This window comes from Gossypium raimondii, chromosome 13 (assembly GCF_025698545.1).
Source record: "Gossypium raimondii isolate GPD5lz chromosome 13, ASM2569854v1, whole genome shotgun sequence".
Lineage (NCBI taxonomy): Eukaryota > Viridiplantae > Streptophyta > Magnoliopsida > Malvales > Malvaceae > Gossypium > Gossypium raimondii.
In genome coordinates this window covers 41,744,062-41,816,150 of record NC_068577.1, presented here as the reverse complement: position 1 = coordinate 41,816,150, position 72,089 = coordinate 41,744,062, and the positions used below count along the sequence as shown (strand labels likewise).

Genomic DNA, 72,089 nt, shown 5'->3' with positions numbered 1-72,089 from the left:
GAAGGTAGTTGAGAAAAGATAGGTCCATGTGGAATGGTAGATTCAATCACTGAACCTACAAAGAAAAGACGGTAGACTTTTCATCTTCATAGTTCTGCAGCTCTGCAACAATTTCTTTCGCTAATATCTTTGTTCATTTCAATGTTCAATTTTCTGCTTTTTTTTTCTCTACTTGAGTTCATCATGTGATCCAATTACTGATTGACTCATATGCTTTAATAACAAAACATACATACTTAATTGAGACACAAATAAAGTATATGGACCAAATTGAACATTAAAATCAAAATCTGAGAAAAAAATTATTTAAATATCAAATTAAAAAAAACTCGATTATCAAAATAAACTAAAACATTAGATACTAAATTAAATATTAAAACCATTTTCTTTAATCACTATTAAAGTCAAATCCATCCATGTAGGAAGCCCACAAAGGAATTAGATTTTGTCATGCCTTGCTAAGTTAGACAAACTCGGCTTCGAGTGAGGGGAAATTCATTGATTAAGGTCGTGATGATAATCATGAATGTTTCATCCTAATGATGATGATTATGTATGGGCCTTTTGACCATTGAATCTCTGGATTGATCATATAATGCATAGGTGTCCACTTACATCACTAAATTTCATATTTTCACGCAAGTCTTTTCCTGAGTTTCCACTTGTATGCATCAGGGATTCATGAATCTCCAAGAATTTCTAAACTATTTCAACTTTAAAATCAGATCTAATCAGCCTACATAAAAAGCCAACAGTTGGCATATTCTCTTGGATAAAAGGAGATTGAAAAACCAAGTAATTTTCAATCTAAATCATGCACCAGAGCAATGCCATTGAATAAAAGAGGCCAGTCTTTATATTGAAAGCAAATTCCTACTAAAACCACACTTCACTGTTTGTTCACCAGCTGTTAATTACAACAATATATGTTTATACATGCCTGTTAGTCATCAATTTTGATTGCTTATCATGGATTTTCAGGGAAAACCAATGCAAGGGTTTGCGGCCTTTTTGTTCAAGTAGGCTTGTATGGTATGGGAATAGCATATACAATAACATCTGCTATTAGCCTGAGGTGTGTTGTTAAGGTTCCTTTTACTCCAACTGCTTGATCGTAATTTACTATGGCTAGTTCACCAAAAGATGCTGCCGTTGCTGCTTATGTTACTCCGACTCTTCATTTTCTTGAAGTATCTATGCTCAACCCCCATATCAGATGCATGTATAGACATGAGTATGAGTATGACCCTTCAAGGACCTTCCAAATATATGAAAAAACTTGAAAAGAATTGAACATACCTGTGGCAGACCAACACTCGCACCCCAGTCCGAGTAACATAGGTTGTTGCTATTGATTTTCCTCTTTTTAGAGGTATGGTTTTGGTTGCCAATGCCTATTTTACTTGTGAATGCAGAGCAATTCAAAAATCCAACTGTTACCACAATGAAGGGCATAATGCTGAATGTTATTTTGGAGATGCTCAGTATATGCTAGCTTTTGGAGTTGTTCAATTAATACTCTCTCAGATAAATAATTTTCACAACATACAATGGCTATCGGTGGTTGCTGCATTCATGTCCTTTGCTTATTCTATCGTTGGTCTTGGACTTGGCATTGCTAAAGTAGTAGGTAAAATGATGAACCTATAGATTTTTATAGATTTCTCATTGTAGAATATCTGAAAGAACTTGACTAAGATCTTACTGATGTTTCTGTTCTAAAATTGCAGGAAATGGTTATATTAAGGGTTCCATTCGAGGAATCTCAACATCTACTACTGGTGAGAAAGTTTGGCTGGTTTCTCAAGCACTTGGAGACATAGCATTCGCCTATCCCTACTCCCTAATTCTTATTGAGATACAGGTTGACACCATTAAAGATGAGTTCATATTGTTATTTCTTCATTCTTCTTAAAATATCCTTGTCAAACATATATCTGAAAATGAGTATGGGATAATATGAAAAAACTTGGAAAAAATTCATCATGCCCGTGTTTGACATTCTCACATGAGTCTCAGTAACATAGTTGAATGACAGTTTTAAGTCTTGGTGATATGCTGAACTAATGGTGATTACAATTTTAAAACTTGAAGGATACTTTAAAGTCACCTCCTTCTGAGAAGGACACCATGAAGACAGCTTCAATAATATCAATTTCTGCCACAACCTTCTTCTATCTCTGTTGTGGAGCACTTGGATATGCAGCCTTTGGAGATAAGACACCAGGGAATCTCTTGACTGGTTTTGGATTTTACGAACCATATTGGCTCATCGACTTTGCTAATATGTGCATTGTTCTTCATCTAGTTGGAGGATATCAGGTACTAATAACATTATGTTTGATTAACATTTTCTGGTTCAGCTATATGTTATCGTTCTTAGGAACTTTTCAGTTGTTAAAATGATAATCATATGGTTTCAGGCCTTTGCTACTTAGAAGTACTCGTGTCCAACATATATCATGGCATAGATACGAGAATATAGCCCTTTAAGAATCATTCAAATTCATAGACATGTACTCGTATCCAACTCTCACACTAGAGTTTGAATAATGTTGGTGTTAACCTTTGTGTTAATGCCTTGCATTTGGCAGGTTTACAGCCAGCCACTATTTGCAAACGTTGAGAAATGGGTCTCAGTGAAATTTCCGGACAGTGGAATCATACACAAGGATTTCAAGTTGAAACTCCCACTTTTGCCAGCTTTTAAATTAAACGTTCTTAGATTATGCTTCCGCACCATTTTCGTAGCTTCGACAACAATAATTGCCATGTTATTCCCATATTTCAACCAAGTTTTGGGAGTATTAGGAGGCATCTACTTCTGGCCCCTATCAATATACTTTCCAGTGCAGATGTACTTCAAGCAGAGAAACGTTGAAGCCTGGTCACTAAAGTGGGTCATGCTCCAAAGTTTCAGCCTTGTGTGCCTTCCACTGACATTGTTCGCCCTGGTCGGGTCGATTGAAGGGCTCATAACTGCAAGATTAAAATAAAGCAACTCCATTGATTCTAGACAATCATGGGGAAGAGAAAGAAACATTAGGATTGTACTTGTATAGAAATGTATGAAGTTAGATTTACATTTAGTTGGAAATTACAATAAGCCTTTGTACTTTTTCAGGAGATTAGGAAACATGGTATTGGGATTGTAGTGTTGGAATCAAATAATCATCTCCTTGAGCGAATTCAATGGTGTGTGTGCTTGAGCATTTGGAATGTGGGTAATTTTTGAATGATTTATCAGCAAGGTTTGTGTGTAAATTCATGTATTTATGTATTCGAGTCATGTTCCTATATTTATGTATCATTAAACCTTCTCCTAGTGATTAAGCCTATTTGATCCTTGCTGAATTTCCTCCAAGTTCTAATCTTCTTATTGTTTCAAATTAGAAACTTTGGGCTTTTCTGAATCCAATGGGTTGGGAGCCCAAAGAAAATAAGGAAAATGAATACATTTTTTTAGCAACTATTCATTTCTTTTTCTACATATTATTTAAATAGCAAAAATCATTTCCTTACAGGTTCGCTATCTATTGTCCCTCTCCGATTCTTAAATTAGAAAATAATGCATTTCAGCGTATTCGAACTCACAACTTCCTACACTGACAACAATGTTGATACAAATCGAGTTAAAACTCAATCGGCACTCCCAATTTTTACATGAATTAAACTATATAAAAAGAAAAGAGTTGGAATATATACATTGTGGAGTGGCTTCATACTATTTTCCCGCAATTTATGAAAAAATCAGTCTAGTTTAAGGTATTGATAAAGTCAAACCGACAAATATTTGATGAAGATTGATATTTTTGGATGCTAATATGGAATATTAAAACATGTGGTAGCAGGGGCATAGGGATGGGGTTGGGGGGCTACGATAGCAAATTGGCATTAGTTGACCTCCATACTAGGCCTAGGAACCCTCTTCTATTTAATAACGGCAATAAATAAAAAAGAACGAAAGCACCAAAAGTGTAAAAAGGAAGGGAATTTTGCATTGGATTCGAACATATCAAGCACTCGCCTCGAGACTTTACACACACTGCACACTTCAGACAGCACAGGACACAACACATCGCAGAGGAAATGTCAAGTTTGGGTTCTCACTGTTTTTCCTCCTATAGCCTTGGGCTTCACCTATATCTACAATAAGCATTTCACAACCAAGGCTATTTTACCTAAATAGCCCCAAAAAATATTATATTTATAAAAATAATTCAGGTTTAAAAACAATAACTAAAATAACCTAAAATAAATAGTAAATTTGGGTTGTGGCCAGTCAATGGCCGGAACTCACTCATATTTTGCACCCATGATTGCCTGATAATTGTATCAGACTTTAAAAAAATAATTTTTTGGGTTTTAGCCTATCAATGGCCGGAACCCATGTATTTTTTAAAAAAAATTGTATTGTCGAAACCATTTTTTTGAAAACAAAAATTTAGTTGTCGACTTTAAAAATAAAAAACTAGAGTCACCACCAATCCTTTATTGAGGTGTGATCGGCTCACCTTAAAAATTATTTTGGTCTACGAAATTTGAGAAAACGAGTTCGGGAGTCAGTTACGCACGAGGAAGGGTTAGCACCCTCGTAACGCCCAAAATCGGTACCGAATTGATTGTTTAATGCCTTGGCGTCAAAAATTTGAAAAGATTTAAAAAAATAATTTAACTTGAATGAATTAAAAACATTCTTATTTCAAAGAAATAAAGTATCACACCTAGTGACTTAGGGCACAACACTTTTTAATCTTCAAAATTAAGTTTGTCTTTTGATTTTTGAAACCGATGCATTTAAATTTGAGAAGGATATTCGTTTATTTAGGTCGAATGAAAAAAATCAAAACCCAGTAAATTAGGGCTCAATTTCTCAAAACTCCTAAATACAGAATATGGCCTTTATTATTTTAGGAAAATCTTCATTTCAAGAAAACAATATGTCATACTCAATACGTTAGGACACAACATGTTGAATTCCCGAAAATAATTTTGATTTATGAATTTGTGCGATTTTATTGCAAAATAAATACTTGGCTATCTAAATTCATCGAAAAAATCGAAATCCAGTAAGTTAGGACACAATTTTTCTCGAGAATCATGAATACCAAATATTTTGAAAATTACGAAATAAGATGATTTTCATGCTTTAATTAAAAAATATTTTTAGAAAACAAATATAAAAATATATGCTTAAAATGCTAATGAGAATAGCACCAGCAATAATCCAATAAACAATAAAATCAAATAAAATAAAGAAAAAAAAACAAGTCAACTAATGTAAAACAAGCGGTAATAAGCGAGTCGAATTAAAATACTTTTGTAATTAAATGGGCATAAAAAGTAGACATTTTGTGAAACATTAACCATAAAATATATGAAAATTTTAATATACATATGTATGTGTATATACATAAAATATGAAAAATATATGTACGTATACATACTTTAAAATTATGAAACAAAAATATATAAGTATGTTTATAAATAGGTTTATAAAATTATAATATATAGAAGTATATAAAAGTATACATATTTAAAGATATGTACATATATATTTACAAAATAAAATAATATATATAAATATAATAGATAAATAAACCATGAAGATATATATATGTGTAAAATATGTATGTATATAAATGTATATATAAATATATATATATATATAAAGAAAATGTAAGTATATATATAAACTATAAAAACAATATGTACGTATATTTCAAATGTATTCACATAAATGCATGGTTATAATAATAATTATTATAATAATAATAATAATTTAAAACAATAATAATAATAGTGTAAAAATAACAGAAGGACTAATTCGTAATCCAAACAAAAATTTAAAGGGCAATTCGAAATAAACATAAATGCGCGAACCGCGTTGAACACGCACATAACAGATAGGGACCAAAAGGGAAATTAATTCATTCTCCCAAAACGTTGCGTTTCAATAAGGACCGAAGTGAAATAAAAATAAAACGTGCAGTAAAATTTAAGAAAATTACGAAATTTAATTAAACACACTGCAAAAACAGGGAGGACCAATTTCGCAAATATCCTCAGCAGTGAAAACACGCAGGTCTCCAAGCGGGTCGGGTCAATCACACGGGTGTAGGCCTATACGGCGCCGTTTTGGGGCCACTGAAACAAGCCTAAAACGACGTTGTTTCATGTATGTTATAAAAATCAATTTTTTTCTAAAACAACCCATTTTCTGCCATTTAAAAACAAACAAACAAACAAACCACCCTAACTTTCTCTGCTAGGGTTTCTAACCTTTTCTTTAGCCGTCACCGCATCTTTGTCTTTCAACCACGGCTCCACCGCGATTGGTGGCCGGATATTCACCGAGTTGGGTTTTTGAACCCCGTTGGAGCAGATCCGAGTGCCAAGGTAAGCTTTCTTTCTTTTCTTCCTTTTATTTTATGCATAAAAATAAAAACATAAAAAATGATGAACACAAAAAAATCACCTTTTATTCAAACTTTTCTTTTCTCTATTTTTTTTATCTCTATTTTCAATCTTTTTCTCTGTATTTTTCTGTGAAAAATCCCCCTTTTACAGATTTTAATTCGGCCTTATATTGCTGAAATCCCCAAAAAAGAAAAACTCCCAAAAACTCATATTTTCTCCCATTATTCGCTATTCGTGGTCGTGGTTTGTTGCAGGAAGAACTTGCGTGGTGCGGGGCGACGTGTTGCGACATTCGCGGAGGCGTGTGAGGGAGCCGTACGGCGCGCCCTAAGGTTTCTGCCTCCTTTACTAAAAACATGTTGTGGGCCTATTGGGCTAGGGTTCATTGATTCTGTCTTGTGTTGACAGTGCTAATGGGTTTTAGGTTTAGTATTGGGTTTGGGGTAAATGGGCTTTGGACTGTTATTGGATTTTGATATTGGTTTTATCCATTCAAATGGGTCTGAGCAATAATTGGGTATCACAGTTGCCCCTCTTTGCTCGTTATTGTGTAACGGGAACAGAGGAAAGACTAAAAATAACCAATTTTGCCCTGTCATGCTGGACCTTGGCACTCTTCTTCTTCAAGTAGCCTCATTCTAACCTTCTGCGTCTTCAGAGGTATAGGCATTGGTACTTCAATCTACTCCACTGCAACGTCAAGGAGATAAGATTTATACCTTGTAGCTTCTCAAAAGAACAAAATTTGCTATTTGTAGTCTGCCCAACTGTAAATTTAGGGAGATAAGATTTGCTATCTTCAGTCTACTCCGCTGCAACCTCAGGGAGATAAGACTGCATGCGATCCGCTCTACTGCAACTTCAGAAAGATAAGATCTGATTTTAATCCGCTCCACTGCAACTTCAGGGAGATAGGATTATTTTTTTCAATTTGCTTAACTGCAATGTCGAGGAAACAAGATTCGTCGTTGTGACTTCAATTTGTTCCACTACACCACCAGGGAGGCAAGATTCGCCATTGTGGCTTCAATCTATTTAACTGCAATGTTAGGGAAACCAGATCCGCCGTCGTAGCTTCAATCTATTCCACTGCACCGCCAGGGAAGTAAGATCAGCCGTTGTGGCTTCAATCTTTTTAATTGCAATGTCGGGGAAACTAGATCCGCCGTTGTGGCTTCAATCTGTTCCACTACAACGCCAGGGAAATAAGATCCGCCGTTGTGGCTTTAATATTTTTAATTGCAATATCGGGGAAACCAGATCTGCTGTTGTAGCTTCAATCTGTTCCACTACACCGCTAGGGAAGTAAGATCCGCCGTTGTGGCTTCAATCTATTCTACTGTAATGCCAAAGAGATAGAATTCGTTGCCCACAGCTTCAATCCACTCCACTTCAGCTAATCCAAGCCTTAACGCCAGGGAGATAAGATCCGCCGTCGTGGCTTCAATCTACTCCGCTGCAACGTCATGGAAGTAAGATTCGCCGTTGTTGCTTTAATCTATTCCATTGCAACGTTAAGGCGATAAGACGGGTATCTTCGATCTACTTCGCTGCTAATACAGGAAGGCAAGATCTGCCATTTTCAACCTACTCCATTGCTGCCCAGGGAGACAAGACTGGTTTCACCGGTTTGTTCTCTAGGGAACATGACTTGTATAATTCAATTTATGAACCTAATTATACCTAGCGATTAGGATATCATGATCAGAATGAATCAAATGCTCCTAACTAGACATATATGAATGTCATTTGAATGAATGTAGAATATTATTTTTTCGAGAATGATTCCTCTTTATCACTTAGGTTATCATTACTCAAAGTTTATTAAGGTTTTATCACTGAAGTGCTACAACGCATTTTTGCACGGCTCACATCTCTAAAAAAACGCTTGATTAGATTGCCCTCCACTGTAAACCTCAAAGTTCCATCTATTGAGACGCAAAATTTGTACCATCTTTATCCCACTGTAACCCAAGGGTAGAAAAATTTGGTCTTTTCTCAATTCTTTCCTATCGCAATTCAAGGGTATAGAATGTGAAACTCATTGGTTCTTTACACCATTCCCAATGTGTCATACCAAATGCTCATGCACAAATGAAGACTTTCTTCTCCGAGAAAACCTCTTCCTATTGCTTGGTGATCATTGCCTGCCTGTTCATTAAAGCCTTATAACCGACACGACATCTTGTCATTTTGTTTCATCAATGCCTTGACAACAAAATCTGAAGGAATAGTCTCAATTTAGACTTTCCCTTCCTAGATATTTCAACCTTTAAACTTGGTGCGTTCTAAACAATAGTCCTATTTCAGGTTACTGTATTATTTAGAAACTTCTAAAGTAATATGCAAAACCTTCCTTTGTGAAAGTTTTATTGGTCCATTAATCATTATTCCAATGCAACATGCTTGCAAAAAGATCATAATGATGGATAAAATAGAATTGATTTGAGATCATATCTTGAAATGAATAAATTATAAAGGATATTAAGAATAAAAAAGAATTGATTGGGAACACATATCTTGAAAAAGAATGAAGTATTCCAAGAACAACAAATTCAAAATAAATAGTATGAAGACTAGGTGCCCCAGATATCGCAGCTTGAACTTCTTTGTACAAACTTGATGAAGACCATTCTGAGTTTGACATGTGTTTAGGAGATCTACAATACTCTGTTGATGCCCCAAGATGTCGCATACCCTTTCCTGCTAATTCAGGTATATCAAGATCACCACATGCCCCATTCTGATCAAAATCTGAACTACTCTGATCACTTCCTGCCCTATTCTGATCAAAATTTGAGCCTCCCTTTTTGGGTTTTCAACTCAAATCCCTTTGGTCTAAGGCGCCCTTTGCGGGTTTTCGCCTTAGCCTCTCCATTTTTACTTTTTCATTTTCATTTTTCATTTTCATCTTTTCATTTTTTCACATCACTTCTTTTTTCCTTTTTTCTTTTGTTGGGACTCAAACTGCCCTTTGCGGGTTTTTACCTTGGTCCTCTCCTTCTTTAAGCGAAGTATTTCTTAACTGAATCTGAGTTTACAGGATTGGACAAGTTTTTACTATCCATCTCACTTAAGATCAATGCTTCTCTGAAAAATCCTTCTCTACAACATAAGGTTCTTCCAAATTTGGTATTTGTTTCCCTCTAAAATATTTTTTTGTAGTGGGAGGATCTTCAACATTAGGTTACCCTCGTGGAATTCTCTAGGACGAACATTTTGTTATAGGCTCACATCATTCATTTTTTGTACATTTGACCATGATGAATAGCTTTTAACCTTTTTTCTTTCTATCAGGTTCAACTGATCACATCGCGATTGGATCCATTCTGCTTCATCCAACTTGCTCAGCCGATATCTGGAGAGAAAAAAATTCGAATTCAATGAAAAAAATCGTGATAAACTAAGGAGAGAGGCATTGCCCCGGTAGAGTTTTCACCATATCATTCATGATATTAATCTTGAACATACTGCAAATTTCTGATATCGTGCTGTTGTTTCGATTGCAATGACAGTGCTTAACCCGGGCATATGCGAAGACGTAGTAACTTAACAATGTCTTGCTTTGTTTATTCGGTTATGCACATTTCTTTAAAGTCACAATCTCCACTGTCTCCTCAGGAGGTAAAATTTGTTTCTCTTCCTGTTCTGCCATCCTCAACAAGTCCGGAGATAGGCTACAATCTATGTCATCTTCAAAGTCATGAGATCCCTCTAAACACATGTCTCGCTCAAAAGGAGATTCTAAATCTGTAGCAGTGTCACTCATGACATTGATATCTAGGGACCCATAATAAATACCAAAGAATATACAAATTTATGAATAACTATTTGTACAATATGATTATGAATGAATGAATGAATGACGTGGAAGAAAATTCAAAAGAATGAAAGAATAATTATTCAAAAAAAGACCGAAAGAATATTGGTTCAAAAATTATCGCAAGGATGCATTTCATTAAAATAACGACATTTAGACATGAGCCTATTTTACAAAGAAATTCTTATTGCCTCTAGGCTAAAAGCAACAACTGTGTTTTGAACATTGCTCTAAATAAGCCCTAAATACTACAAATATTTCTTCTGCAGCTCGGTTGCTTAAAACACTCCCAGGTTTATAAAGGTGGATATCTAACAAGGTCCCTTTTAAATCGTGTCTCCATATATGGCATTGATATGAAAATTTCCACCACTTCTTCATATATTGCATTTACTCCATTATCAATCATGATTGGGTAGCAGATTTCCTACACTAGATGAGTCATCCAACTTGACAACACCCATGTTGATGAGTCTAAGGTAGTGCGATTCTCTATTGAATGCCTCATAATTCCCGCATGATAATCGCATTGTGCACTTGCGTCATACCATTTGGGGTACGGAGGTTGTGGAGGCTTCACATGAAAAGGAGAAACAACATGCGCATCGAATAAGCTTTGATACAGCTCCATATACGACATTGGAATTGGTGTGAACTGGAGCTTTTTAGTACCTTGCTTCACACCTGATTCTTGTCTTGATGAACCCTACTGATTAGCAACCATCTTTCTTGGTTGATTCACCGTAATCAATTTGTTGTACGTATTCACGCTGTTCACATCATTTTCTTTTTCTTTTGAGGCTTGCCTTTTGTTATTTCCTCCAGCATCAATCTTTCTGCTCCTTATGGCTCTTTCAATCATTTCACCATTTATGACTATGTCAGAAAAGTTTTTTGTGGCACTTCCTAATATATGTGTGATGAACGGGGCTTTCAATGTATTTATAAATAGCATTGTCATTTCCCTTTCCAAAAGCGGTGGCTGAACTTGAACGGCGACCTCCCTCCACCTCTGTGCATACTGCCTAAAACCTTCATTCGACTTCTTTTCCATGTTTTGCAAGGTGATTCTATCAGGAACCATTTCTGCTACATGACTGTATTACTTCATAAAAACCTGTGCCAAATCTCTCTAGGAACAAATCCTAGTACGACTCAATTGATTGTACCATTTAGACGCTGCCCCCATAAGGCTATCCTGGAAGTAATGTATTAATAGTTGGTCGTTATTGACATACCCAGTCATTCGCCTACAAAACAAGGTGATGTGGGCTTCCGGGCAACTGGTCCTATTATACTTCTCAAATTCTGGCATTTTAAACTTGTGAGGGAGCACCAAATCTAGGACTAAACTCAGATCCTTAGCATCAACCCCGCGATAGCTCTCGGTGCTTTCCACAGCCTTGAATTTCTCTTCAATCCATATCCACCTTTCCTCTAATTGCTTTGACAATTCTTCTTTCACTTTTTCTTTTTCAACCGTCTCATCGAAGTCGGGGATAATATAATTGACAGGTTTATTCTCAGGGCTAGAGCCTGATCCAGCTTGGTAATTCATTGACCTTGAAGCGTTGGCCTGAAACTGCTGAGGCCTAATTGTAACAGAAGATTTGAATGGGTAAAATTCAGCTTGGGCTTGCACACGTGGTGGAGTAAAGCCTGGAGGATAAAGATTTCCATCATCGCCTCCCTCTTCAACATTAGCCATAGGGCATTTTCCCTTTTATTTTCCACCGATCAACAGTTGAGTTAACTGGATCATCATATTCTCTTGAGATTCCGTCATTTTATCCATCATATTCTGCTGAATCTTCTCAAGCTGCTCTTTCATTTGCTGCTGAAGTTGATCTTGCATTTCTCTTTGGAACTATTCGAGCTTTTCCAATCTCTGGTCCATACTTTTTGATTTCGCTCGTGTACCGTAACAATGTTTAGTTTGCTTGCTGGTTTCCAGGTTAACTGAGAAATGATTTTAATCGATTAGGCTCTTTTAGTAGACTTTAATGCGTATGATGTCATGTAATGCGAATGTATGAAATGAATGCATAAAGAGACGTTGATTCTAATTCAATTCCATTTAGAAAACTTTACTAGAAGACAAATTTCTTTACATAAGGCGGATATATATATACGGCTTTGCCCTCATACTCTATGCAAAGACATCTTCTCCGTCTTCATCCAGATGCTAAGATAAACCTCACAAATTTCCAATGGATGTCACTGGTAGCTCATTCTGCTTGATTATGGTCGCAATCCATTGTCTGCCTATCATCGCAATGCTCATTAGCTTCTTTAAGGAAGTTGGAATCTTGAAAGCTCTTAGACAATCATCTTGAATCCTCAGGCCACGAAGTAAAGTCACGTACTCTTCCATCGCCCTTCTGGTATTTCTTGAAATATATTCAGGTAGCCGTATTATTTTTCATTTTATCAAGAAACACGTATTCCGTGACAAGCTTTCTAAGTTAGTAATCGAACTTTGAATCAACATCTCTTTTCTAAAATGCAAATGCAATGCAATCATAATCAAAACAAAACAAAACGAGTTAGTATCAGGTATAAACATTAAATCCAATACAATCCAGAAATAAAAACTCCTAGTCAGGTATCTACTAAGGTTTAGAGGAATTTTACCTAAGGTGAGTTCCTAAGGTTCACTATATGAAGTTTGGCTTCTAAAGCAAGGGTACCCGAACCAGCAGATTCCTCGATCCTCACCCATTATAGGCTCATATGGACCAAGTTCGGTTTAGGGGAATACATTTCCCTATGGCTACACGAAGATGAAAATCTCACGAAGACATAGGTACGGATGTATTCCGAAAGCGATCCATTATCCTGCACGGAGATGAAAACCTCACGAAGGACTAGTTTCTCTCTCCCACCTAAAAGGGTAAAAATGACCGACTTATGAAATGCAAAATGCAAATAAGCTAACAGACTTAAGCCAATCAAACAAACATATGACAATGAAAATCAATGAATGCAAAGGGGAAATCATGAATTTTAAAACAAAATTTATTTTTTCAAACAAAAGACAAAAATTAATCAATTTACGGCTCGACTCTCTAACCATTCCCCAGTGGAGTCGCCAAGCTGTCGAAACCATTTTTTGAAAACAAAAATTTAGTTGTCGACTTTAAAAATAAAAAAATTGGAGTCGCCACCGATCCTTTATTGAGGTGTGATCGGCTCACCTTAAAAATTATTTTGGTCTACGAAATTTTAGAAAATGAGTTCAGGAGTCAGATACGCACGAGGAAGGGTTAGCACCGTCGTAACGCCCAAAATCGGTACCGAATTGATTGTTTAATGCCTTGGTGTCGAAAATTTGAAAAGATTTAAAAAAAAACTTTTTAACTTGAATGAATTAAAAAACATTCTTATTTCAAAGAAATAAAGTATCACACCCAGTGACTTAGGGCACAACACTTTTTAATCTTCAAAATTAAGTTTGTCTTTTGATTTTTGAAACTGATGCATTTAAATTTGAGAAGGATATTCGTTTATTTAGGTCGAATGAAAAAAATCAAAACCCAGTAAGTTAGGGCTCAATTTCTCAAAACTCCTAAATACAGAATATGGCCTTTATTATTTTAGGAAAATCTTCATTTCAAGAAAACAATATGTCATACTCAATACGTTAGGACACAACATGTTGAATTCCCGAAAATAATTTTGATTTATGAATTTGTGCGATTTTATTGCAAAATAAATACTTGGCTATCTAAATTCATCGAAAAAATTGAAATCCAGTAAGTTAGGACACAATTTTTCTCGAGAATCATAAATACCAAATATTTTGAAAATTACGAAATAAGATGATTTTCATGCTTTAATTAAAAAATATTTTTAGAAAACAAATATAAAAATATATGCTTAAAATGCTAATGAGAATAGCACCTGCAATAATCCAATAAACAATAAAATCAAATAAAATAAAGAAAAAAAAGCAAGTCAACTAATGTAAAACAAATGGTAATAAACGAGTTGAATTAAAATACTTTTGTAATTAAATGGGCATAAAAAGTAGACATTTTGTGAAACATTAACCATAAAATATATGAAAATTTTAACATACATATTTATGTGTATATACATAAAATATGAAAAATATATGTACGTATATATACTTTAAAATTATGAAACAAAAATATATAAGTATGTTTATAAATAGGTTTATAAAAATTATAATATATAGAAGTATATAAAAGTATACATATTTAAAGATATGTACATATATATTTACAAAATAAATAATAGATATAAATATAATAGATAAATAAACCATGAAGATATATATATATGTGTAAAAATATGTATGTATATAAATGTATATATAAATATATATATATATATATATAAAGAAAATGTAAGTATATATATAAACTATAAAAACAATATGTACGTATATTTCAAATGTATTCACATAAATGCATGGTTATAATAATAATTATTATAGTAATAATAATAATTTAAAACAATAATAATAATAATAGTGTAAAAATAACAGAAGGACTAATTCGTAATCCAAACAAAAATTTAAAGGGCAATTCGAAATAAACATAAATGCGCGAACCCCGTTGAACACGCACATAACAGATAGGGACGAAAAGGGAAATTAATCCATTCTCCCAAAACGTTGCGTTTCAATAAGGACCGAAGTGAAATAAAAATAAAACGTGCAGTAAAATTTAAGAAAATTATGAAATTTAACTAAACACACTGCAAAAACAGGGGGGACCAATTTCGCAAATATCCCCAACAGCGAAAACACGCTGGTCTCCAAGCGGGTCGGGTCAATCACACGGGTGTAGGCCTATACGGCGCCGTTTTGGGGCCACTGAAACAGGCCTAAAATGACGTCGTTTCATGTATGTTATAAAAATCAAAATTTTTCTAAAACAACCCATTTTTTGCCATTTAAAAAAAAAACCACCCTAACTTTCTCTGCTAGGGTTTCTAACCCTTTCTTTAGCCGTCGCCGCATATTTGTCTTTCAACCACGGCTCCACAGCGATCGGTGGCCGGATATTCACCGAGTTGGGTTTTTGAACCCCGTTGGAGCAGATCCGAGTGCCAAGGTAAGCTTTCTTTCTTTTCTTCCTTTTATTTTATGCATAAAAATATAAACATAAAAAATGATAAACACAAAAAATCACCTTTTATTCAAACTTTTCTTTTCTCTATTTTTTTATCTCTATTTTCAATCTTTTTCTCTATATTTTTCTGTGAAAAATCCCCATTTTACAGATTTTAATTTGGCCTTATATTGCTGAAATCCCCAAAAAAGAAAAACTCCCAAAAACTCATATTTTCTCTCATTATTCGCTGTTCGTGGTCGTGGTTTGTTGCAGGAAGAACGTGCGTGGTGCGGGGCGACGTGCTGCAACATTCGCGGAGGCGTGTGAGGGAGCCGTGCGGCGCGCCCTAAGGTTTCTGCCTCCTTTGCTGAAAACATGTTGTGGGCCTATTGGGCTAGGGTTCTTTGATTCTGTCTTGTGTTGTTAGTGCTAATGGGTTTTAGGTTTAGTATTGGGTTTGGGGTAAATGGGTTTTGGACTGTTATTGGATTTTGATATTGGTTTTATTCATTCAAATGGGTCCGGGCAATAATTGGGTTTCACATGTATAATACTGATATACAAAAAAGAAGAAAAAAATTGGGTATCACATGTATAATTGACAGGCCGGCACCCAATACAAAAAAAGGGAAAAAAAAAATTTTGGGCCAGCAACACCCAGTACAGTAAAAAAAGATATCAAATTTTGGTCTGTCATTGGCCGGCACCAGAGTACGAAAAAAGTAAAAAAAAATTTTGAGGGCTGGCCTGTTAATGGCTGGCACCCAGTATAGTAAAAAATTATTTTACTTTTTTTCGTGTCGATGTCGTATCGATATCTGAAAAAGTAAAAAAATTTGGGTCTTGACTTTGTCAATGGTAGGCACCAAAGACAAGAATTTTTTTACTTTTTTTTCGTGTTAGTATCAGGTATCAGTATACGAAAAAAGTAAAAAAAAAAATTTGGGTGCTGGCTTGTCAATCGCCAACACCCAGCATAGTAATTTTTTTTTTTACTTTTTTTCTTGTTAGTATCAGGTATCAGTATACGAAAAAAGTAAAAAAAAATTTGTGTCATCACAGTTCATAGATCTGGATCCAGTGAATGAAGTTCCTCCATCATTTGAAGATATTTTTGATGACAACCTCCACCGTCAACATTTGACATGATCCGGATCATCATCCTCATACCACCCAGACTTCCACCCCGAAGCACGTACACCCACCACTAAGGATATTTTTTCATCGGCACCTCCGGTCACACAATACCAATTAATTCCCGATTATGGTGAATATAATTATTCCACCTTTCTAACTACACCGGAAGGGACACCGAACGCCGGACCGAGCAATTATCGAACACCTCAGCAAGGTGCACGGCATCATCGACGGAGGCATCCGGATCGTTACACGCCAGCGCCGGGAACGTCCCCAGGATCACGACAATTTTAATTTTTTATTTTAATTTTTACTTTCTTAAAATTTATTATGTAAATATTTCTTTTATTTTTATATTTTTTTTCTTTTTTTAATATTTATTTAATGGATCTAACATAATTATTTGTTTGAATACATGACTTCGTAATATTTAAAAAATAATAATTCAAATAAGTAATACTACACGACAAATTAAATTTACATACACAATAAAATACAATCATTCTACAATATTAATACAAAAAATATATATTATTACCCGATAATATAAAAACACAAACGTTCGAAAAAATTATTACACGAAAATATAAAATAAAAACTTAAATCCTGAACAACTATATTAAATTTATAGATATAAATTTTTTTTTACTTTTTTCGTATATTGATACCTGATACTGACACGAAAAAAAGTAAAAAATTTATTGTCTTTGTGTCTTTGCCATTGATGGACCAACAACAAAATTATTTTTACTTTTTCAGATATCGATACGATATTGACACGAAAAAAAGTAAAAAAAAATTTATCGTCTTGGGTGCGGCCATTGACAAAGCCAAGACAAATTTTTTTTACTTTTTTGTATATTGATACGACATCTTGACACAAAAAAGTAAAAAACTTTTCTTGACTTGTGCCGACCATTGACAGGCTAGCACCCAAAAAATTTTTTTTTCCTTCTTTTCGTACTGGGTGCCGGCCATTGACAGGCCAGCACCCAAAATTTTTTTTCTTCTTTTTTGTATATCAGTATTATACAATTTAAAAAAATACACGGCTTTCGACTATTGATAGGCCAAAACCCCAAAAATATTTTTTTAAAATCTGACACAATTATCAGGCAATCATGGTGCAAAATACGAGTGGGTTCCGACCATTGACAGGCCATAACCCAAATTTACTGTTCATTTCAGATTATTTTAGCTATTGTTTTTAAACCTGAGTTATTTTTATAAATATAATATTTTTTTGGGCTATTTAAGTAAAATAGCCTACAACCAATGTGTGATTTGTGGACACACTACCTATGCCATTGAAAGGCGCAATATTTATATCCAAAGACAAAAACCCTCAATAAGTAAGTTTGTTTTGGGTAGGATAGGACATAGGAGCATGAAAGGCCAAACCAAAAGGAAAAACCCCATAATAGATGTCCAAATGTCCAAGCTGTTGTGTTTTTTGTTTCAAACAGTGTGACACAGTCTTTCTCTGCCCATTCCTTTTCACCCAATTTTCTCATGAATTAGATTTTTAAAAATAAAAAATGTTTCACCATCACATGCATTTGGGAATCAATTTGACTGCTTATGAGAGAGAATCCTATACATATTTAAAAAATAATAAACAGAAAGAACTTTCTGGATATGTCATTGTTGTTGTAGGCCATGGGTGGTGTGTTGTTAGATCTTGTAATGTGACCTTCACTAAAACTACTTGTACTACACTACGTCGTTGGAATCCTTTCTTTATTATTGCATTATATGATACAGCAATAGCCAATAGTGATGTTTTTATTTTATTTCCGAAAACAAAAAATTCGAGTATTCCCATTTACTTTTGGACCAACCAATTAAGAAACCAAATTGCTAGAAAACAAATTTTGTTATTTTTGTCTAACATGTTATTGTCATTACCCTCTCTTTTTTTATATTATTGTAGATTTATATGTCTTACTAATACTTATTTATTTATACGAGCTTATTGAATTTGTATCTTTCAATCAAATTTCAATTTACTTGAGCAATTATTGAAAATTCTTGATGGAATTTAAATCCAAAACACAATATTTTTCAATGTTTTTATCAAATAAAGCTTCATTTTATATCTAAGTCAATTTTTTCTATAAATATATTTATTGCTTTATTTAGTTTCTTGAAGCTCTTATGAGAAAGGGAGAGATTATCATATCAAAGACTTATGCAATGACAATCACAAGACTGAGCTTTCCAAAGCTCTCGACCTTTTTGGGTCTGATACTTCCTTGTTAAGCCTAAAAATACTAAGAGAGGGGTAATTTGGTATTTTAATTTTCTACAATTTCATAAATAACAAGTAAGTGAAAGAAAAGCTTGGGCAATTCAATTTATAGTGGTTTGACCCCAATTGTCGACCTCCACTATCTTAGTATGCCTCAACCAATGATTTTCTAATTCTCTATACTTTAATTGTTACATTTCAAGGAAAATGTATAACCTTTACAAATCCTATCTTTTTTACAAGGCTAAGATAGAACCTTCTCCCCTAACTTTTATTACAAAGGCTCCACTAGAAACCTCTCTAATCTCCTTAAGGTTTTATACCTCAAAAATATTAAGTACACTCTTTACAACAAAGAGAAGATGAGCAAACTAACAATGAACATCTAATAGGTGTGTTTTTTTGTGCAAATTGAAGCTCTAAATACAAAGATGAGAGTAATAAAATATTTTTACAATAAGCTCTCAATAAATACGTAGAAGAGAATAAATAATTTTTTGTCTTGAACATTTTGTTTGTATGTTGCTCTTTGAGTTTTAAAGTGTTCTTCAAGAGTATGTATACCAAGAAACAAGGTTGTGGATGCTTATAGATGTTGGGGATGAATTCTAGCCGCTACAAGCATTAAATTCGGGCTTAAAAATTGTCCATGCAACGCATGTCTTGAGACTTGATTGAAAAATAACCATTATATAGTCGTTGGCAGGCTATGTCTCGAGCGATACAAGCCAATGTCTCTAGACATGTAGACTATATCTTTAGACATGTAGCACATGGAGTAAAGGTTTGATCCTAAACTTGCATGTCTCGAGACTTGACTACCAAAATACCGTAAAAACATTTCAAACACCTTAGAACACTTTGGTAAAGACTCAAAATCATTTGGATTAATTAAAACACTTTTTTTTAAAGAACACATTTAAAACATGTTTTTGGGTAATTGCAAGTTTATGAAAATGCTTTAAAGTTTTCAACCATATTTTCACGAAATGTCTTAGGAAATATTATATATATAATTTATCCTAAATGTTGTTATATCAAAAGCTTGTGGCATCAAAGCTAACATTTTTATGGCATCTTTTTTTTAAGATATAACTCGTACCTTTTAAGATACCTCACTTTCTCAAGCATCGAGCCTTTCAAAGCTCTTGACATTTTCAGGTCACATGCTTTTAAGGTATCGTATCTTTTAATATATACATTGCCTTTTCAAGCGTCGAGCTTTTCAAAGCTCTTGACCTTTTTATGACACATGCCTATTAAGGTATCATATCTTTTAAGATACACATTGCCTTTTCACGCGTTAAGCTTTTTAAAGCTTTTAGCCTTTTCAGGTCACGTACCTCTTAAGGTATCATATCTCTCAAGATACACCTCGCCTTCTGAAGTGTTGAGCTTTTGAAAGCTGTTAGCTTTTTCAAGTCATATACCTTTTAAGGTATTGTGTCTCTTAAGATACACCTCATATCTTTTAAGATACACCTCGCCTTCTCAAGGGTTGAGTTTTCGAAAGCTTTTGGTCTTTTCAGGTCACATATCGTTTAAGGTATTGCATCTCTTAAGATACACCTTGTATCATTTAAGATACACCTTGCATTCTCAAGTGTCAAGCTTTCCAAAGCTTTTGACCATTTTAGGTCACATATCTCTTAAGGTATCTTTGAACTTACACCTCACCTTCTAGTGCATCCAACTTTCCAAATATCTTAACCTTTTCAAGTTACATATCTTTTAATGTATCATATCTCTTAAGATACATCTCACCTCATCAAGTGTGAAACTTTTTAAAGCTTTTGGCTTATCAAGACACATATCTCTTAAGGTATCGTATCTCTTAAGATACACCTCGCCTTATCTAGTGCTAAGCCTTTCAAAGCTTTTGACCTTTCTAAGTCACATACTTCTTAAAATACTGATGCGGTCGTTGAAAGCACCAAAAATATCATATCCCTAATAAGTAATAAAAAATGGAAGTAGGGTCAAATCCTCAGGGACTGGATTTGCACAATGTCTTGTTCCATGAAATCCCAGGCAGAATCTTACCCAAGAAAACTTGCGTTCCTGAAAAAAATAAAAATAAAAAAATAACAGAATTAAAGGTTTGGATCTGGAAACGAAAAATAAAATAAAAGCAGAATTAAGAATATTGAATCGAAAATTTGAGAAATTAAAAATAAAGTTGAGAGGAAGGAAATTCTTATGGGAGATTCCAGCCTCCAGTTGTCTCGTTCCGCCTTGGGTTCAATCCTAGGCTTTTAGATGATCATTCCCAAACCGAATAAGCCAGTTATAGTGGAAGAGGACGCCTACGACCACCAGCTCCAAGGATTTAAACTTACGATTTGGTGGAACCTGACCCTAGCCAACAATCGCTTCTGTGGGATCGTCTTATGCTAGATCAACGCTTCTCAATGGCGAATCCCATGCCATTTTGTCTCTTGGGCTCGCCAACCTCTGACGCAATAAGCTAACGAACCGATTGTGCAACCTTCCCAAAACATACAAAATGGCCGCCTTTGCATACGTTGAAAAGCTTACTTCTTAAGGGACAAGGACGGAAGCGTCAGTCCCGTAATGCGGAGAAACGATAAATACTCGTTGAGAAGGCTAAGCACAAATTCTAAGCCTCATGAACCCTTTTGGAGATTTTCGACAACTTTTGGCTAGATGGGTTTAGTGGCTCATGGTTGTGGTGGAAAAGAAAATAAATATAATAAAAATAGAGATTTTATTAAAAGGAAATATGAGAACAAAAGCCTAGACTTTTGGGGAGAGAGTGTTTACAGAAAAAGATCCATCTCTTTTGAGTCACTTCACCCCTATTTATAGTGCTAGGGGAGATAGTCTAATCCTACTTAAATTCCTAAAAGATAAATACATTTAATTGAAGATAAATAAAGATAAATAAAATAATCCTTAATAATTATCTCAATATTAATTATCCTAATATAATTAAAATAGAATTTAATAGAATAAAATATCTTCTTTTTGCATTTCAACCCTTGTGTCCTCCATGCTTGCACTTTTGGCACCAACTTTTCCTTGTGTCGCACATTAGCCCATTTTATCTCTAAATTCACGCTTTTGGCCCTTAATTTTGTTTTTGCCTCAAATTTAGTCCCTATGAGATAAAAGATCATAAATAGCTCAAATTAGCAGGATCATACTCAGAATAAATACATAATTAATACATAAAATATGTTATTCTAGAGTGTTATCAAATACCTTGCATTCTCAAACACTTAGCTTTTCAAATCGTGTAACCTTTCCAGATCACATACTTCTTAAAGTACCTTGCCTTCTTAAGCATTGAGTTTTCAAAGCACGTGTCTTCCCAAGTCACATACTTCTTAGAGTACCTCACCTTCTTAAGCACTTAACTTTTCAAAGTTCGTAACCTTCCCAAATCACGTACTTCTTAAAGTGCCTTACCTTTTCAAACACAACTTTTCAAAGTTCATGACCTTCCTAAGTCATGTACCTTTTTTGGTACCTCGTCTTCTTAGGCACATTGCTTTTCAATTATTTTGACTTTCTTAGGTCACATACCTTTTACCTTAGTTTCTTAGTCATTTTGCTTTTCCAAAATTCTTGACTTTTTCAAGTCATATACCTTTTTAGAAACCTTGCCTTTTCAAGCGTATCGCCTTGTTACGCACTTAATCTTTTCAAGTAGAAGTCCACCTTTTTAAGTTTAATGTAATATCAAGCACTTAACATTTTTCAAGAATAATTTTGCCTTTCAAGAAGTGGTGGACTAGGGATACTATTAATTTAGTTTCTATGATTTGCCTTTTCAAGTTTTATAAGAAGAAATGTGCATTTTTTTTCTAATAAAAAAGGATATTGCCCACGAGAAAGAGGTTTCAGCCATATTTTTTCTAAGAGAATGTCACATCCTCTATAGCTCATAACCACCCTATGCATTATAAGGCAACATTCCATGGACCTCACCAAAAGGCCCATTGTACATACAAGACTCTTCTCTATCTTTTCCATCTTTTTCTCCCACAAGAGCACTCCAAGGATGTAGCTAGGGGGCTGGCAGGGGCCTCGATCCCCCTAAAATGGAAAATTTTTCATTTAGGCCTTTTAAAATTATTAAAATTTTAAATTAGAAAATGTAAATTTGCACTTTGGCCTCCCCTAAAATGATAAAATTTTGATTTAATCTTTTAAAAATTATAAAGATATAAGCTATTAAAATTGTGAAATTGTATTTTTACTATCGTAAAAATTACAATTTAATTTCGACCCTCTAAAAAATTTTTCTAGCTTCGCCCCTAGAACACCCTATTTTAGAGGGACTTCATGAACACCAAATAGAACTCATCTTCTTAGAGAAGCTACATACAAGCTTCCCCTTTTTCCATCATATTTCTAACACCATATGACTCTATGGCCTTCAAAGATGAACCATCTCTAAATTCCCAACTCAACTCTTATATCAACAATATAATACAAATATTTTTATAAAATTAAAATATAAATTATAAACATTTAAAATTCATATATAAATATAAATGTCGAGACTAACATCAAAAGTAAAAATAAAAATAAAATAAAAGATTACACCAAAAGGTACATAAGACATGTAAGAAGAGACAGGCGCAGCCCGTGTTCGTGTTGGTAAGGCCATGTTTGGATGGTGAAGCCATAATAACTCCAATTAATTTACTGCCCACTATGAGACAAATGAAAGAATTACATTCACGAGGGCTTCACTTCTACACTTATTGTGTCTGCTACTCCCACGCATGCAGTATCCCTTTCTTTTTTAAAATTTTATATATTTAACATTTTCAATTTAAAATTAATTCATTAAAACTACAACCTTTTCATAAATTATTCTAGTATTTTACTTCCAAACTACTTTTTATAAAAGTTCAAAATACTTGAAAAGTCCATTGAAAAAATATATTTTATAAAGTAAGAATGGATTGTTCGGTAAATTTGTGTTGATACAATGTGCAACAATGGAAGAGGACAAGGAGGAGAGTAAGGTGATGCTGTAGAGGTCGATTCACTTAAAAAGGCCGAGGGCCGGAGCAAAGACAAAAGGACAGGCTGATTAAGAGGATAGTTGCTCATAGTAACTTTAGGGTGCTGGAAATCGATCCTTTCTTCATCGTTGATCAAGATATTTATAGGAGATGTCATTTTATCCATTAATATGACATGACACATTATTATGAAAAAATTTATCCTCATTCAATTTATGAAAGACGTGTACAGTGGGGTCCATTTTGTTATTCATTCCATCATCATGAGATTGTTACGCTCATGTGAGCCTCTCATGACCTTGAGAACAAGTGTTCATATCTAAAAGTGGGTGTCTGGCCCTTTTTGAGAGGAGAGGATGGTTATCAAAGGGTGCTGAGAGCTAGTGGTCAAGATTGCATGAGAGGATGCTCTTTTGATCAAAGCAGGTGGTTGGGAAAGGTATCGTTTCAAGCGGAGTCAACAAGAAGATAAACGCTACTTCTAACGCTAGCACGTGTCCAAGAGGTGAAGGGATATAACAAGTTGTTCTTGAGTTAGGCCAAGTCAAGTTATAGCCTTATTCCAAAAAGGACTTCAACCCCAAAATTGTTTTTGGGTCGACTTAGCCTGTTGACCCATTTATGAGATAAAATTTAATACATACTGAAAATATATTGTTATATTAATATTTATATAATTTTAAAAATCAATTTAAAATAACTTCATTATTTAAATTAAACATGAGCGGACCCAAAATATAATTTTTTTTGTCTAAATCTAACTCTACTAAACTAGGTAATTATTTAGTACTAGCCAAAAGATAGTAAAAGTATCATGGAGGCTTCTTATATTAGGAGTCAGATTACATTTTGTTATTTTTACTAAAAAATTGAGCAAATTAGTCATTATATGTTAAATAAAATAGCAAACTAGTTCTTTTAATTAAAATTTTTAACCATTCGTACTGTTAAAAACTGACGTGGTTAACGGAATAATTAGACAATTACACATGGCACCTACTGTCTAGGTACAATGATCAGTTTGCTATTTGATATAATATACCGAGACTAATTTGCTTATCTTTGAATAGAATGGAATAAAATACAATCCAACTCTTAGTACAATAATCTACGTATACCCCCAAAAGATGATTTTTTTATTTAATATGTAATGATTAATTTACTAATTTTTGAAACAAACGAAATAAAATACAATCTAACTCTTAAATACTAAAAGATGCTTTACAAACTCTACAAGTGATGCTAAGCGTATGTGTATTTTTATTTGGATTCTTGAGGTAGAGAGAGAGAGAGAGAAAGAGTAAGGGTAGTGCAGAAAAAAGGGGTATTAGAATAGAGACGGAATGTGAGAAAAGTTGACAGAAAATCCAAAGGGAGAGAGTGGAAGGCATATATAGCACAGGCATAGGCATAGATGCTGTTGTTTGCTTTGTTGGACATAACAATGTCTTCCTCCACCAAAATAACTACAATTCAACGGGTTTTAAACTTCTTCTTGGAATGAACTGATGGAATAGGTCCAAGTAATTTGTGTGATTTTCAAAGAACAGAAGAGATGAAGGGGAAAAAGAGAATGGGGTGAAAGGGACTCTTAATAACTGCAGAATTTGATTGGTGTGCTGACAATTCTCCTCCCCTCCATTTCTCAATCATTTTTCTCCTCTTCTCTTCCCTTACTAAAATGTGCATATCACCAAAACCTTATCACATTCAATTTTAACCGTGTTATCATGCTATCCACACATATATCACATCGACACTTAAAAATTAAAAATATTAAAAAATTATATATTTTTATATTTTTTAAATACTTTTTAATTAAAAAAATTAATTAATTACTAACATATCATCCATATGTATGTCACTTCAGCAAGGTTAATAGAATCTATTTTGAGGTAATTTGATAAACAACACAAATTTAAATATCGAAGAGAGGAAAAAAATAAATAGAAGGTTAAAATGACTTCTTTTCTTTTTTTGTAAAGTTAGAAGGCCAAATAAATCATTAGATTTGTCACACTATTTGATCTTTGAATTTATAATTTATAATTATTTTATTTAAAGATGACATAAAAGTATGAAAAGATAAAATGTCATCATAACCATATTAATTATAATTTAAAAGAAGTGATAATTTGTACTTTTATAATTGAGTTAAGAGTGACCCAAACCCAGTAAAGTGATTAAGCATAAGTATTTGATTAATTATAATTAAAAAAATGACATATTTCTATAATTTCATAATTCACCCCGTTATAAGTCATCCAAAATTAAATTAAATGTACCACAAAAATATATAACCCTATAAAACTAATTTAATTTGATATAAATATAAAGGGTAATTATTATATCCTAAATTGTCCATGGCGCAGCCTGAAAGCCCGCCTGAAAATGAAAAGGTTTGGACAAAAATATAGGCCCGAAAAATAGGCTTGGATAAAAAATAAGGTCCGTTTAGAAAATGGATCAGACCTCGGGTAAGGTTTTTTTGACCTGGGCCCAAGCTGGCCCGAATTTGCAATAAAAAACCCATGGTATTTTATTGTTGTTTTTCCACTTTTTACCACTGTTTTGTTACTATTTTGTTGTTTGTGTTTGAATATTGTATAATACTTGTTTTATTGTTAATTTTGTTACTATTTTAGAGGCGTTTGCTTATTAAGTTACACTTATCTTAGTATTATTTAAGTATAAAGACTTTTTAAATTTATTTTCAATTTGTTGAGAAATATTTATTTTAATATTTTCAGTATATTTGGTGTATTATATATTTTTTAAAACTTTTTTATATAAAAAAATAAAAATTTTAAAAAATAATACAAATGGGTCGGGCTGGACTCAGGTTTCAGCATTTTTATCCGGGTCGAGTTTGGACAAAAATTGAAGCCTATATTTTAATTCGGGCTAGGCTTGAGGCTTATTAATCGAGCTTAAAATTTTGTTTGAACCCGACCCATAGACAACTCTATTCTATCCACAGTTAGAAGTGAGTTTAGGAAGATGTGAATATTTAAAAAAAAAAATTTAATTATTTTAATACACCCTTAAAAACAAATGGCATCTTTTTACTCCTGAATGCGCAGAGTTAGGTGGAAGCATGCATGGAGATTAGTGAACAATAAACTCTTTGAAATTACTAATATAAAATAATGCATGTAGTGGAAGTCAAATAATGCAAAATCTTGGAGAAAAAGTAGAGATTTAGCTTTATTTAGTTGATTTTCCAAAACAACTTTATGTGTGAATATATAGGAAGGGTCCAAAATAATTGAACTATTGCAGCTACTTTCTTATGGGTGCCAATGATTTTAGTTATGAGGGGCTAATGCAATGAAGTACAACCTAACCTATCCTCCAAAATCATCATACATTTTTGAAACATAATTTATTAATTATAACTTTTATAAATTTAGAAAATAATTTTACAAAATTTTTAGTATTATGTTTAAAAGTACATTTGAGATAAAAACATTGTTAAATAAAATGTTTTTGAGCTTTTCAAATGTGCTTTTGTGACAAAAAAATATTTTGTAAAAGTAATTTTTTAGCCAAAAACATAAAATTTTAATTTTGCTCAAAAAATGATTTTTGACCTAAAAGTACTTTTGAGAATAAATGCTAAATTAAGCTAAAGTGGTGTTAAATTTTGAATAAAAAAAATTAGTTCCAAATAACTAATGTTGCCCATATCTGAATTAACAATAAGATTTGATTCCAGCAATATTTTCGAATCAGATTGGTGGTTGAATAGGTAAGATCGTTAGTTTGTCAGTCCAATCAGTTTGACTGAATCAATTGGTTAGTCCAATTAAATTAAAAAATATAAAAAAATCCGATTGAGCTAATTTTTTGCATTGTTCAATCAATATGTAACAATTCTCCATTCAACTGATTCAATGCCCTTCTCCGAATTGATATCCGATCAATTTTCAGCCGAATTAATTCAATCAATCGATCAGATTCGATTCAAACAACTTTGAATTTTGGGATAACTTAGCTTTGATTGTCGTGTTGGCTTAAAACCAATGGATGGAAACGTGCCCTATAATTTGAAGCACTATTTTTTCTTCTCTCTTTTTCTTTTTAATATTCGATAATCATATTAAACTTAAATTAAAATTAAAGTTAAATTTGATTGGATTAAATCCGTAAACAAAAATAACTCTTTCAACCTTATTTTCTCTATCTACAATATACAAACTCGAAATCTCACATAAACAACATCAAACTTGTGTTTGTAAACCTAAGGAGTGTTGGTATTTGAAGCACAACTTTGATGATAAAAGATGAAAGGGCAGTTGCTGTATGTATGTTTGCGGTTCGTACCAAAAACACATGGAGGTGTGGTAATGGGCAATGGGTGTATAAATGGCGGAGTTGATATGTATGTAAGGAATCCAGAAATGGTGTCCGACGGTAATTTGGACGTTAGTTGTTCGGTTGCTACTCTCAATTTTGTCATGCTCTTTATTTAATTTATACCCCCAAACTTTGACTTCTCTCCATTGCAGTAAAAATCAAATCAGTAGGTTATAAAAATGAAAATTAATTTTATAATAATCGATTTTGATCGATTCAATTTTTTATTTTTGATTCAATTATCTAACCAACTGATTCGATCTGATTCTGACAACTACTTTTTTCCACCTTCTTCATCTTTCACCATTCGTGATTCGTCTTTATATTAAATTCAATCCTTGCCACGGTGGATTTGTTTGGTTTTTTAATTAGAATAATTTTTATTCATTGAGGATGATGTGCTTGAATCTTGATAAATAATTAAAATTATCATTTTATTAAAAATGAAAATTTTCAATATTTTAATAATTCAAATATATTTAATAATTATTTTAATTTTTTACTTAATATAAAATTTTCAATAAAAAATGTTAAATAATATAAGTACTTAGATAGCTACTTATCACTTATGTCTCGTTTGGTTACTAATGTAATAACATAAAAAAAAACTTATTTATTACATATGTATTGGCTGAAAGGCTATATAAGCCCCTAAACTTTGATGAAAAAATCAATTAAGCCCCTCGGCCAAAAAGGCACTCAATTAAGCCCTCAAATTCTCAATTTGCATAATGTTTCCGTCTTTGACTATTAAAGCGCTGACATGGCCTAACATATTCAAATAATTGGATATATTCACATTTTAAAAAAAATCTTATATGCACGATTAATAAAATTTAAATTTATTTATTTTCTAAAATATTTTTTTTTATTTTTATATAGACTAAAAGGTATTAATAGAATTAACATATTGATACATGTATCATATTTTTAAGGAAAATTAATTTTATTTTTAAATTTTATATAATTTAGAAAAATCGTTTTAAATGAATCGGACATATAATTGTCGGATTTACATTATACCTAGATAACCTAGATTTATTTTGGATTTAATTTTGAAATGGTTTTATTAATTTTTAATTTTTGAACATTTTAAATTTTATAAATTTTAATAATGTTTTAAAATTTATAAAAAAATTAAAAAATAGCTTTTTTAATTTTTAAAAAGTTTAAGCTTTGAAATGAATGAATCTGGACAATCACATGTCTAGGTTCATTCTAGTAAAATATTCAAAATTTCTTTTAATTTTTTTACTTTTTGCTGATACGGACATCAACAACTTCTATTGACATGGAACGCCACATTAGCGTTGTTAACGACCATGTTAGTGCTGTAACGATCAAATATGAAAAATGTTGGTCAAAGAGCTTAATTAATGCAATTTGAGAGTTTGAGGCCTTCATTGAGTGCGTTTTTTTATTGAGGGGCTTAATTGATTTTTTTGCCAAAGTTCAAGGGCTTATATACCCCTTTAGCATGTATGTATTACAATAGTTAGATATAAAATAAAAAACAATTAGTACAAATTTGAACTTGAAATTAGAAAGATAAATAAAAACTTTTGTAAAAAATAAGACCTTTTCAAAATAAATGAAAATTATTGCTTCTCATTGTCAAAAAAAAAAAAGCTTCTCTTCGCTAAAATTATCAATTGAATTAGTTTATTGCTAACTCATATACTAAAATATGAGTAAAAAATATTAAGTTGATTTTATTTTATTAAAAATAAAATAACTTATATTTTCTAATATATATATATTAAGATTACAATATCTTTTACACAAAACTATTCAAAATAATATAAAATTTATATTAATAAGATTAAAAAATTAAGAAATAAATATTAAAAAATTAATTTTATCAAACACAGTTGTATTTAGTACTTATATTTTACAATTTAACAAAAAATATATTATAAATTCAACACTTACAAAAATTAACACTAAAAATTCAACACCTAATTTTTAATATTTAAAATTTTAATTTATCACTTTACGCTCTAATTCAAAAATTGTGACATGTCTCATTTATTTATTATTATTTTTTAAATATTAATTAAATTTATGCCATAATTTTTAGGAGATAAATATCAAAATTATACATTAACTTTGATTCAACGTGCAATTTGATGTATGAATTCGATTTGGTGTAATTATACACATGGTACTTTAATTGCAATTCAATTGTATACATGAAACTTTAATATTGAGTCAATTGTGCACATGAAATAAATAATCAAATTTTTATATTAAATAAATATAATTATTTGCGTATGTGATATATTAACATAAAATATTGATATTATATCGATAATTGTGTTAGTGATTTGTGAAAATTGAATCAAATTAATATTTAATGTATAAAATTGTACAAAATTAAAGTTCATGTGTAGTTTAGACATTATTCCTACTTTCTAGAAATAATGGTTAAAGAAGACGATATACTTTTTCCAAATAAAATAAAATTCATCATGAAAAACGTATCTAATTAAACCCTTTGATTAATAGTTTCCGTTATTTACCATTACTTTGTTAATGTAACCATTAATGATATCAATCAGTCGTCGTGATGTTGACACGACAGATCTTGTTTTTTATGTACTTCTTTAATCATAATACTACAGTTTTACATCTTAAATTAAAATTGAAAGCATGAAATATTTGAGTAAGGCATTTTGTTTATGTTTTTTAATAAAAAATTAGAGCAAAAGTTTATTTTTCAAAGTTTTTCAAAATTTCTTTTATTTTACTCATATTTTCGCACTAAAATAAAAAATTTAAAGCAACAAAATATATTTTTATATTTGATGTTTTTCATGTCCATTTTACATTACATGTTCGAGGTTGTTAAATGTTTCTTCCAATAATATCAAGTTCATACCTGTGTTTCCTTTTTAAAGATTAACGTGCCTTATTATTACACCAACATTTATTAGTAAAACATCTTTTATTCTTCGCATTCTGTAGATCCATGATGCTGGCCACGAGTTTTAAAGTTGTTCCATACTCAGGATGAAGATCGAGCCCTTAACCATTAGTTAGGATAAGAAAAACCCTTGCCATCTTACTTAACTCTCGTGATTAAGCCAAAAGATAACTTTAAACAAGGTATCAATACTAATTACTAAGACGTTACTAAATAATTATTAACTAGTGGTCAGCATTTATTATAATCCCAAATAAAAATATTACTTTTATTATGATTTGGGAAAACACTTATTTATACTATTTTAATAATAAATAAGAAATAAAACAAGAAAGTGCTACGTGTACAGTTGCATAGCCCAGCTCACAAGCAAAAAGAAAAGAAAAGCAGAGATTAAGGCTTAAGCTGAAGCTATTTCTTTTTCACTTGCTGGAACCTTCATTTGCTGCTTTAGCTTTTCATCGAAGAGTTTCATTTTTTCTTTGATTTATTTGTGTAGAAAAAACATAGAAGAGATTTAAAAGAACAAAAAAAGGATAAAAATCAGATCAGATCTTCCAAAAACATTTTTTTTCCTTAATTTTTAATATCGCTACTACCATTTTTTTCCAGAAATTCCTCCACATTTTCCCACAAAGTTTCTTCTTTTACTTTTATGGTGTGTGTTTATTTTCTTGGGTTCTCTCTCCTATTCTCGAGAGATTTGGTGCGGTTGTGGTTTGATTGATGGATTCCCACCTTCGCTCCCTGGAGTCCTTTATCTGTGGGTGCGTTTTCTTTTTCTTTCTCTTGCTTCTTAATGGTGGAAATGGAGGATTGTGGAGATCCGTACAATTGATATAGTAAATAATCAAGCATTGTATTTGTGAGAGTTTTTGAATGCGTTGCGGGCGTCTTCTTCTTTTAATAGCTTTAACTTCGCTTTTACTCTCATTTCTTAACGGTTTTTCTTTCACTAACTCCATTATTCTACTTTCACTGAAATTTGACGCCTTCGTTTTGGGGTTTTTATTTGGGTTTAACTTTAAAGGGTAGAGGTTTTAAATTTTTGGGGAATTGGGTTTTATTTTATTTATTGTTTTATACCTTCAACAGTCATGAGCAAGATTAATGATAACTGAGAGAAAAAAAAAGAGCTTATTCAATATTTTGTCCAGATCTGATCTTCTCTTCATTATTTCCTGTCATGTCTCAACTCTAAATTTCATTTTAGGTTTACTTTTTGCATAAAATTTGCTGATTTTTTTTGTAGTCATTGCTTCTTTACATCAAATGATTCATTAGCTTCTGTTTTCTAATTGTTTTCAACAATGTGCAGATCATGATGGGTTTTTTACATTCTATTCAACAGTACTAATAGCTTTAAAAGATCAAAGCCTTTTCCTTTTGAGTTGCCAGAGATGTCAGGTATATTAATTAATTCTACTGTGTTTTTTAGTTTTATTATGAAATGCATTTATGTCCTGTTTAATTTATTGTATTGGAAAAAAATAAAGGGGTGGAAGAAACTGGGGCAAATGATGAAAGCAGAGATAGAAGGTCTGATTTTGATAACTCTGAGGATGAGAGAAGGAGATCCAAAATTGGGAATCTGAAAAAGAAGGCCATAAATGCGTCCAACAAGTTCACTCATTCTCTTAAGAAAAGAGGGAAAAAGAAAATCGATTACAGGGTCCCTTCTGTATCCATTGAGGATGTCAGGGATGCAAAAGAGGAGGGTGCTGTTCATGAATTGCGTCAAAAGCTTCTTCATAAGGATTTGTTACCTCCTAGGCATGATGATTATCATACTTTGTTGAGGTCAGTTGTTGCTTTCAAACACAGTGGACAAGCTCTAATTTGTTCAATGTTTCACATTATATCTGCCTTACTAATGTATGCTGAGAAGTACTACTACTCTTTAAACTTGTAGATTCTTGAAAGCTAGAGAGTTTAACATTGAAAAAACAATCCAGATGTGGGAAGAAATGCTTAAATGGAGGAAAGAGTTTGGAACAGATACCATTTTGGAGGTGAGAAATGTAGACTTTGTTGTATCTCTTTCATTGCCTTTTCTCTGGAGAAGAGTTAACAAATAAAACCTCAAATGAGTTGCATCACTTTTGATTAAGCCAAACAGTTTTCAGGCACCCTTAAATATTTTGTTTGCTTTCAAGATTAAGGGCTAGGTTTTTGTTTTGATGTATCTTTTTATCATACAAGTTTAACCTTTTGGCTATCAACAGGATTTTGAGTTTGAAGAGCTAGAAGAAGTATTGCAATACTATCCCCAGGGGTACCATGGAGTTGACAAGGAAGGGAGACCTGTTTATATTGAGCGGTTAGGAAAAGCCCATCCAAGTAGGCTTATGAAAATCACCACCATAGACCGATATTTGAAGTACCATGTCCAAGAGTTCGAGAGAGCTCTATCGGAGAAATTCCCTGCTTGTTCAATTGCCGCAAAGCGACAAATCTGTTCAACAACTACTGTATTGGATGTACAAGGACTGGTATTTGCCTTTTATCTTGTGCCCTTCAACAAATTGAGATTTGACAACATTGTTCATGCCATTACGGCAGAACGTTGTTAGTCTTGTACCTTTTAGAAAATTTTGCATTGTCATTCTACTTAACAATTGTCTTTTATACGTAGGTTTAGACTAGAACTAAATACAAAAGCTTCCTTTTACCTTAATCCTTGCTATGGCCCCATTTCACCGATGACTTGAAGCAGATTTCCTAATGGAGTGTGCAATATAGCCTCTCACATCTTCTATGGAATGTTGCAATACTTCCTTCCTCTAGGATAGTTACTTTCTTTTCTTTATAGCAGCCTAACACCCCCCCCCTTTCCAGCAGCCTAATGGTCCTAATGGTAGAATTATATTGATGGTTAAATTTTGTTTTCCAAGTGATTGATGTTTATTGTTTCCTTTAGAGCAGCCTAATGGTAGATTTATAGTCAGCAATTGAATGTTATTTTGAATGTAGGGCATGAAGAACTTTAGCAGGACTGCTGCAAATCTTTTGGCTGCCATGACTAAAATAGACAACAGTTATTACCCTGAGGTATCTGATCTTATCCATTCATGTTTTTACCTTCTGTTGCTAATTGGAATGTAATTCTTTTTTATATGGCTTTACAGACATTACACAGAATGTACATAGTCAATGCTGGTCCTGGATTCAAAAAGATGCTTTGGCCTGCTGCTCAGAAGTTCCTCGATGCAAAGACACTTGGGAAGATAAATGTAAAGGATATGGCTTTGGGCATTCTTCTTTTGATTCCCTTTCTCCTGCTCTGTGGTTATTCAATGTTCTATTTACTAATTTCAGGTTTTGGAGCCCAAATCTCTTGGTAGGCTACTGGAGAGCATTGATTCTAGGTCTGTTAATTACCTGTTCATTCTTGCCCTTGCGAGAGTTCACCTTGTGATCCCTCCTAAGTCCTTGCTTATTCTTCTCCTCTTTCAGTCAGTTGCCAGATTTCTTAGGAGGGTCATGCACTTGCTCTACAGATGGAGGGTGTCTTAGATCCAACAAAGGTCCATGGAATGATCCAGAGATAATGAAGGTAGCCATCCCCTTAATCAAAGTACCTGTAATATGATGTTTCCTTTTTTTTTTTTCCTTACATGTGGAATGGTTGTTAGATGTGATTTTTTGTTTTATACGGCTTTTACCTGGAGACTAACATGTGTTTCCATTGATAGCTTGTACATAATGCAGAGAGAACATTTGTTAGGCAAATTACCAGAGTATCAAATGACCAGCATAACTATGAATCTTATGTTCAGATACGGCCACTAAAGGTAAGTTGCAATCATTCAGGACAATAATGTTAGGTGGTTATATCTTTTGATGCTTATGTTTCAACACAAGCTCTGTCAGGGAATGACTAGTGACACATCAGCAGCAGAGTCAGAGATCGATGACCAGTGTTCTCCAACTGAACGGAGGAGCTCTGCATTTCCTTGTTTGGCACCAGTTTGCGAAGACGTGAGTTGCAAAAGTAGGGAATTCTGTTTTATTGGTAACTGATGTGAGTTTCTGACCCTCTTAATAAGATTGATTGTGAATGCAGGTGAGGGTGTCAGATCCAAATGCTTATTATAGTTGCAATGATGGTTTCCCTATGATTGAAAAAACTATAAAAAGTGACCAAGGACTCCTATATTCTCCAGATCAGTTGCCTAGTTGTAGCAATGCAGATAGCCAATCTCATCAAAGAGCATCTTTTTATTCCCAAGGTATTTTAAAATGCTATTTCATCTCAATAACCAGTTTCCTGTTAATTATCTGGTTTAACATAGAATGTAGATAGTTAACCATGTAGTTGATGGAAGCTTTTGTCCTAATTCCCTACCCTTTAGATTTGTTTTCTAAATTGACATCAAATTTCAGGAACTCCAATCACCAATTGGATAGACAACGTCAAAGAAAAGTTTGGGAGAAGGAATATTCAGTCTTTTGCAAAATTGCTAATAGCTTTATTGGTTAGATTGGCTGCTTTTATTCGTACTGTTCGATTGGAATCATGGAGAAGACCAAACAATATACATCCTTCAAATGTGATTGGATCCAGCACGAATAGCCATTCAAATGTAACAGTGCCAGAAGCTGTTAATGAAGAAGACCATGTCCGTCCTTGTATAGAGCGTCTCCAGAAACTAGAGAAAGCATTTGAGGAACTCTGCAACAAGCCTGCTGGTATTCCATTAGAAAAGGAGAAAATGTTGATGGAATCTCTGGACCGAATCAAATGTGTTGAGTATGATCTCGACAAAACTAAGCGAGTATGGCTCAACTTGGTTCATTTAGAGAAGTCAGGTACAGAGACCTGATTTTGATTTTAATGTTGACAGATATTTTGACAATGGTTTTACAGGTTTTACATGGTACAGTAATGCGGCAAATTGAGATTTCAGAGTTTCTGGATAATATACGGGCGTCTGAATATCATGTAAGTTCTGTTCTCCATAAGGCTTGATCCTATTCTAGTGTTTAGAAGATTGCATGTGTTTTAGTGCTATGTCAATCTGATAGGAGCAGCAGAAAGAAAGGGGTTTCTGGTAGCTAATAAAAGATGCCATTGATTGATAATTTCACACCAAATGAAAAGGAATTTAAGACCTAATCAAGGCAACCATCTGCTTAATCTGCATACGAAAAAGAAGTTTCACCAGGTTTTATGAAATGTAATGTGGGGTGTAGCCTCTAAAGAGGGAAATGCAGATTAATTGTATAGAAATTTATCTCAAGTCACTGTTTAGTCGAATCAAGGAGTGATGGATGCTGGCATACTTGTTGGTTGTTGTTGCAGCGACGAAGATTGTTTTGTTGAATTTTTGGAGAGATTGACCGATATTGTTGGGAGGAGGCTCTAGGAGTAGAAGGTTGACGCTGACAAAGTTGATCATCCGGGGCCAGCTTTGCTTGTGGCACCACGCAGTTGATGATGAAGCATAGGGGATGGACCTTTTTTTCCTTTTTAGCTTCTTCATCTCCTTTTAATCACCTACAGTACCATGACTGAAGTTACAGTTGAGGTGTACGGATTTTTCCAAAGCACACAGCTTTGAAACTGTGTATGTAGAGAGAATACATCTATGTGTATGTATCAGTGAAAGATTTTCTTGCAAATTACATTCCTTTTCAATTTTCATTGTATTGGAATGAATATTACCATGTCCTGCTTTAACTGTACACACTAAGCTTGTAAAACGAAATTTTGAAGTCCATCTTCCGGTGAGACGGCCACAATTAATACAAAAGTCCAAGGGAACATATAAGTGTGTATGTACAGAATGTGTGTGTAGGTTAACATAGATCTTCCATTTGTCCAATTTGATGCCACCCACCCACCAATGATGCTTTCATGGGGGGAGAATGTGGAGTTGACAAAAGAGAAGACGTGGTCTCAAATAAGCAGCACGAGCGCTGAGATGCACTGAATTTTGTTCAACTATCAGTCAAATCAATCATTCCCTATCATGCATCCATTTCATTGATGGTAATGATATATAGTCATAAAATAAATAATAAAACAAGTGTTTTCTAAGATTTTAATAGTAAAACTCATTATGTAACTGTTCAAAATGAAATGAAAGAATGGTGGGTTTTTCTTGTTCATGTTTTCCATTGAGGTTATTAATGATAGAAACTAAAATCACTTCATGGTAGGGAGGCTAAGGTGTTGGAGTTATTATATGCTTAGTAGGTTGGCAATGAATACATATCCAATCCATTTACATTCTAATTTTGACAATTCATATATTTATATTATATTTGTGATTTTTACATAATAAAAATTTGATAACTTTTAGTTTGCTTTATACCAAAAGCATCAAGATAAACTTAATTAAATTGCTTACTTTTGGATGAAAAATTTGACTAAACTGTAAAAATTTTAACGGTATTGATGTGGCCACTAGAGTAACAATCCATGAATAATTCAGAAAAATTTTAAAAAAAATCAACAAATTTCAAAAGTTCATAAAACTTGTAGAAAATTTATCCATGTTAGAAGTGAAGTACACATAAAATGCCACATGAGTTGCCATTAAAATTTTAATAGTTCATCAATTTTTCATTAAAAAACAATCAATTTGACTTATTTTTAAGGGTTGATGACGAAAATAACCCCAAAAAAGAATTAAGGACCAAAATAATAAAATGAATAAACATTAGGGGTTAAATTTATGTTTATGCCTAAACAAAATTAATATATTTATATGGTATTCACATTTTTAATTATTTTTATGTCATGTTTTATATCAATATAATTATATCTTGTTAGCTCATCTATAACTACCTACAAAAGCAACCCCCTAGCAATGAGATTGGAGAATTTCAGGGGTATTTAGGGTATTGACTGATTTTTTTGAGATGAACAATTAAGAAAGGTAAAAGAATAAAAGATAGGGAACATTTAGTCCCTCAACCGGTAATTTTTCTCTACACATTAGTTTTGGTTTTCTTTTTCAATTTTAGTGTTTATGATGATGTAATACTCTGATATTATATCATGTAATCACTTAATTTTTTTAAAAAAATATAATTTTTATGTGATGACATGGCACTTTGATATCATTCCATGTCATCAGATTGACCAAAATTGAGAGAAGTTGTCAAGTTTGAATTAATATGAGAAAAGTTAACAAGTTCCAAGACTAAGTGGGCCGAAGAAGTTTAGAAATTTCGGAAAAATTATCAAGTTTAAAGAGTAAATGGTGATTTATACCTAAAATTTACAGGGAAAAAAAGAGAAATATATATATATATATATATGTTTTTGTGTGTTAAGTGTTGACAATGGTATCATATTTTGTGTAATGATTGATAAATATTTATCGTAGTGTGTATCTATTATGTTTATGATTTTTACCTTATTTTAATTTTTATTTTTGATAATTAGAGGTAAAGGGTGAGATTGTTAGGTTTGAACCAAAATGTGGGCATTTATGTAATTTAACCATATGGGTAAAGGTTGGGCATGTGATGTGAGTTTTGGACCCAAACCATGGTTAATGTATGATTTCATCATTTTCAAACTTATGGTTACCATTTTTAGTTATTTGTTTTTATCAATACTGGTCCACACCCACTATTTGACTAAGGAAATATAAGAATAATACAAATACCTAATAATTATTTATTCGTTATTTTAATTCAATCGATATTGTTATTGCTGCAACAATTAACGGGGCATTAATTCGAGATTGGGAGATTATGGATAATAGTAAGAATTATATAAAACGTGAGTTTGAAGAAATTTTAAAGTGATTAATATAGTTTTGTTGTTCATTATATTACTAAATTTATCATTTTAAATATTTTTTATTTTTATAAAATTTGTCACATTTTAAATATGAATTTTGATTTTACTAAAATATTTAAATGAGTAAATAAATGTACTTGATCATACTTATAAATAAAATTGTGGTTTTATTAAAAATTATTAAATGAATTTAAAAAATATCACTTTTGTTTTAGATGGAAAATTTTAATTATTTATATAATAAATAGATAAAATTTTATAAATAATACATTTACATTCACATTCACATTCACATAACCTAACCTAATCTAATATATTATAATTATACTAATTATATATAAAATATGTATGAATTTAGTAAAATAAAAATAAATTTATGGGTAAAATATAAAATAAATTTGGATAATTAATATGTGTAAATATTTGAATTCTATCGATGGTCATCCTCACCCTATACTAGGGTTTTTAAAAGGGCATTGTATTTCATTTGATAAGCCTTTTGGGCCTATTTTCTGTACCCCTTTCTTCTTTTATAATTATTTAATAAAAATAAATTATTTTTTAATATTATTTAAAATTGAAAATTTTAGTCAAACCTTAAGATGTGTTTGTATGATTATTTTGGAGGAGATTTTTTAAAATTCTAAAAATAAATTTGTAGAAGTCCAATTTCACTCGGGCCCTACCAGCAAAACAAACTTCAGCCCAAACGGCCCAATTACATTACAAAATTAATTGGACCAGCCCAAATACAAACAATAGGCCCAAATACAGCCAAAACCCAATGAAAAACTAGGGTTTCAGAACCCTAGTTTCCATCCGCTCCTGCCTCTGACGTCGCGCCGCTCGTCCATCACCCTGCAAACACGCAACACAAGCAGAAGCAGAAGGAGACAAGACCAAAATTTTTATTTTCTTTTGGCTATAAAGCCGATTTGTAAGAAACGAAAGGGGGGTATCATTTTCGGTTCAAAATCGATTGAAAAACCATTGTAAAGGGGGCCCCCGATTTTGCAAAAAAAATTAGAAATACAAAAAGGTTGCTTTCTTTAGGATTGATTTTTCTTTATTTCTTTATTTTATCTTTTTATATTTTTTTAATCTGTTTTTTTTCTAAAAAATAAGAAAATAAAATACATAAAGAAAAAGAGGAAAAACTCATTGTTACGGAGTTTCAATCGCCCATCTGGCGCTTCGTCGGCCGTCGGAGGTGGTGGCGGTGTGGCAAGCGCAACGGCGGCGCTAAGAGGACCCAAGGGTCGGGTTTTTGAGAGAAAAAGGGAATGTTTTTGAATTTAAAAAAAAAACTGTTGCTGAAATGAAAAAATAAAAAAAGGGGTGTTTAAATAGCAATAGAAAACGACGCCGTTTTTTGCCCCCAGGCCCGTGCGTCGACCCGATCCGACCCGGAGGGTCCGCGCGTCTAGCTTTAGGGGGATATTTCGCAGTAGCCCCCTCCACTTTTGCGCCGTAGCCGATCTGATCCTTTTTGGTTATTTGTTATTTGGCCCGTGAATTTAGTTTGTTTTTCGATTTGGTCCTAAGACCATGCCCCCTCCTCGGTCGAAACGCAGCGTTTCAGTGTAAGAGAATATTTCCCAACAGATCCCTCGCGCTTTAAGCGCGTTTTATTTCGGTCCCTTATAAACCCATTTTATGTATTTGCGATTTTAAACCCCGAATCTTGTTTCAAAGTTTAATTTAGTCCTTTCGTCAATTTTTATTTTTCTTTTTTTTCTATAAAGTAATAATATTATTGTTATTATTAAGTTGTTCATTTATTTTTTTATTTGGAATCTTTGTTATATACATACATATACGCGGTTTCATATTATATATATATAATATTCATATTTTTATGATCTATCTATATATATATATACGTACCCTTATATATTCATTTTATATACATATATATATATATTCACTCACTTTATAATTTATAATTTAAATATTTATATACATACATAAATATTTTATCTCCTACTATTTGTATTATTATTTTGTACTATTCGGTATTTATTTATTTATTTAGTCATGTGTTTGTTATTATTTTTACGAAATGCTTTAATTTTTATTTATTCATTATTTCATATACTTGTTTTTTTAATGTATTTTATCTCTCTTTGATTATTGCTTATATTATTTGTGCTTGTATCATCATCATCATTTTGTTATACAAGTTAATATTGTATTTATTCCTACCATTTCATGCTAAATTAATTTTATTTAATATGGTTTTAAAATAAACTAAATTTTGTATTTTAAAATTTGAGAAGATCGTACCCTAACTTACTGAGTTTCGATTTTCACAATAAATATAAATACACAAATCTTTTCAAACTCAAGTTTTAAACGATCTCGGGAATTAAAAAAGATCGCGTCCTAACTTACTGGTCGTGATCTCCTTTTTAAATCCGAGATAGCCAAATATCTTTTAAATAAGCTTTTTTTATTCGCGTATCGGGAATTCGAGACATTGTGTCCTAACTTACTGGATATAATATTTTTTTCTCGAATAACGTGAAATATGCGCTTTTTCCTGAAAATTTTCAACCTTTTAATACAAGGATGATGTTTTTTAAAATTCTTCAAAGTTCTCAATTTTCGACATTAACTAATCAACTAGGTACCAATTTTGGGCGTTACGAGGGTGCTAATCCTTCCTCGTACATAACCGACTCCCGAATCCGTTTTTCTGAATTTCGTGGACCAAACTTGTTGTTTTAATAAAATCAAACCGTTTATTAAAAACAACCACTTTTTGAGGTGATCCAATCACACCTCATAAAAAATGATTGGTGGCGACTCCCGTTTCTTTTTTCAAAACCCAAGCCGACCCCGTTTTAATCCAAAAAATGGTGTCAACAAAATTTATTTTTTAATTTTTATTATTTTAATAAATCAGACCGATATTATTATTAAAAAAATAAAGACCAAACAAAATCAAAGAAATACCCACAAAGCCAGATTTCATATGGACCAACATAGCTCAATTTTCCCGCATTTATGGGCTTATCAAAAGCATAAAGATGAGGACCAAAAAAAATAAAATAAAAACAATAAAACAATAAAAACCCTAGTCTGATAAAACTGGAAACCACTCAACATTTGCATAATCATTTCGACGGTTCCAGTCCCTAGGAAGAAGTTTCCAAAAACAATCACTTATCCTACTTTCCTTTCCTTTTTCCAACTTAAAGGGCACTCACCCCGACCTATCTTAGTTCGGTTCTCTTCTTCTCCGCAATCCCACCTTCGATGTTGCTTGTTCAAGAACGACCGTGACTCTTCTCTCATCGCATTCCTTGCTAGATTGTGCGCTATTAGATTTGCATATCTAGATACATGTCGAAAGATTATCTGTTGAAAATATCGTTTTTGTTATTGAATGTTTCTTATTAATGCCTCTATCACCGATTTGTCCATCTGTTCCGATTTACTCTTTTTTATAATTGATGTTGAGTCTCCAATTATTATTGATGTGAGTCCCATTTGCTTACCCATCAACACTACTTGGAGACATGCGTGAGCCTCTGCTGCAAATGAAGAAACAACCTTCCCATGAACTGTTGGTTTAACAGCGATGACCTCCCCAGAGGCATTTCTGGCCACCACTCCCGATACCAATTTTGCCTGAGATTTATTGAAAGTCGCATCAAAGTTTAGTTTGACATCAGACCCATTAGGGGCACACCAATTTGTTGGCTCATTTCTTTTGGTAAGATTCTTAACCTTACAATCCTCCATCTCTTTTATATAACGTTTTATCCATGCAACAATTTCTGGCCCCATACTTCTTCTTCCCTTATGGAACTCCCTATTCCTGTCTGTCCAGACCGCCCACAAGGAGCAACAAAACACGCGACATTGTAGACTGGTACTATTCTTGAACACCTAGGCAACCCATTCCCAGTTGGACAAATTCATCTCCGGTAGCACCCACTCCAAATTTAAACTAATCCATACTTATCGTGTTACATAACATTCTTTGAAGATATGGTCCATATTTTCAGTCGCTTCTCCACATTTGGGACACATCGCCTCCGACATCAACCTTTTAATTCGAAGATTAGAAAAATAGGGGATAAATTTCCATGAGATTTTCCAGATTAATATCTTAATATTCCCTAGAATGTGAATATTCTACAACTTTTTGTAAAATATTTTTGCCTCTGTCTGTAAATAACTAGGAGTAAGGTTACTTTCATGTAATATCTTATATGCACTACGTACAGAGAAATCTCCAGACGACTCCCCCTTCCATACCATAAAGTCCTCATGAAAAGGTAGAATAAATAATTATAAAATAGCCCGTTTCTTCTCTTGAAAAGGTAGAATAAATGAGTTCAAGTTTCCATTCCTTCCTATGTTCATCAATTAAGGGTGGGTTTGGATGGGCGATTGGGTGCGGTGCGGTGCGGTTAGCTTACTTTTTGTCTCACGCTACAGTATCTAATCTCACCGCCACCGCTGTTTTTACACTAACCGCAAGTAAACGCACCGCCCATCCAAACTCATCCTAAATCTGAAACCCTACTGATTTCGTTATTACTGATTATTGACTCCACCTTATTACTTGCATTTCTAGGAAGCCACACATCAGCCATAACTGAAATGTTCTCTTTGGTTCCTACCCTCCAACAAATCCCGTCCTTCAATAACCCTTTTGCTGACCACTCACTCTTCTAGGTATACAAAGGTAGTCTCCCTAACTTAGCATTAAAAAAATCAGCATGTGGAAAATACTTGAGTTTTAGAACTTTCAATAATAATGAATCTAGATAATTACTAATGCGCCAACCCTGTTTAACTAATAACGCAACATTAAACTTAGCTAAACTACGGAAACCCATACCCCCATTCTCCTTAAGGTCGGAAAGTTGATCCCAACAACAACAATGGATCCCTTTCTTCCCATGCCCTTTTTGTTACCAGAATCGAGCCATAATACTATCCAATTTTATACACAACTTACGAAGCAAGAAACAAGCCATAGTATAAGTAAGTATAGCCTGCAATACTGCTTTTATAAACACTTCCTTTCCCCCTTGTAATAGGAACCTCACAATCCAATTCTCAATTCTGTGCCTCATACGATCCTTTAAAAGCTGAAAACAAGCCTTTTTTATTCTTCCCCACCATATTCGGCAAGCTTAGATACCTCTTTATATTATTATAATTTCTCACCCCAAGGATGGTAGATACCACTCGTCTAGAACCTTCCAATGTGTTACTGCTATAATAAACTGTGGATTTATCATAATTGAAACCTTGCCCCGAGCATCTCTCATATTCTCTCAAAACTGATTTCATAACTTGCGCTCCCCTTTCACTTGCTTCCCCAAATAAAATACAATTGTCAACAAATAATAAATGGGAAACCGAAGGGCCCCCTCTACTTGCCTTTGCACCCTTAATTGAACCTTCCCTCAAAGCAAGCCTGATAAGTGATGAGAGGCCCTCACTACAAATTATAAACAAAAAAGGACTTAAAGGATCCCTTTGCCTTAGTCCTCTCTCTGGTTTAAATATCCTTCTTGTTATCCCATTAACAATTACTGAATATGAAATAGACATGATACATTTCATAATGTTATCCACCCACAAAGTATGAAATCCCATCCGCAACCTCATTACCCTTAGGAAGGACCGTACGCTTTACTCATATTCAACTTAAGCGTCATGAATCCTTTCTTTCCTACTCTTTTTTGTCGAAACGTATGAAAAATCTCATAAGCAAGTTGGACATTATTTGATATTAATTTACCCGACACAAAGGTCTGAGCACCATCAGTGCAAGTTTTTAGTACATTTTTGAACCGGTTCGCTATTATCTTAACAACTACCTTATAAATAACATTGTATAAACTAATAAGTCTAAAATTCCCCAAACTTTTCGGATGGGAAACTTTAGGAATCAACACAATTAGTATTATTACTGGGGTCCATAGGCATACCTCTATACAAGACGCCCAAGTAATATTTGATTACATCATTTCCCACAATGTGCCAAAACTGCTAAAAAATAAACCCGGAAAACCATATTCCCCCTAACCCTTTGTTGGCCTTATCTACTTTAAAGTCGTCAAGATCTCCTCCTTTGTATAATTTTCTATCTGCTTTGAATTTACTTCCTCAGAAACATATCTCTCAACCTTAGAAAGAACATGCGTAGTATCTCTACTCCAATTTGACGTAAAGAGATATTGAAAGTAATTTCGAGCAATTCCCTCTATCTCCCTCTCATCAGTAGTCTCTATACGATCATCATGACTTAAACTTCGAATAGTGTTTCTGTAACAACTCGATTTGGGCCTAGTCGAAACAGTGGTTTTGGGACCACAAATCCAACAAGGAAAAATTTATTCTTATTATATTTTTATGGTCTACAATTTCATGGAATAATTTCATGAAAATTTTGTTCGAAAATTTCGACGTTTGAGCACTCAATTTAGTAAAAAAGACTAAATTGTAAAAAGTGCAAAAATTGAGTTCTACATGTTAGAAGTGTCCAATTGTTATGAAATTTTAAACTGAAGATCCTTATATGGTAATTAGACTATTGGTTAAGTTGGTGGACAAAAGTGGACATGGTTAGACATGTTTCTAAAGTTTTTCATTGAGGGTATTTTAGTCATTTAGTAATTAAAATGAATTAAAAATAAAATTAAAAGCCAATTTTTGTCCATCTTCAAGCTAGGGGTCGAAATTTGCATGGAGAAACCATGACTAGGGTTTTTGAAGCTTTCAAGCTCGATTGTAAGTCCGTTCTAGCCCCGTTTTTAATGATTTTCAGGTTTTTGAAATCATTGTAACATGATTTATTTATTTCTACCATTTATTTGAGATATGATGAAGGCCTAGGTTTTGACCCATGATAAAAATTTGTGTATTTTGATGGTTAATGGTAGATTATGCATGTTTATGGTTAGAGAAACAACTTTTACTAAGTGATTTTCGGTGAAAATGCATAAAAAGACTAGTTTGTAAAAAGATTGTAAAATGTGTGTAAGTGTGTGAATAAGTGAAAATTGTGGACTGCTATAGTTATGAAAATGGTTCGGCTAGGCCTAAAATGTAAGGAAATTGAATTAGAGGATGAATAATATATGAAATTAAAGCTTAATGAGTCTATTTTCACATAAAAGAGACAGAGCAAGCAAAAAAGTTTTATATTATGAGATATTTGAATTTTAGTGAGACAGAGCCAAAATGATTTCGAAATCCCCTATTTTGACTTTGGAAAATCATTAAAAATTGTAAAAAAATAATTATGGGCTAAAATTCATATGTTTAGAATTCTGAATGAGTTTATTTTCAAAAGAAACAAACGAGAACATTATCTGAATTCTATAGAATGAGATAATTAATTTTTAGTGAAGAGGGGCAGAACTATTGAGCAGTGAAACAGGGGAAACTTTAAAAAATAAACTGTACTTATTGGATAAGTCAAAAATTTTGAAAATTTTATGGTAAAAAGATATATGAGTCTAGTTTTGGGGAAAATTAATGGATCTTAAGTTAGAACTCTGTAGCTTGAGATATAAATAAATTAGTGACTCTGACTCAGACAGTCAGCTTGAATTTACATACAGGAAAATAATGAAAGTATGGATAATGTGGTTTAAGTGTGTTATATACATAAAGGATGTGGAATGGAGAGGAGGAGGAGAAAAATTGGAAAATATATGAATTATTTGTCAATAATTAGTCATATGTTTGATTATAATTGATAAATGATGAAAAAGAAATAACGCTTATATTTGTGTATTATTGGTCATGGTTTAAGCTCATGTGGGAAAATAAAGTTTCATAGTATGTGTGTATGGTATATTGGGTATATGATTTGGCATGAAGTAATGTCATGAATGGTTTATGAATTAACTCATGTTGGTAAGTTTGATACATGAACAAATGTTGTGCTCATCCATGCTTATAATGCTTATGCTATATAACATATTTGGTGTATATGCTTAGGCTTTGGCCAAGTTGTGGCTGGATTATGCCACGTTAAACTTATAAGTTATGCATTGAAATGGTAAGTGCCTAAATGGAAATATGCGTCTGATCAAGAAAGGGGTGATAAGATTTAAATTATGTAATCTCTAGTGAAATGGTTTATCATGTGGTTGGTTCCAAAAAGAATTATGTTTAAATGCACTAGCTTGCGACTATAGTTGAATGATATGTTTATGTATTGTGTGATATGCATAGGAAACGGGTATAGAAAGGTAATGAAATAGTAAGTTCATACTTGAAGTGTAAAATGACGAAAAAGGGGATAATGAGTTGAATTGATGTTGTTATTTAAGCTAAAGTGATATTTTCATTGCAAAATTGAGAATTTCATAGATGTGTTAATGAATGGTATAATCAATAAACATTAAGTTAAATGGTAAATACGTATTAGTATTGATCTTAATGATATTGAATTGTAAGTAAATTAAAAGGAAATTGCTAGTGATATGATTTGAATTGTAAGCATGAGAAATTGTGAAATGAATGAAAAGGAAATGAATCATTGAATTGCATGAGTATGTATCGTGTCTAGTAGGCCCTATTTATTATAAATATAATATTTTGAGGATATATAGTGAAGAATTATAATAGTATGTTAATAATTTGAAATTTTTAATTTAGATGAAATTTTATAACTCGGTTCAATACGTTTACAAGTGTATGTGTTTTGGTAATGCCTCGTACCCTATTCCGGTGTCGAATACGGGTAAGGGGTGTTATAGTTTCTTCTTCTTCTTTGCGAGGCGTGACTGTGAAAAAAAGTTATATTTTTGTCACCCAATTTCAACCAATTAGGACGAGCCCTTTGCTCCAAACACATTTCATCTTTATCAATATTAAGATTAATGTGAATTTTAGCATCAATCAAATCCACCATATTCTCAACAATTTTGTCTTGATCCAAAAGGACTTTTACTTTCTCTGCCAACTTGTTTTTGCGTCTTTCCCTTCTTTACCTCATCACGACAACCCATCTTCTTAATCTCTACTGTAACTCTTTTAATTTCTTCAAGAGATTGCCTCTAGCAGAATGCCATAGACTCCGTACCTCTTCCTCAAAGGACTCTTTCTTAACCTACCATGCAAAGTTAAATTTCCTTCTAAACATAGTATTTAATCTTATGTCTATATTAACCAGAAGAGGGTAGTGATCTGAGAAAGAATGTGGAAAATATTTTGAATCACTACTAAAGGAAACATATTACTCCACTCCAAATTAGCCACTCATTTGTCAAGCCTTTCACGAATATTAGTCTCCGAAAAATTCCCTCTTTCCATGTAAACCAAGTTCCCGAATAACCAATATCTATTAATTGGCAATCAACCAAAGCATCCCTAAAGTGTACCATCCTCTTCTCTTCCTTTGGTACATCGCCTACATTCTCAAAGGAGTATAAGATTTTATTGAATCGCCATATACCATCCATGGCAACCCATGAGAGCAACTTAAGTTTCTTAACAAATCCCACGAAACCCCTCTACTATGCGTATAAAGGGAGTCGTAAAACCCAGTAAACCTCTATTCCTTTTCCCCATCATATTCTTTTAAGATGACATCAATGTGATAATCAAAATAACTTTTTAAGTTAACTGTAGCATTTCCCTTCCATGTTAAGCATAATCCTTTTCTTGATTCAACCACAGATTCCTCAATCCCATTTAAAAAATCACACCTCCTTTTAACACCTTCCATTCGCATTTCACTTAACTTGGGCTTAGTTTGGATGAGCGATGTGTTTAGCTTCGGTGAGATTAAAAATAGCGGTGGCGGTGAGATTAGTTACTGTAGCGGTGAGATTGGATACTGTAGCAGTGAGATTAGAAACAGTGGTGGAGTGTGTGTTTGGATTCAAATGCAGCTGTAGCAGTGAGGTGAAAATAGAAAATGACTTTTAAGGACATTAGATTAAAAATGATATATAATAGATGTTTTTAAAATTATTTAACAATTACAAAATTAATAAATGATTAAAAATTATTACAATTATATTTATTTTTAATAATAAATAATTAAAAATGAATTAAAACTAGAGAAAAATTTAAAAATTATTACTATTCATTCTTCTTTCAAATCTCTTTAATGAAATATTTACAATACCCTTTTTCTCAATGTCTGTGCGTCTTAATGCATGTTATTTCAAATGTTTGTTATCAGTAACTCAATGCAAGACATTGCTAGCACCAAATAACTTCAAAACTAAAACCAACTGTTGGCTAGTAACTGAAATAGCCTATGGCCACCATGTAAAACGTGCAATGTCGAGCCTTGAGCTGGTCATCCATGCTAAAGGGAAGAGTTGAAAATCACATCTGTTGGGGTTTTGACAGCAGAGAAAGAAAACAGAAGCAAGTAACCCGGATGATGTAAAGATTAACTTCATTACTTGAATAAGCAATATGCTATATACATAAGTAGTCCGGATTACATGTGTTGGTTTTTTTAGCATAAAACTAAGGAGAAAAAGAAAAACGAATGCAAAGAAGTAATTTCCTTAATCGAATTGCCTACAGAAAGGATATTAAAAACATTTTAATCTAGCAGAAGACAAAAGTAATTTCACTCATGCAGGCGTGTACTTGGGGTCTTCCCAGAATATGTTGTGGCCTCTAGCTATTATTTGGTGAGCTCTAACAAACTCCAGCATTTGGTCAGCTAAGGTGTAGTTGGTCTTCCCTTGATCTGGTTTTGTTGCATACCATTTCAGTTTATTTTCAAACACTGCTGCATTGAATCATTCAACAAACTAGTTCTGGAAGACAAAAAGAAAAAAAAATCAATTAACTAGCATTGTCCGACAAGTATTAAGAAATGAATATGAACACATACCTGATAGGGCAAATTCCCAAGAATGGTGTGTGCTATTGTAGAACCAAATGGAAAATCCTTTGAGACTTGGTTTATAATTATTACTGCTCCTTGCAACCTATTACCTTATTGATCTGAGACATGTATTGTTACAGCATGCTTCCTTTGCTGGGGAAAAATGGACAGTAAGTAATTTTGTTAAGATATTGAACATTACCATTGTTGAAATATCATTTCACACAGTGTGTCAACAGTAATTACAGTGTTAATCATGAATTGCTGGTTAAACCTCTATTCTTGATCTATAAATGGCTGTAATGAGGAACTATCAATTGTTATATCAATGTCTTTATCATCTGAGTTCTGCATATCCAGGACATTAGAAAAAAAAGGGTTCTTAGAAGCAAAAATCAGTGACAGCATTAATAATCTAATGCTCAATCTTTTTCACATATAAAAGCCTAAATTTATATTGATTTGAAAAGAGGTTCACCTGGAATAGCAGTAAAGCTAAATTTGAAGGTGAATCAAGAACAAATCCACCTTTGAGAAATGACCAGCAACCATTCTTAGCCAAAACAGTCCCTATACAATTATATGTTCTATTTTCTGTCTTCAAGCTTGCCCTAATGAGAGCTCAATTTGCACCTTGTATTTTGATCCAAGCTGTAATTGCACCAAACAGAGTAAGCCAATCCTGTAATGTTTCAAAATACAATTTGTCTGATATTCACAGTAAAAGTTTTCCACTTGAACAATTATCATTGCAAACAATTAAAATTATCGGAAAAAAAACATAAATTGATTCCATAATTCTGATATTCACTAAACCCTCATCATTGGTCAAAAGCAAGATCGACCCAACACTTCTTTTTCCAATCGAAAGGTCATTAATGTAATCCAAAGACACCAATCTAGTCAATGTCATCACGATCTGACAAGGAAATATATTTTTTCAAGGATTCCAACAAAACCCAGAAATTCAGTAGAAGAAAAAAAAAATCTCATATAAGAATTTCCACAACGAACTATTTGTTTCTTCAAATAATTATATGCATGCACATTTAAAAATCGATAAATAAAAGCTATTAGTTTTTAATGGAATACCTGATTAGAGCATGTAGGTCTTCGGATTTCTCCTTGATTTCAACGATCTAAAAAAGGAATGAAGAACGGAAGAAGGAGAAGGAGCCTTACCTGGATGAAGGAGGAACCGGAAGAGGTCATTGACCAAACTGATTTGCAACCCAAGGGGAAGGGGAAAGGGAAGGGGAAAGAGGAGAAGAAGGGTAACCAAACATCAGAAAAGCCTGAAGAATGCAACTGAAGAATAGATGGGTAAAAGAGGAAAAGAAAAAGCAACTGAAGTTGCTAAATTTTTACTGAAGCTTTTAGCACCAGTCAGCTTAAGGCTGTTTAGTGTAGTAGAAATTCCTCACTGTACTGGAAGCCAACACACCCAAAGGCTGTCCAGAGTCTAGTCCAGTGCAGTGAGATTGATAATAGAGGGGAAAACATTCAACGCACTGTTGTGCGTTTGCATCCAAAGGGGCCCTTAGTCTCCATAAGGAAGACTATCTAGGGATTGTACAACTTCAACACATGTCAAAGCCTTCTAATAGCCCTTGAACTCCCCAATCCACAGACATTCCAACTAAATATTTTCATTACGATCGGTTGGCTTGCCCCTCGGCAGTTGCTGATAAAAAATGGTTTTTTTCCAACACCCTCATATTCCTAATAACCAATGATCCCACCTCATCCCCTTCCAAAGGTTTATCGCTCTCTTTTCTAAGCTTTTTTTCCCGTCTCTTTCTTCCTGCACACGAACATCCGAATCATGATCTATGTTTGATTGACCTAATTTTTTTGAAGGATTGCCTTCCAAACTCGAAACCTGATTCATATCTCCCTCCAAATTACACCCAAAATAGGGTCAATAAAACTTTTAAATCCACCTCTATCTGCTTCCTCCCAATTGCGCCTTTCCAAATCAGGCCCCTCATGAAAACTCTCCATTTTCACACTACCCTCATCTTCTCTCAGCTACACACTGTTCATTACAAGAGCATGTTGAGATTGAACTTTCAGTGTTAAGTCCCAACCCATCTCAGTTACTTTAAACCCCAACTCCATCTTAGCTTAACAGTAAGAGTCACTATGCCCTAACCGGCCACAGAAAAAACAAAACAAAGTTAATCATTCATATTTAAAGTTAAGATACGAATAATTCCTTGATGAAAATAACATATTCTTTCTCCTCAAAGGATGCTTCACATCCAATTGAACCATCACAAACAAATGATTTCGCAAACCTCTCCTAGATTGGCATCACCGTATTCTAAAAAATTCCCAAGAATAAATATCCCCTATTTTCCTCGCCAAAGCCTTAAAAAATATCCTGGAGGTACCTTATAAATTTGAACCCAGAAATTTGCAAAGATCAGTGGCACCTTTAACGGATCCTTACCTTTCCTCAATGATATAACATTAAAAGGTGGTTATTAAAAGTCCATGAAGACCCTTTTTGAACACTCTCCAAATCTATCCTATGAAATAATCTATACAGAACCTTTTCTCACCTAGATTCAAGATTTGAACCCCTTTTATTGAATGCCAAAGATTTTCTATTTTGCTTCTCATTGCTGGAAAGTGTAACATTTGTTGTTAAAAAACACCTTACCAAACAGAATTCTTCTTCCTCAACAACCAGATTAGACTTTATCGATGCTTGTAAAACTTTCTCTTCCTCGTCATCCAATGACAACGCAGCAAACCCCTTTCCATTCTGTTATACTGCGCTAAATAGACACCTACAATTAGAAACAAAATCGTGAACCCTAACCCCATCACCACCGCCCAGACCTTACGAAAGCCATAAAGAAACACAAAAACCCTAAAACAAAAAGCTGCTAGAAATAACAGACAGAAACATGTTAGGATAGCAAGACTTCAAAACCGTTGTTTGGATAATAATAATGAAAAATTTTAAAAGATGATTTAGATAACTCAAATTTCTTTTTCCAAATTTCATTTTGTGGAGTGCGCCTCGCATTTTCAGACCTCTTCAAGCATTTATCTTTACCTGTATCGCGACACGAGGACTTCAGAATTGTAACACCCCGAACATCGTCACGACGATGAGGTTTCTAACGTTACGATAATGGTGAATACAACGTTGCGATGATGTGACTTTTTCCCCAAGTAATTCCTTCTTTTTTGCAGCAAAGTATGATTACTTTTCTGAGTTAAACTTTAATTACTCTAGCACAATTCTAGTCATATTAGGTCACGAATTTTAGCCTAGTTAAAGGCCATAGTAACACTAGAATTAAAAGATAGAAAATACAAAATTGAGAGGAAAAATAAAGAAAGAGTTTTGTGGAAATTTTGTGAGAACTTTGTATTTTGGGTTTGGATTTGTTTTGATTCTTCATCTTGTACTCTTTCAGTTTTGCTCATTAGTGAAGTTTCTTTTGCCCATGGTTTTTATCCTCTTTGGAGGAGTTTTTCAAGTAAAATTTGTGTTTGATCTTCTCTACCTTTTTTGTTTCATTGATTATACGGGTTGATCCCCAACAAATTGGTATTAGAGCTTGGTTCGGATTCCATATTTAACCCGTTTAGAGATGGCGACAATGAGATACGATATTGAGAAGTTCGATGGGATCACAAATTTCAGTTTATGGTAAGTTCAGATGACAACAATTTTGGTTCAGAACGATCTGAAGAAGGCCGTTATAGGGCAAAAGCCCGCGAATGCGAATTAGACAGAAAGGGATGAGTTTGATGAGAGGACACTATCTACAATTCAATTATGACTTACAAATGTGTTACAAGAGGTGCTCATGGAGAAAACGACGTTAGCCTTATAGAAGAAATTAAAAGCTCTCTACATGACAAAGTCTCTCGCAAATCGTTTAGTATTGGAACAATGCTTATATGTAACACCCCTAACCCGTCTCCGTCGTTGAAATAGGGTCACGGATATTATGAAAATTAACATATTCAATAATATTTAAACACAATTCAAAAATCAATTTAAATATCATAAATCAATGTCCAATCAATAATCATAGCATTCAAACAAACCTATGAGACCATAGAAACAGTTCAGAAACAAACAGGGACTAATCTGAAACAAAATAAAAAAAATATGAAAAAATAAAAATAGGGGTCACACGACTGTGTGACAAAGGCCAGCCTGTGTGGCTTAGAGACATGGCTGTGTGGCTACCTCACACGCCCATGTGACTACTCCACACGCCTATGTGCTTAGATCGTGTAACTAATTGTGACTATGTGAAAAATTCTGCACCTAAAATTAATAAGACACACAATCGTATGAGGTGGTTGTGTGTGTCACACGGCCGTGTGGCAGCCCGTGTTCCAGGCCGTATGTACACAAAAAGACCCTTAATGCCAACCAATTCAACATCCATTTCTTGGACACCAAACCAAACCTTTTTCAATAATTTTCACATGGTTAAAACACATTGAAATATACCTAAAACATGCCAAAATCATTCATCCTATGTGTCTAACCAATATGCCATCACTTGGCACCACAATTCAAACATTGAAACATAATCCATTCAAGTGCAACTACTTAGCATTTCATACTTCTTAAACTATCAAATTTACCTCATTTATTATGACCAAAATCGTCAACCAAGATTTACCTAGTTACCTAAGCATTTGTACCAATTCAGCCATTCCATTCACTTTCAATCCCACCATATTTCAAACACTTCCAAGAAACATATACCAAACAACTAAAGACATACATATATGGACATATACAAGCCAAATCCAAAGATATATATATATATATATATATATATATGCTTAAACTAAGTTTAAATAACATCATTATAGCAAAAGAACTTAAATGCTCCTAGAACATGCCACTTATAACCTAAATTAGAAATAATCACATCTTATATCGAATTGTTGAACAGATAGTGTGGTCTCCAAAAGTAATCCAATCGACAAATCGAATCTAACAATCTACAAAAAAGAAAAACCAAAACGATGTAAGCTTGCATAAAGCTTAGTAAGTTTGTGATAAACTTAAACTTTGACTTACCAAAAAGGTTGTAATAAAACATTTTACAAGATAATTCAATGTCCTGGTCATGAGTTGGTTAATTTCCTATACACATCACAAGTCTCACAAGATTACTAAGTTCATATATAAAACATGTAACTTTATCATGTCATCAAACATATACCTAAAAACTCATTTGGTACATAAACCAACCACTACATATTCATTTACCATTTAAGATCTTTATTCAAGTATTTATTACAAATATCCATTTTCACATATTTATATTCCTAAAAGTATTTCAGATAAACACTTTATATATTCGTTTCATATATCTATATTCATAAAAACTTTTGTAGAACCATTTCATCTAAACATTTCATTTTACCATTTTACACATATTCATTCATTAAATCTTGTACTTACATTTCTTTCCTATACAACACAACCTCACAAGGCTAGTAGGTATCGCAAAGAAACATATAATTCCAACAAATAATGGAACATGAAATAATAACATAACAAGTACATATTATATCCATCATGTGTTCGATAAACATAACTTCCCATTTCAAGTATTTATATCAACATTTTCCAATTCACATGTCTTGACCATATAACATTACATATATGTACATATTCGTTTAAACCTTTATCACCCGTTAAACCAAATGAAATAACATCGGATACTCGAGAATTACTCACACAAGCTGTGATTATAACAGGTAACCGTATATATTTACAAGATCTGTGAAATGGGTCTACTCACATGAGTTGTGGGTCGGGATGTTAGGCTACACGATGATGCTCACACGAATTACGGAGAATCCGTAACAAATGTAGGACCCCGACCATGAGTAAGACATCTAAGACCAACACCCGAACTGTAATAACCCTAATGACATGTCATTTGTATCCTAAGCATTCACAAGGTTCATACGGGCCAATATCCATTCCAATTCATTTAAATTTCTCCATATCATACCATAACAAGAATGTATCCATATAGTTTCTATTTACGATCATAATCATTAACTTAGCTAACATGGTAATTCAAATCATTTCATTAATTACTATATATATCAATTAATCCAATTCATCACTTATCAATTATCAAACAAATGAACTCAATCACAACATATATGGATCACCATTAAATCACAAAGCAACAATTAATTAGTCAAACCAATTTATGAACTTACTTAAATTGATTCTGCAGCAAACACGACTCTAATGACTAATCAACAAATTTTCCTTTTTCCGCGTTTGTCTATCGATTGATTTGCTTCTTGATCTATATATAATAATTTAATTTAGTTATCCAATTCAAATACTTCAATTCATGTAATTTATCCTTTATCAAAAGTTTACACTTTTAGCCTGAACTTTCACCTTTTATTCAATTTAGTCCCTAAACCTGTAACTTCAAATTTAACATAATTAAACTCGAATCATGTTGACCGAATATTTCATAGTTCCTATACAGCCCATATTTATTACATTTTTACAAGAATTTCACGAGATTTTACTATTTTAACAACTTAGTCCCTAAATACAAAATTAACAAAATTTTCTTAATCAAATAGTTTTTGAACATTTCATAGCTTCCAAATCTAACAATTTCTTTCAAAAACATATAAGATTCATCGATGACAAGTTTTAAAATCTTTAGCAGTTTTGAAACGGAGATACAGATCAACGATCTCAAAAACATATTAAATAGCACAAAAGGTTGTAGTGGTCTCATCGACAACTCTTAATTTAAACTTGAAATTTAGAAGTAAGTAAATAATTTGTTAATAAGTATGCAAATATAGAATTATATTTCTGTATAATGATAGATTTGTAATCATATTAAAATTTAATGTTATATTTTTTGAAAAAATAATTTATATTATTATAAGTTGAATGATATGAGGTATACATGATCACCACAATTGTTACATAGGTAGTAGTAGCCGAATTCACTATTTTTCATACATTCTTTAATCGACCATAATATGTCTAATTAGGTGAAAACACTACTTGTGAGAAATGTGTTATTTTCCCGTCCGGAGTCCATAAAATCAAATAACACTTTTTCCGTTAAACTGCTGCTAAGTGGATTTCAAATGCCACGTGTCATAAACATTTTTCCCTCATAAAAATGAAAACACCCTCCTCCTGCTCGTCTTCTTTCTTCATCTCCCTGAATTCATTCGAGTCGGTCCTGTGGAATAAGGAGTGAAGGTTACAGGGCAAATTCGTGGTGAGACAGAAGAATGGTCCCTGATGCAAGACATGTTGGTGTTGGTAAGGGATGAGATGGAAGAACTTGATGCATCTCGTGATTTTTGGGAAGCAGATTCAATCTCTGCAATCTGCTGTAAGATTTATTTCATAATTAGCTACTTCATCCCTGGAACTATATATATTTGTACTCAATAATGTGTGTGTTGGTTTGATTAGGTGAAAGAATGAAGACAAAAAGCAGTGTCATGGGAGTTAGAGGCACAAATCTATGTGGAGATTGAGGCAAGGAAGAGATAGAAAAACAGGGAGGTGCCAAATTGCATCACCCATCAAGCAAGAAGCACAAAATGAAACAGAGAAGAGGGTGCTTGTGTGCCACTCGAAGGATCTCTTTAAGAGATGGAAGACGAAAGCCCCAAACAATAGCAATTTCTCGACAAGCCCTTCTCACTTATCTTTGCCCTCATTGATAGAAAACAATAGCAATCGAGTTTCAATTTAGGGTTTGATTAGAGGCCTTGAGTCGATTTAGGGTTTGTGATTGGAAAATATACCTGATACATGATTTAGGGATTTCACTGGAAAGCTTTTATTTATTCAATTAAGTTACTTAAGCGGAGTGAGGGTGAGTTTGAATGAACGGTGCGCTTATCTGTTGTCAGTATAAAAATAGTAGTAACGGTGAGATTATGCATTGCGTGAAACAAAAAGTAAATTAAACGCACCGCATTGCACCTTATGCAGTGCGTTTACCTACGGTTAATATAAAAATAACAGTGATCATGATATTAGATATTTTAACATGAGACAAAAAAAAAATTAAACACCGCACCTAACTGATATTAATATTTAAGAAAACATCTTTCAAATTGCTATAAATTTTGATGAAATAAATCTAAAACTTAATTAGAGACATAAACTATTTGAATCTGTAATTCAATATTAAATATCATTTTCATCCTTACTATTCAAACCATTAACTTGAATAAAAATTCATCAGAGTTAGTAGCTGGAAAAGGAAAAAAAGAAAAAAAAAAAACAGAGATGAGCTGTTATCAATTTTCAGTGATAACAAAAAACACGGTTTTTCCTTCTTCCCTGTCTTTCTCTGTCTTCTCTTACTTTTTATATTACTCTCAATTCCCATTAAAACTTTCAATCTTTCAGCCATAATTAAGCTTCTTCCCTTCAGAAAACATCGACTGAAGCTGCTCCAAGATTAAAGAAGCTTCAATTTATAATACTCTGCCCCTTAAACTAGCAAAGCCTGATCTGCTGCATAATCGTCTAAAGAAAAATTGATGGGGATAAATAAGTTGCTGTGTTGGTTTGCAGTTTTCTTCTTTTTGTTGGGTTTCTCTGCTTGCAGTTCGATTTCTGGTATTTTATCAATAAATTCATAGCTTCTCTTTGTTTGTTGTGAAACCCTTTTTTTTTTTTTTCTGATATGCGACGATTTGAATGAGTACAGATGGTGTTTTTGACTCTTTCACTTCTACTGGAAGGCACCTCCTTCAAGCTAAGAAAGGTTCTTTTTTCTATCTTTTTCCTTTGTTGGGGTCAGTTTTGTTTAGATTAAGATAATAAATATTTGCTATCAGATCTGATGCCTTGGTTTGGATATTTCAATTCTTGGTGTTACTGTGAGCATATTTGAGATCTTGCGACCTTTTAGGCTAATACATGAGTTTGTAACACAAATGAATATGATTAGGCTATTTCAAAATCTTGAACAGAGGGAGAAAGGGATTGAAGGGTACTTTTTCATTTTTGTTTTTGGGCGGTTTAGATCTTGAAAGGAGCAGAAAGGGCTTCAAAAGGATTGTTTTTCTGATTTCCATGAAACTGAAAAAAATCTGTTGATTAAGGGTTACTTTCATTGATGCTCTGCTTGAACTGAATAAAAAAAGGGTATCTGACTGTGTTTTCTAGGTTTATCCCATATTTTAAGAACCACCTAAGGTTATCATTTGTCAAGCCATTCTTTTCGTAACACAACAACATAAATTCAGTTTATTTTCTCTTTTGTGTTCCTGTAAGTTAAATATATTCTTACATGGGGTTTTCCATTGGTATCATTCATTTGATGTATGGCTGTTAGTATTTGTCCTTTTTCCTTTGCCAATTTCTCCCATAGTAATGTTCTTTGTAAGGACACCCTATACTTAATGCTGATTTTTCTTTTGGTACAACAAAGATTTGAACCCAGGTTAATTCTGGGGAATTGAACACCCAGCCAATAGGCCGGAACTTCGGGTTCCTATAGTTAATGCTGATTTTGTGAGTCCTATTGTTTTATTTTCTTTGTGCTAAAGGTGACTCAACCAAATGCGGCAAATGTTAAAATCATCAGATTTATGTCTCGAATTAGATGATCACCCTTCATTTTGATTTGTGCCTGACACGAAGTTGGCAATTGGTATGGGGACAAGAGCCTCCAATGACCCTCTAAATGCATAGGAAAACTTTAAAAAACTTAAAACATACTCATGTCTGACACGTACACGTATTGAACACTTCCATTTGAGTCCGAGTAACATAGCACCTAGTACCTTGAAAGGGATATATGATTAAACTTTTGACATACTATTTCTGATGCATCATTTGCAGCTTGCCCTGTTAACTTTGAGTTTCTGAACTACACAATTATCACAAGCCAATGCAAAGGACCAAAGTATCCACCTGAAAGTTGTTGTTCTGCATTCAAGGAATTTGCTTGTCCTTATGCAGAACAGATCAACGACTTGACGACCGAATGCGCTTCAACCATGTTCAGCTACATTAATCTTTACGGGAAATACCCTCCTGGTCTTTTTGCTAGCGAGTGCCATGAAGGGAAAGAAGGGCTCGCTTGCCCTGCGTTATCGCCATCAGCATCAGCATCGGAGAATGCTAATGGTAGTCAACAGCTGATACGTAATCCTCGGATGCTGGTAATGGCCGCAATCATAGCTGCAGCTATGTTGTTATGAAAGCCTGGAAATGAATTCCGATTATTCCATTGTTTGATTTTTATATAATATTTATATTATTTTCCCACTTTTAACGCTGAAGAAGGGTACAGTATTTTGATTTCATACACCAGGTTCTTTCTTGGTGCATCCTTTTATTTGTACTTCCAGAAATGTTGTAGAAATAATATACTTCATTTGGTTTTGCGTGGACAGACATCAAGTCTAGTAGTATTAGGAGATTTCAAGTCGGTTTCTACCACTTAAGTCAAATTGGGAGATTTGTTTACATTTCGTCATTCTTATTTGGTTTGATTGAACAATGGAGACCAGAGCATGGACAAAGTCAAAGTGAAGAAAACTAGATTGTGAGGTTAAATTATAAAAAATTAAAACGAAAACTAATGCATAATGTTAATCTTTGATAAATCATTGTATAAATGTAATATTATTACAAAATTGTTGAAGTTACTTATAAGGTTGAGATTGCGAGGTTGATACTATCCTTTTTATTAAGGTCTTCCTTTACTTCATAAGTAAACTTTCTTTTAAATTATTTTTTCATGTTAAACATTTAGAACAAATATATTCAAGCCTTCAACGCAAAACTTGTTAATAAATCAATATGTTGTTACCTTAAATTGCTTGTTTGCTTAATATGAAAACTGTAATGGAAGTGTTTGATGGTAGTGGCCATTACGGCTTGACACTGTGAAAAATTGTGCAAACAAAACTAAATAACACCAATGATTTGTTTACGCAGTTCGGTTTTCCTAAATTTGCAGAGCATAGCTCAGTGAGTAATTCCACCATCTTTAATCCACAATACAACAAGTGATTTGCACTCTATCATCTCACATTCATACCTAAAGACTAAAACACTCACCTACAAATCCTCCCCCTGAGAACTTGGGCAATAAACATTCAACAATGTTTACAATTCAGTTTGTGCTCTCTTACAAAAACAACTCGTCAATGAACATATTAGAATGCACTCAAGAAGCTCTCATCCAAAACTTAGACAAGCGTCAAAGCATATATCAATTTCGACTTGCTAACATAGAATCTAAGTGAATACAAAGTAACTCTTTGAAAATAGCTATTACAATTGCAACATTCAAAGCACAATCAATCGAAGATATACTCTCCATATTCAACAATGTAATCTCGACCGAATCTCCACAATCCAGAGATTGATTTGATTCACTCGAGTTCAATTCAATTTTCAAAAACCAAGTATTGATTTCCATAAATGGACCAAAGTATCTTTAATATAACAACACATTAACAGGTCTAAAGATTTTCTTCATTAAATTGCCAAACTAAAAAAGGTAAGTAATAGTGGCAGCCTACAGTGGGCACTGTCGAGTGCCACTCAACTCCATTAAGCATATCTTGCCTCAACATAACATACAACCAATAATTTTCTTTCACCAAAAATAAAAATCACTTAAGTATATATTTTTATATCATGAGAATAAAGTATTCAAACAATAGAAGAACACTAGCAATAACAATTTTTAAATAAAAATGTCAAATTTCTAATCAATATTCAAGACAATCAATATTAATTTATTCAAGGATTTGTATTAATCAACCTTTAAAATTTATTATCCATCAATATGTTAGTAATCTTATACAAAATCAATATCCTTAAATCATTCAATCGATAAAAAAATTGAATCTTACATAAAAATCTCATTCTATCACCAAAAAGCCACAATCCTACAAATTCTAAAGAGAAAGTGTGAGAAAATAAAAGAAATTTGAAAAAAAAAGTGAGAAATGTTAAAAGAAAATAAAAAAATGGAGATTTTAGGCTTTAATGTGTGGGTAATGAATTTGTTTTATATAAAATACTTTATTTTATAAAAAATTCTAAAAATTTTTGGTGGGACCATTTTTCAAATGTTTTCTAGGCAATAATATAAATTGAAATATTTTTATATAAGTATTTTTTCCTACAATTTAATAACGTTAGAATATTTAGTGTTGTTGACGGGGGTTCCAACATACGAATGTCTTATTGAGCACAATTTAAGGTAGATCCTTTACGAAGCTTTTAGAATTGGTACTGACCTTTTAGTTGATTACAAAGGGTTTCGAGTGAAGTTAGTTGAACTCCATTGAAATTGCAAAAGTATGCAAATACAAATCTATTAATTAAGAACACTGAATTTCATTGAATGTAATCGAATGCAACAACAATCATATCTATTAATCGGCTCACCGGTTGATTTCTCGATGCATCCATGTCAAGTCCCTCGTATAGCATGTATGATTCAAGCGCCTTCTAAATCTTTTCCATTAATCAATGCAACAAGAGATGTTATTGGTATTGAAAAGCATTCTAAGATATTATACAATATGATATTTTTACTTTGTGATGGTTTGGAAGGGATAAATGTTAACCACAATATGTGTATTCATACCCATGATTATAGAAGCAAATAGTAATCGTTCATTTTATCAATCGATTCACACACAGCCATACAATGTATCCTATATAGATATGTCAGAGTGGCGAAGTCTGGTTGAATCTATCAACCGCCTCAAAATCCTTTAATAGAAGAAGAAACATGGTATGACCTTGTTTTCAAACACTGACAACAACATTTATTATGTAAAAGTCAAAAACTCAATTTATTTAATATTTTTTGTCATTTGTTAGTGATTAAATTTAAAGAATTTTTTATGTTCATGTTGTGTTCATATTCATGTCATTTTCTACTAACAAAAGTGTTATAAATTTATATGGCTTAAATAAACAAGAGGCTTCTAAACTTTTTTTTTATTGAATTGAGTACCTAAACTATAATTCCATAACCAATTGGCCCCTACTGTTTAAAAAAAAAGCCAAAACCAATCATGAAGTGCCACATCATTAAAATTCAATTAAATAAAAAAAATCCCTGTCCCTCTCCTCCTTTCCATCTTCTGCCTCCCTCCTTCCCTCCCTCCCTTCCCCTTCTCTCAAATAGAAGGAGTCTAGTGATTGTAGGGAAGAAGAAAACTAGGAAAAAAGTGAAAAAAAAAAAGAAATGAAAAGAATGAAAATAAATAAGAAAATAAATGTGTCATGTGTCACAATTTGATTAGTTTTGACTTTTTTAACGGAGTGTAGAGATAGGGGCCAATATTGGTTACGAAATTAAAGTTTAAGTATCCGATTCGAAAAAAAATTGATATAGATCTTTACATGTTAATTGTTTTATATAAAATTTGATTTGGTTGCACATTGTTGCTGTGTCATATTGTGTTGAATTTTAATGATTTTTCTATTGTTGTTTAAAAATAAAATAAATGCATTAATGGAAAAATAAAATAAAAGTATTCTTTACGTCCACTTTACAGTCTTTTCAAGTTTATAGTTATATTTGTTAATAATGTATTAATATCGTAATCTTTTATTCTCTCTGAATATAATGTTTTATTCTGGTATTGGTATGTTTTAGTTTTAATAAAAATATATTATATATACCTCCATTACGCACAAATAAATATGTTTTAAAATAATTGAAAGGTAAAACTAAAGTGTTTTAAAGTATTAATACGCATTAAAATGACTGGAATTTTAAAGAAAGAAAACAAGATGAAAATGTTAAAATATTGTCTAATCACTGATTTTGGAGATAAAGAATTGAAGGCACCGACCATCACACCCCAATTTTCATGGATTTCTGCACCCAATCAATTTTTATTTTATAAACTTTAATTATTTCGCTTACATTCAATTTTAGATTTCATACATTTTAGCTTCTTTGGGTTTAAAGCTCAAATTTTTTACTCTTCATTATTTTAATTTTGGTATTTTTCGAATTTAAATTATTAATCTTTTGTAATCAAATTTGAATAGTGCAATTTAACTTCTCTAACTCATTGTCCTTCATCCACTTCAATGCAAATTACACGTGGGATCGAAAACGGAAATAAATATCACTCTACGTTGGGATATATTGTTCCTTGCAGAAACACTTCATGTTGAGAATGTTGTGGAGTTAAGCTTTGTAAGGTTGGTAAGATTCTACAGTTTGCTTTACTGTTGGGATGTCTTGGAGTGCATGGTTTGGAGGCTCAAATACGAATATTGTTAAGAATTTCACTTCACTTCTTAACCTTTCTTTGGAGCACAAGTGTTTTTTTTTTTTTTTGTCTTTCCCTCTTCTCATTGAATCAAACTATACACTTGTGTCACGGGCCAAAGTGCAAAGCCCGTGACCGTTGCACAAGATGCGCCCCATGGAGGTCTATCGATTAGATGGGGAACATTTAGCCCACGAGAGCTGGCCCGATTCAAAGAAATATTGGAGAAACCTATCAGATTGAAGCCTGGTTGGCCCGATAATGAAGACATGGCAACTTAGGCTAATATGGTAACTAATCTTAGAATATAGAGGGAATCATATCTTGTAAAGATTAGATTAGATTTGATATGGCATATCTTGTAAATCTCTAAAATAAAAGGATATGTTTAATCTCGTCCGTCGATGTAAATGTATTTTGACCGTCGATTTTGGGGGAGCTTAACTATAAATAGAGAGCCTCCCCTTCATTTGTACTCATTCCATTATATTCTGAATTCTTAAGAGTAATAGAATTCTGAGAGCATTTACTCAAACACCTTGTGTGCATTCTTTTCTGTGGCTTTCTGTTGTTCTTTGGTTTAGCTTCTTTTGGCATAAATCGCTTCCGCTTTTCAATTTGGTGCCTTGGAGGAGTTCTTAAAGAATCATCACTTCAGTTAAGGTTGACTTAGGCGAGTTTGGACGAACGGATTGCCTAAGGCAGCACGGTTCGCGAGACAAAAACTCTAGCCCTGTGACAGTTGGTATCAGAGCTTTTGGTTCGAAGACACTGTTGGGATGTCGAAAGAAGTTGTTGGTCAGAGTGAGCCAATGGAGACTCGAGGAAGGGCCAGAAATGCGAGTCGATCAAGGGACTTATTGTCAGCTTTGGAGGATCGAGTCGTCACTCTCGAGGAGTCCATGGGGGATGTCAAGGAGAGGATCGACGATGTCGATGATAGACACAATGATGGGTTGTGAACATTGCAAGAGCAACTTAGGGAATTTGTGTGGGATACTATCGGTTCCTCGGAGAATAAGCTGGTTGGAAAGGACGATGCTCTCGAGGCTTTGGTGACAGATCTAAAGGAGGAGATCAATGAGCTTAAGGAGGAGCTCAAGATTTTCAAGGCTGCCATAGGGAATGGAATGTTGGCTTCAAATTCGAAACCACAAGCGATGGATGTGCCCAAGCCGACGGCGTTTAAAGGGGCAAGGTCCGCAAGTGAAGTGGATAACTTTCTTTGGGCCATGGAGTAATATTTATGTGCGATGAACATCGAGGATGATGTCACAAAGGTAAAAACTGTTGCTATGTATTCCACTGATGTTGCTTTGTTATGGTGGCGACGTAGGTCCACTGATGTGAGACGTGGTGGGACTGAAATTGGAACTTGGAAGGAGTTCCAAAGTGAATTTAAAGCACAGTTTACCTCGAGTATGCCGAAGATAAAGCTCGAGCAAAGTTGCGACGACTAACGCAACAAGGCACAGTTAGGGAGTATGTGCAAGAGTTTAGTGAACTCATGCTCCAGATCTCTGATTTGAGTGAGAAAGAAGCATTTTTCTCCTTTACAGATGGGTTGAAACCATGGGTGAAGTAAGAATTGCAACGTTGAGGAGTTCGGGAAGTTACCAATGCCATGATGGTAGCGGAGTCCATAGTGAAACTTGCTCCAAGAAGAGACAGGTTTGAATCTTGCAATCCCAACAGGAGGGGCAATGGTGGGTACCATGAGGAGGATGAAGATGGACAAAGCTATGATGGCAATGGTAGTCGCAGTGATGGTGATGATAGGAAACCACGAAGTGGGAAGTGGAAACCTAATAGCCCGAAAGAAATGAGGGGAAAGTTACGGTGCTACTTTTGTAAATGACCGCACATGAAGAGGGACTGCCCAAAGGTATCTTCAGTTTTGGCTATCAAGAGAAATGATGAGCCGGAAGAGGCGAAGCCTATTGAGGAAAAGCCATCGGGGGTCAATTTGATGGTACTCATTCCTAAGAAGAGGAATGGTAAAGAAGGGTTGATGTTTGTAGACATCAACATTGCGGGTCAGAAGCGGAGTGCTCTTGTTGATACGGGAGCATCAGACTTGTTCATATCGGAAAAGGCTGCAAGAAAGCTTGGCCTGTCGATTAGGAAATTGAATAAAAAGATCAAGACAGTAAATTCAGAGGAGGCCCCAACTATGGGTGTAGTTCAGAATGTGAAGCTACAAATCGGCAAATGGAAGGGCAATGAAGACTTTGAGATAATCGAATTAGATGATTACGATTATGTACTTGGCTTAAACTTCCTTGACATGATTTAAACAGTTCTGTATCTATGGGCCGATCAAATTCATATTATCACCGGTCCGTTAACAAAGATTGTTGTGCCGGTGCATCGAGATATGAAAGTGGGGGCAAAGGTGTTGTCGTCAATCCAACTAGTCGAGGATGTTTCGTATGGGAGGAACATCGACTCGATAGAATGGGTAGTTACGAAAGCTCCTTCGGAAGTGTTAGTGGCGCAAGAGTTCGATATGAAGCCTACAGATTCGACTGTGGGGCCGACACCTTTGGGAAAGGTGGGTTGTACATCGGGCTTCAAGAAAAAGGGAGCGATGCAAAAACAGTCAGGACGAGTAAATGCTACGAGTAAGGTACATTGCGAACACTTTGATAGTGTTTTGAATTCTGACTTGTTAGCTTGGCAAGGTCGTAGGGGCCCTTTCAAAGTTCATGAGCAAGGAGGCCAAGGGACTGTGGGCAATACGAAGCCAAGATGTGAGAATCAAGGTGATTCAAGAGAGAACAAGTCAAAGTTGGGGCAAGTTAGAGCGGGGACTTCTTGCCAACAAGATGTACCAACGAATGCAACAGTTCAAGTGAAGAATCGACGGAAGTCGAGGCAAAGCTTCCAAAGGAAGGGACAACCTGATTGCAAGGCAAGTCAGGAAGACGCCAAGGCAACGAGAGGGTTCAAAGGCGAATCAAGTCAGTGCCATTCGGAAGTCGCAACGAGGGCGTTGCGAGAATGGGTGGGGGAGAATGTCACGGGCCAAAGTGCAAAGCCCGTGACCGTTACACAAGATGCGCCCCATGGAGTTCTATCGATTAGATGGGGAATATTTAGCCCACGAGAGCTGGCCTGATTCAAAGAACTATTGGAGAAGCCTATCAGATTGAAGCCTGGTTAGCCCGATAATGAAAACATGGCAACTTAGGCTAACATGGTAACTAATCTTAGAAGATAGAGGGAATCATATCTTGTAAAGATTAGATTAGATTTGATATGGCATATCTTGTAAATCCCTAAAATAAAGGGATATGGTTAATCTCGTCCGTTGATGTAAGTGTATCTTGACCGTCGATTTTGGGGGAGCTCAACTATAAATAGAGAGCCTCCCCTTCATTTGTACTCATTCCATTGTATTCTGAATTCTTAAGAGTAACAGAATTCTGAGAGCATTTACTCAAACACCTTGTGTGCATTCTTTTCCGTGGCTTTCTGTTGTTCTTTGGTTTAGCTTCTTTTGGCATAAATCGCTTCCGCTCTTCAATTTGGTGCCTTGGAGGAGTTCTTAAAGAATCCTCACTTGAGTTAAGGCTGACTTAAGCGAGTTTGGACGAATGGATTGCCTAAGGCCGTACGGTTCGCGAGACGAAAACTCTAGCCCCGTGACACTTGCACTTAAGTTTACAAATAACACTTTCCTTGCTAAAATGAGTTACATGTCTGAAACTTTTACTAAACTACCACTATATCCACTATTTTCATAACTTCTCCCTCATTATCCACTACAAGTAACATAAACATGATTTCATTAATTATTATTACCCAATAATTCATAACACGTTCTTATGCATTAATCTACATCTCTCCCACATTCCACAAAATAAGTCACTTGTTTCATAACCGTTGTTTGAGATAATTTCCTTTCTAAGGCCTATAAATAGATGTTTGAATGTCTCATTTTAGTGGACTTTTTGATCTTTTAGGCAAACTAAGCCCTCTAAAATTCTCTTTGCAACTTCCTACACAACAATCAGTGTAGCTCTCATCTTTCTCGACTCCTTGTTGGGTCCATCATCACTACTTGCCACAACACATACTTTTTAAAGTCTGCTTCGATCTGTAGGAAAAAAATCCAGTTTGAAAACGATTTTCTTGCACAACAAAATTTTTTTTGAAAATCTGCCCAGTTTGTGATATTTATAACAATAAACGTTAATCGAATACGTACATGTGTTTTTGGATAAGCGGATCATTGATGTTTTCAAACTTTCAACTAAATAATCTTCTCTACTATTCTCGTACCACGAACTGCTTTAAGTGTGAACTCGAACCAAAACACAGAACTAGAAAAATTTTTCTTTTTGGGGTGAAAATGAAAATTCTCTCTTCTTAATATAAACCGGTAAAATTATTATTTTGGAAAAATATATCTAAAAGTTGAGAATAAGTTCTCTCTATTTTTTGACAGAATAACAATATCTTAAAAGTTGTGTTAATAGTTCTACCGATACCATCTATTTATAGGAAGATAAGGTAGAACCTTTGTAGAGTTGTATAAGTTTATTTCCACTAGAAAAACAACATCCTACTTAGAGTAGGAGAGGGGGTGCACGTCCCACCCTTATATTTCTACTAGGGTTGCCACCCCCTTCATGTTATATAAGGGGTTTGGGGCTTCTCTCACTCGAGTCCAACTTGATTCAGTTTTTCTTTTTCCCAAAATAAACTTTAATATTTATACATAAAAACAATTTTTTCATCCTTATTTTTACCTCTAGCAAAATTTTGACGATTTTGTCCCTGGTAAAATTTTGAGAAAATATGTTCAATATTTTACAACTCAACATATTCATTATGACTGAATGATTTATTTTCATTTACAAGTTTCAAAATAATCTAAAAACATAAACCCATTCTTCCATCATTTTTAATTAATCCTATATAGAATTGCAAGTTTTCGTTTTCATTTTTATTTCTATTTTTGAAACCTACATTCATTTTCAAATGATTCCATTTCTCCATTTCATAGAAAACCATAACCATTATTGAATATTTCCCATTTCTCTTTTTCTATTCATTCGTTCATTTCTATTCAAATGCGCAACTTATTTCTGATTTCAACGAGTTAGCGAAAGGATCGATTGGACATATGTGGTTGAGGCTCCAATGAATTATTATTAAGTTTTGGCTTTTCGCCTATTAATTATAAACTCATTTAGTCATGAAGTCATTCCACTATAGTATCATGACTGAGCTCTCCTCAACGACATACCATTATGAAAGCAACTACTTCGTGCTCGTCTAATGATCTTGTCATAAGTGTGTTACCTTCATAGGACATTCTTGGTCTCTTTGGGATAATATTTTTTCTTCCAATATAATCCTATTTTATCTCATGGTAACCATTACATCTTCCTTTATGAAAAGTCAATCACTATCAAATGGTGATCAAGTCATCCATCATAAAGACGGACGACCCGTGACCACATTTATTTTTCATCAACCATGCAATGCCAATGAGAAGATATCATTTACTCATGTTTTGGGCTATGAATTCCACTATTGTGAATGATCCTGCATACTACAGAAATCGTACACCCAATGCACTAGCTTTCGGTTCCTTATATATTTGACCTCAGGCTTTTACTTACATCAAAGTGTACGAGTCACACATACATAGTCCATCATCCACTCAGGATTTAGGTACGCCATACTATGAATGTCACAAGTGAATAAATCTATAAACGGAATCAGGATCTATTCTGCTTGGGTCTCGTCCGATGTATTATCAGTCCAGTTAGTCACATCTATGTCTCTATGTTCTAGGAGTCATCCCAGGACAATGCATCTCCCCAATTGGACTTGATAGATGACATATTAGTCTTTTAATCAATTTGTTCATTTCCGATTAGACTAAGGACTTTTTAGGTTCGTCTACTAATACAATTTGTCTTTTTGTATTACGATCCAACCACGTAATACTGCTTAGTATTAGTTAAATATTAGACAACTAGTGAGCAACATTTGCTTCTATTTTGCTTTGCATGCAAAAACCATGTGAGGACAATTATACAAAGTATATTAATGTAATCAACGAATTTATTTCATTAACCAATCTGTTCCAAAAAATTACAAGTGTTTATTGACGAAAATACTATACTTAGGGCGCCAAATCCAACACGATCTTCCTTTCTGCCATCTCTTCACGACATCTCGTTTTGTTAAATTAACGTATCTTCACCTTATCAAAAAAACCCTTTACAATCTCAAATTTTATTTTATTTAGTTTAAGTAATGATTAAATATGTTTCATTCAATTTTAAAATATAAAAACAAATATTTATTTTATAAAAGAAACTTTTTAAAATTAATAGAATCTAAATCGATTAGTTGGAATATTTATAATAGTGGTTTAGAAAGAAATCGAATACTCACGTCATAATAAATAATTATGTTATTTGTTATTATTAGCTTAAGGTTAGATATAAGTATGGCATCCTTCACAATACATCTAAACTTTGTTTATTGAGAGATAGAAAAAAATTAGAAAAATTGAAAATAATAGAAAATAATATTAGTAAAACATGATGGTTGAGGTATATAAAGCACTATCTTTTAAGACTACAATATGCTTTCAAGATACAACAAAAACTCTTAACACTCAAGCAAAATAGTAAAATGACTAATAGTAAGGTCATTTATATAGATACTAAATAAATATATCTTTTCGTATGACACCCTTTCATAAAGATATATTTTTAATGATCCTCCTTTTATAGGGTTGTGTTGTTTTACAAAATAATTTTACATAAAGTTTTGTCTTTAAGATAACTTTTGTACAAAATTACATCTTTACAACATAATATTTGATCAATAATTATAATTTATTATAAACTACTAACAACCCCCCCTTAGTTTCAAATGTTGGTACCAAACTTTATAGCCTTTCGCACAAACAAATATTATGCATGCAAGATGTTATCTCTCGATTTAAATCATCAATTAGTGGATGTATTTAAGAATTCTAATGAATTTGTTGATGTTCGATGATTGAACCACAACTTCTAATAGTAGAAGTGGAAATACACCACATAATATTTATTTATATTTCTGTCAGAAGTTGTTTACTTTTAACACTAATATGGTCATGTGTTTATCTTGTTCATAGTAGACATTTATAAGAGAGATCTCACCTCTTCTTGCTGAAACGACATCATTTTTTTATGTTTATATAGGTAGAGTTCCTTTAATATCTCCATTGCTTTAGAAATTTAAACAATAAACAACAGACTCTATTAAGAGCATTCAAACTCATCTTCTATACGCGTGCGCCACACTAGTTTCCGTTAAATTTGTTTTAAAATGAGTTTTAGTAGTGCAACACATACACATAACGATAACTTGTTTTTACCCATTAAAATTTAAAATTAGAATTTATTAATTAAAAGTTGGGTTCCTATTATCGGTGTCTAATAATAGGGTCAAAACTCATTCTAGTTGGAGTACTACTAATCAAACAAACTTATTTGCTCACACATTCATTACCTTAAATTAGAGATTGAACCAATATAATCAATTCATATTCTAACATGTCCAAACTTCTATTTTATAACATGCTTTTAGACATCGTTTCATTTTTCTAGAAAATAGTTAGCATTGATTGTGGTCAAAACTCTAATTCTCATTAACACAAATTTTCAACCATTCTATTTCCACAATTTTAATCTAAATTGAAGTTTGATAAAGAATAATAAAAAAAGCTAACCACTTTAATTCTTTAAGATTAAGAACTAACTCAGACTTTTTTTTTCAAAGATAGCTAAACTTATTAGCTTGCATAGTTTCGAATGTGAAACTATATCAAATCTTACAATACTATGGTGATATATATATATATGATTCTAATTTATTCTAAATATATAAGAAACCAACATACTCACCCTGGGCAAAATGTACATTCTTTTACTAAAGAGGGTTTATTTCAACACTCAATATACCATATATATCAAAATCACGCTCTTGTATTTATCTTTTCAATATTTGGTGGGTCCTTAAATATTATTTTCACATAACTAGGAGGCCTGCAACTATTGACCCTTAGTGAAATAACATTGACACAACAAGTAATATCTTAAACTTTTCTATAAAGTTTTAAAACTTTTGATAAATTTAACAAAAGTAAGTATATATCAAATATA

At 33.2% G+C, this 72,089-nt stretch overlaps 3 protein-coding genes and 1 long non-coding RNA gene across 9 annotated transcripts in view; 3 read left to right on the top strand and 1 right to left on the bottom strand.

Moving 5' to 3' along the window:
• Positions 1-3,325, top strand: part of LOC105784184 (probable amino acid permease 7) — a 4,033-nt gene extending 708 nt beyond the window's left edge. The window contains exons 3-7 of the mRNA XM_012609988.2: positions 982-1,075; positions 1,416-1,630; positions 1,731-1,864; positions 2,095-2,322; positions 2,595-3,325. Of these exons, the coding sequence (XP_012465442.1) occupies positions 982-1,075; positions 1,416-1,630; positions 1,731-1,864; positions 2,095-2,322; positions 2,595-2,996 (1,073 nt within the window). The 3' untranslated portion in view covers positions 2,997-3,325. The remainder of the gene's footprint in view (positions 1-981; positions 1,076-1,415; positions 1,631-1,730; positions 1,865-2,094; positions 2,323-2,594) is intronic.
• Positions 3,326-31,357: 28,032 nt separating this feature from the next.
• LOC105782927 (phosphatidylinositol/phosphatidylcholine transfer protein SFH13) lies at positions 31,358-36,670 on the top strand. 5 transcript variants are annotated; one of them, XM_052626612.1, is made up of 15 exons: positions 31,358-31,767; positions 32,319-32,407; positions 32,497-32,800; positions 32,913-33,012; positions 33,226-33,492; positions 33,974-34,051; positions 34,129-34,233; positions 34,319-34,368; positions 34,457-34,556; positions 34,696-34,794; positions 34,865-34,981; positions 35,067-35,232; positions 35,387-35,778; positions 35,871-35,945; positions 36,029-36,299. In XM_052626612.1, the coding sequence occupies exons 2-15, from the start codon at positions 32,401-32,403 to the stop codon at positions 36,056-36,058; spliced, it is 1,890 nt and encodes a 629-aa protein (XP_052482572.1). In that variant the 5' UTR covers positions 31,358-31,767; positions 32,319-32,400; the 3' UTR covers positions 36,059-36,299. The 5 variants fall into 5 exon arrangements, with proteins under 5 accessions (XP_052482572.1, XP_012463478.1, XP_052482574.1 ...); XM_012608024.2 differs by having other exon boundaries at positions 31,359-31,767; positions 34,874-34,981; XM_052626614.1 differs by lacking the exon at positions 36,029-36,299 and adding an exon at positions 36,306-36,670 and having other exon boundaries at positions 31,360-31,767.
• A 13,181-nt stretch (positions 36,671-49,851) lies between these two features.
• Positions 49,852-51,131, bottom strand: LOC105782928 (uncharacterized). Of its 2 annotated transcripts, none has more exons than XR_001129945.2 (3): positions 50,698-51,131; positions 50,084-50,287; positions 49,852-49,953 (listed from the first exon to the last, which is right to left on the bottom strand). It is a non-coding gene; the product is annotated as an uncharacterized LOC105782928 (long non-coding RNA). The 2 variants fall into 2 exon arrangements; XR_001129946.2 differs by having other exon boundaries at positions 50,084-50,256.
• Positions 51,132-57,887: 6,756 nt separating this feature from the next.
• Positions 57,888-60,038, top strand: LOC105783464 (GPI-anchored protein LLG1). Its single transcript, XM_012608937.2, has 3 exons — positions 57,888-58,252; positions 58,344-58,400; positions 59,483-60,038. The coding sequence occupies exons 1-3, from the start codon at positions 58,174-58,176 to the stop codon at positions 59,842-59,844; spliced, it is 498 nt and encodes a 165-aa protein (XP_012464391.1). The 5' UTR covers positions 57,888-58,173; the 3' UTR covers positions 59,845-60,038.
• The last annotated feature ends 12,051 nt before the right edge of the window (positions 60,039-72,089 follow it).

Coding starts and splice junctions, on each gene's coding strand:
- LOC105783464 (XM_012608937.2), top strand. CDS start 58,174: ATGGGGATAAATAAGTTGCTGTGTTGGTTTGCAGTTTTCTTCTTTTTG. Junction 58,253..58,343: donor TGCTTGCAGTTCGATTTCTG/GTATTTTATCAA, acceptor GAATGAGTACAG/ATGGTGTTTTTGACTCTTTC. Junction 58,401..59,482: donor CCTCCTTCAAGCTAAGAAAG/GTTCTTTTTTCT, acceptor CATCATTTGCAG/CTTGCCCTGTTAACTTTGAG.
- LOC105782927 (XM_052626612.1), top strand. Junction 33,493..33,973: donor TATTGGATGTACAAGGACTG/GTATTTGCCTTT, acceptor TTTTGAATGTAG/GGCATGAAGAACTTTAGCAG. Junction 35,946..36,028: donor TACGGGCGTCTGAATATCAT/GTAAGTTCTGTT, acceptor TCAATCTGATAG/GAGCAGCAGAAAGAAAGGGG.